This window comes from Anastrepha obliqua, chromosome 6 (assembly GCF_027943255.1).
Source record: "Anastrepha obliqua isolate idAnaObli1 chromosome 6, idAnaObli1_1.0, whole genome shotgun sequence".
NCBI classification, from domain to species: domain Eukaryota; kingdom Metazoa; phylum Arthropoda; class Insecta; order Diptera; family Tephritidae; genus Anastrepha; species Anastrepha obliqua.
The window spans coordinates 70,483,873-70,555,961 of NC_072897.1; the positions used below are offsets into that span (position 1 = coordinate 70,483,873).

Consider the following 72,089-nt stretch of genomic DNA (forward strand, 5'->3'; position numbering starts at 1 on the left):
TAGACAACGAATCATATCCATATGTTACAGCAAAAGGAACAATTTTTTTAAATTGTTCACGAACACCTTTCCATTTGAGTAATAATATTTGACTGAATATTCTAATGTGATATAAAGAATAATTAATTACAACCCTTTTTATATAAAAACATTAGTATTTAGTTTTACCAAAAACAAGTTCAGCCATGTTAAAATCAAATTATGCGCTTCCGATTGCTTGCGTTGCAAAGATTGCTCTAATATTTGGAATCCCAAAAGCATATCGTAAAACAATTTCTTTTTCTTTAAAAAATAAAATTTTGTTAATATGCATGAGTTACATAGTAGAATTAAAATTGTCGTTTAATTAATGCAAAACGTTACTGTGTTTATAGATAATACTGTGTTTGGCTGTGCTTTCCTTTTCTACCACGATATATTTGCTTATAATGTCTAAGTACGTGGACCGAATTTAAAAATTATAACACGCAAATGTAGTCACTATATCAGGGGTGGCTTTCTGTAATTCGATATCGAGCAAAAACGATAGTCGAAGTATCGTTTTTGCTTTCTCTAAAAAAAATGTCGTAGCGTCACATCGAACGTTCGATAGATACAGCTCGACATCACTTTTGCTCTCGTTTTCATTTTCTCAGCTGTTTATTTCTTCAAAATGTAAGTTAAAAATTAAAATTTTTTTTTAATTTTAAGTTTTATATAGTTGTTTGCATAGGTCTCAACAAACAAACGCTGCTCAACTAAAGATAATGGTGGACTATATGGAGAAGCACGATTGATTAGCTAAAAATAACTTACAGAGTGCAGCTAATGGCCGTTCGAAAAAGAAAGAGCTATGGGATAAGCTAACGGAATTGTTAAACAGTAACGGACCTCCCATGAAGCCAACAAAAGCATGGCAGAAAGTTTGTATTAACACTTACCATTACTTTTAAACATTTTCATTTGTGGTAATAAATTCCTGTAAACCCCCTAGGTATGGACTGACTACAAATATAATGCAAAACGCAAGCTTACCCAGCGCATGAAAAGTATGACGAAAACGGGTGGTGGTCCATATGATGCGGTTTCATTGAACCATATGGAGGAACGGATAGTTGCCGCAGCCAAAATAGGCGAGCACATATCGGGAGTACCAGGCGCAGCATCATATGGTTGCCATACAGACGGACCCAGCTGTTCTACTGCGGCTCCTCAAGCATACGATACTTTCGTTTGTGAATATTTGGCCCAAATCTCGAGCGCCGATAATTCTTCTAGTGACGACGAAGGCAAAACATCAAGGAAGTCTGAGCCTCCAAAAATTAATATACGCGAGGAAGGGGAAATCGACGAGGTACAACCTGCTAAAACGAAAAGATGTTCAGACCCCAAAATCAAAATCATTGAAAAAGAGATTTAAAAGCAAGAAAAATTTCAAAGTGAAGTGTTGAGGCTTTTCGAAGAGAGCAATGAAATCGCAAAGAGGAAACTGCAACTAAAGGAGACACAAATTGCAACTGAAGTGCAATATAAAAAAATGAAGATTCAAGTCTTAGAGCTAGACTTGGAAAAACTTAAATGTGAAATCGCATTGCTAAAACAAAAAATGAATAATTAATGAGTTACTTTATGTATGTGATAACTTTAAGCTTAGTTTTTTACCTTTTATAAAAAGAAAGACTGATACCTGAGAAATGAAGTACAATTTTTTGTTATACTTAAGAAATTTTATTTAATTTATCAAATGAAGAAATGAAGTACAATTTTTAGTTATACTTAAGAAATTTTATTTAATTTACCAGCAATAAAATGAAATCTTTACATTGCTGATTGAGAAAGATGGTATTTTATTCTATTTCTTATCCTCTCTGATAATGGATTGTTTATGTCCATTGGTGTACATTCTAACAGTCCTTCTTGTCTTTGAGTTAGAGTTTCGTTGCTGAATTGATATGGAATATTCCTATCGATGCATACATTTTGAAGAGCGGCGCACACGTTTGCAATTTTTGCAACCAATGTTGGGTTGTACCTTGGCTTTCTATCGTCCGATAATATTCTCCAGCGGCCTAAAGTGAACAATGCAATTAATTTTAGTGTATTTACATTTGATTCAATAAATACAGGAACCTTTGTATACGCCAATGCTTCTTTCGACAATGCTTCTAGCCTTACTGTGAATGTCGTTGAAAATACATTTGTCTACGTCGGTCTCATTTTCGCGTAATCGATACGGGGTCATAAGCCATGGCTCAAGAGGGTATCCAGAATCCCCTAAAAATATACATATTTATTCCCGTATCTTAATTTTTTCCTATTTAATTACTCACCTAATAGCCACGAACTTGTATCTTCATTATTATAGCGCCGCTCCATTACCTTCCTCTCATTTGAGGCTTTCCAAACAAAGGAATCGTGCGCAGCTCCTCCGTACTGTGGGCATATAGCTTTTATTCTTAATTTATGGTCACATATCTGCAATAAAAAATGTTGAGTACGATAACTCCAAGAGAAAAGGATTAAGTGCTAGTGTAAGTATATATTTACAATCATCGCGTTTATACTATGCTTTCCTTTCCTGTTGAAGTATATATGCTCGTTCTCAATAGGCCTCAACAGCATTAAATGAGTACCATCTACGGCACCAACAACTGCAATGAATTAAAATAGTAAAAAATTTAATATAAATTTCGTTATATTTTTCATGGAACCACTCTTTGCACGGCCGGAAGTTTTTTTCGAAAGATATCCATTGGTTACATTAAGTTTTTTCCATCGACGATAATGTGCCGCGAAATATCTTCGACAGAGTACTATGCCGCATTGCTGCTGTGTGTGCGCCGCTAGTTTGCCACTGATAACCGCCACCTGCTAATATCTCCAGCGTTGCAGCTAGCCTCAATATTGGAGGTATATATGTACTCCTAAGTCCTTCTCTAAAGTATATTTCACAAAGGACGTACATAAAAACCTCCTTGGTCAGTCGGTATTTTGTTTGGAAGCTGTGCAAAAGAAATACTTTGATATTTACTTAATGAAATTTGTATTAATCTTACTATAAATCGTGCAATTCCATTGGATTCGACGCATCGCGTATTCTCCTTCTATTTATTGAAGAGTTTTCTTCATTAAAATCTTCCAATATTAAAAAATAGCGCCAATTGTACATATTTACTTTTAATTTTTATTGCTTTGGTGCACTTTTTGACAACTATAAACCACTTTCCAAACACTTCCGAAAATATGAAAACGATAGTACAAATATCGAAATACGGGAACCAAAATGGGATCGTGGCGCATTCGATATCGAATTAAAGTGTCGAGCAAATGAGTGTCGACTATCGAATTACAGAAAGCCACCCCAGCCTTTTGATTTATATTACTTTTTATAAATTAAAATTAAGAATTAATAGCAATATTTAACGTTAAAAATGCATCTTTTTTGGATAAGCTTGAAAAAGTGCCCTATTACAGTCACTTATTTCATTTAAATACAAACACAGAAAAGTAACAAAATCACTTATAAACATTCTTTATTACATTAAGATTCGATTAAAAGCTATTTTTACTAAATAATAGTCCAAATTCTATTAAAATTCTATTATTACAAATGTTCTTCTAACCGTTTGCAGAGAACGTTAAATATAGAGAATTCTCACGAGCTACGAATAGTGTGAATTGTCAAAAATGATTTGAAACCGCGAACACTATTTCACCTCGCTTAACTCGACAGCGGGGAAGTTCTTAACAGAGCTGATTATAGTGAATTATGTACAAGTACATTGGCTCTGCTCAGTTTTTGGTTTCTGTATGAAATCAAATTGACGAATGCCGACGGCATTTTGCAAGGCATTTGCTTGTGCATTTTTATGTTCCCTTGGTAAACGAAAATTTATTCAATTTGTATTTTCAAACAAAGGTGATGGAAAAAAAATGATTGAATTTATTATATGCGCCAACAATTCAAATCAAAGTAACTTTAATATTTTAATTTAATTTACCTCTCACATTTTGGTATGTGCGTTTTAGTAAATTTAAAACTAAACAAATTTGATGAAAATTTTTACTAATATTTTGAGTCGAAATTAATTCATAGCATACAAGTGTTTTGGTATATCGACATATGTATTTACATTTGAATATGCATTTATTTATTCCTTTGGCAAACCAAATTTTTTTCAATTTACATTTTATTACAGGGAATAATAATATACATACATTTGTATGTATGCATTTTCTAGATAGTATAAAACTTTAAAATAAATAAAGGAAATCTTGAAAGAAACGTATTTGCATATATGGGACAACTAAGTTCAATTGCATCTTTATTTAATATAGTGTTGCACGCATATGTGTGCACTGAAGCAACATGACCTACCTCACGAGCATCGCCTTATCATATTTCATGCAATAATTAGGGAGTAAATATTCGAATGATCGAATTCCTGCAAATGCTAAAACAACTTCTTCTGCATATGCATCGACGTATGTGCATGTGCGTATATGCACACTTGATGCCCTAACTATATCTATCTATCTACGTTCAATTGATCAAATCAATAAATTCTGTATACAAAACGCTTCATTACCAGGCACACAGGAAGATGGCATATGCAAATATAAATATGTGAATTGAATTCAAGCAAAAAAATGCTTCTTAATATACACATATGCATGTACATACAACCGCACACACAGGGCACTCACTTTATTCCTCAAAATGCGTATGTCGTTCAAAGCTAAAATTCTATGCCTAGCGACTACAAGAACAAAATGCAGTCATAGACGCAGGCGTAGCGGCCATCATTCTAGTTGCCATAGCGCTGAACAGTCGCGGCGGCGCCGAACAGTTTCAACTATTGTACTGTGCAACAAAAACTCATCATCAAAAAATTCATTGATAAGTTCGAGCTCATAGTTCTAAGAGCAAGAACTTTCATTCATAAAACGAGCCGCCCATATGCCAATTTTCTCGACAATTCGAAAATAGTCAATATTGGAATATTTCGCGTAGAATTATTTGCCAATATTTGATAAATCTTCAATTTTTGTCAAGTCGAGTGCCCTCGGCTTCGTACATATGTATGCATCAATATATGTACGTAAATATGTGTATATGTAACGCAGCGCCTATGAGCGCGCGCTGGATTTCTTGAGAAGTCTACCGTTTTATTTTGAGCTGTCGCTAGTGAGCATACATACACACAGCATATACATATGCGCATATGTATATAAATTCACAAATTCACAAATTTACATTTGCATATGCCATCTTCCTGTGCGCCTGGTAATGAAGCGTTTTCTATAGAGGATTTGTATTCAGTTGAAAGTTTTACAGACACCAGACAGACAGACATAACATACATATGTATATAATTTTTGATGATTTGGAAAAATTCAAATATATAGGTCATATTAAAAAGCTACCTAACATTATTTGTTTCTAATCACCAAGAAATTCTTATCGACTGCTGCTAAATTTACATAATTCAGCCCCTTACTGTTAATTTTTGTTGAAAAATGTGTCTGTGGTGAAATTGTCTTCGCGAGACGAGTACCCCTCGAAATTCCATACGCTCCTGTCATTGAGACTTCTCTATACATTAACGTTCTCTGCCGTTTGTAATACCGTGCAGAATAAATTTGAGGAGCGAACTGTCAAACGAACGATGAGAGAGAGAAGAACAAAGCGAAATAAGAAAAACCAGTCAACCAAAAGGGAACAATTCTTTTATTATTATTTTTATTATTAATAGGGGCGCTTTTTTGATTTCAAATATACATATATATTACAAAAACAAATACTGAAAATTTTGAATAAAAATCGCGCGATTTTTAGTCCAAATTTTCGCCTGCGGCGCTTTTTTAGTTACAAATATACATAATATTACAAAAACAAATATATTTACAAATACTGAAAATTTGGAATACAAATCGAGCGACTTTTAGTCCAAATTTTCGCCTGCGGTGCTTTTTTGAATTCAAATATACATATATATTACAAAAACAAATATTTTTACAAAAAAAAAAAATTTTATAAATAGTGAAATAATGCAAAATTGGACAATTTTGACCAAAATTTTCGCCATCGGCACTCATAACTTTTACGATACAGCAACGTTTTCATAAGTGCTATGAAATATAAAACCTAAGTTAAATGCTTGCTGGGTTGACGACTACTGTATATTCTTCTCTTCAACTGTATTTCAGTACAAACTGCAAATGCGGTCGGAAAAAACCTAATTTTTAAACTTCTCCTGGGGGTTCTATACTGAGTCCTAGTATTGGGGTGCCTGCAGATTTCTTAACAATAAGTTTTTAGTTGCCAACAAAACGTGTTTTAATCCATATGTATTCTAAATTTTAACGTAGTTCAAATCCAGTTTAATCTTACGTTTTCGGTCAGCTTATTCTTCATGAAAGATTTGGGTACACCTCGAATCTTATCAAGTTCATTTTGAAGGCTTTTTGAATCTACACACTTTAGTAACATGACTAGTAAACGCAGCGCCATCATTTGGGTGTTGAAAACACTAACGAAGGGAATTGGAAACCAAATATAAGCTCTAAAAAATTTGTTTATGAGTACATATGTACATATGTATATATGTAAGGAATGGTAAATTAGAAAAGGTTTATTGTATACTTACATAATGCTAGTTTCGATTGTCGTTATTTTCTCAAGAACTCATGGTCGAACGTTGCTCAACAGTTTATGTATCATTTCCAATAACTGGTAATGATAAGAGTCTATTTCTTTTGCTTTGTCTTGTAGAAGTTATCATATCAGGCCTGCCCTAATATTTGACCCAGCTGTTAGCATTGCTTTGATCTTGTTTTTCACAAACAAATACGCCGTCTATAATCATCACGCCGTAATATGTCCAGTTATGGGATCCTAACGTGATCATCAGTAACAATGAAAAACAGTAAATCCCTTTGCGGTACCCAGACACCCAACTAAGAGCATTGCTTAACAATAGCTTAGCGGTGTGATCTTGTTTTTCACAAACAAGTGCGCCGTCTATAATCATCACGCCTTAATATGTCCAGTCATGGGATCCTAACGTGATCATCAGTAACAATGAAAAACAGCAAATCCCTTTACGGTACCCAGACTAAGAGCATTGCTTAACAACAACTTAACAGTGGCGTTCGCTAACAATGCATCCCAATAACAGTGTCACCGGGCATGCGGGATCAAGGCATATGACAACAACTACAACATAGACAGACAAAGGGTATTTAAGGTGGCAGCGTAGAATAAGAAGTTAGTTATTTGATTTATGGATTGACGACGATAAGTCGTGGTCGGGACTAAATAAAGATATGTAAAAAAATAAAAAAGTGTTTTAATATAAAAACTTAACTTAGACAACGAATCATATACATATGTTACAGCAAAAGGAACAATTTTTTTAAATTGTTCACGAACATCTTCATTTTGAGTAATAATATTTGACTGAATATTCTAATGTGATATAAATAATAATTAATTACAACCTTTTTTATATAAAAACATTAGTATTTAAGTTCAGCCATGTTAAAATCAAATTATACGCTTCCGATTGCTTGCGTTGCAAAGATTGCTCTAATATTTGGAATCCCAAAAGCATACCGTAAAACAATTTCTTTTTCTTTAAAAAATAAAATTATGTTAATATGCATCAGTTACATCAGTGGTCGCCAACCTTTTCAATGTGTTGAGCTATTTTCAAGATTTTGAAATAAACAGCGACCTACTTGCACAAGCCAACATAAATTAAATAATACACAGTTATATTCGACAGACAATACATGTATTTATTTTACTAATATACGTTCTATATATAATATAATATATATAATAAACTTATGACTTATAATGCTTATACAGGGTGGCGCACGAATCGTGCTACAAAAACAAAACGTAATAACTTTTTTTCTAATCAATGTATTTAACTTTTTGTTTTTTTATTGTATAGATAATTCAATTTTATTTTATGTAACTAATTAGTTTTGAAAATAATAGAACCTAAATGACCTCCATGCTCATTCACGCATATGCGACACCTGATGAGAAAATTGTTCATTGCGCACTGAAGGGTTGAAGTCGGGATCGCCTCAATTATTGTTGTGATGGACTGCTTCAATTCAGTCAAATTACTTGGTTTTGCTTTATACACCTCTTGTTTGAGATAACCCCATAAAAAAAAATCTGGTGCAGTGAGGTCAGGTGACCTTGGGGGCCAGCGGAAAGTGGAATTTCTGGATATCAATTTATTTCTAAATTTTCGTTGGAGCTCCTCCATAACCGGTCTGGCTATATGTGCAGTTGCTCCATCTTGCTGGAACCAAATGCTGTTAAAAGGGATACGTCTTCGCCGCAGTTCTGGATAAAAAACTCCTTCAACATGTTTAAATAACGGTCCCCATTTACAGTCGCTGTTACACCGTTTTCTTCGAAGAAGTATGACCCGACAATGCACCTTGATGAAACTGCGCACTACACTGTGACTCGTTCTGGGTGCAGTTCCATCTCATGGAGTATTTGCGGATTTCATTGACTCCATATACGGCAATTTTGCTTGTTTACATTGCCGTTTAGATCAAAATGGGCCTCATCAGACATAAACAAGCAATTTATGAAGTTGTTGTCTTCTTCGGCCATTTCAATAATTTTTTGGCAAAATTCCAGGCGAATAGGCAAATCCAGAGGGTTTAATTTGCTTGTGATTTGAACTTTGTACGGAAACAAGTTTAAGTCATCATGAACTATCCGCTGCAATGACCGTCTGCTAACTCCAATTTTCGCCGACAAGTTACGAGTCGAAACTCTTGGATTTGCCTGAATTGACGATGCTACAGCCGCGATTGTGGCTTCGACCCGAACATGGGGATCTCGATGGTACGGTCTGCGTACGATGCTTCCTGATTCAGCAAACACGTTCACCAGCCTCATAATGGTCCATCTGCTCGGGGGAGTGCCGCCAAACTCCCGCCTAAATTCCCTTTGGACGGAAATGATGGACTGCAAAGCATGGTACCGCTGCACTATCCAAATCCTCTTTTCGGTATCCCAAGCCTCCATTTTTTGTAAATCTAAATACTAATCTGCAAAATAAAAAAAAAGCCGATTACTCACACAGAAAAAAAGTTATTACGTTTTGTTTTTGTAGCACGATTCGTGCGCCACCCTGTACTTATGCATAACTACATCCATGTTCACACCTATCAATCGTAACAAAATTTTTTGCAGTCATAATGGCAAATCACAAGCGACTTAAAAAAACAACAAAACAGTAATAGTACATTATTATATAAATAAAATATGGGCAGATAAAAAGAGCATATTTAACCCTCTTAGCGTTTTTTTTAAATAACGATTTAAAATGCATACGAATTTCATTTTCCGGTGAATTTAGCAGTCTGAATAATGTCTAAAATTCCCGAAATGAATAATCAATAAAATTCCCGAAATGAAGAAATTAGAGAGGAAAAAAGTTTGACCGTCTGTAGACGGTCAAAACGGTTTGAGACAAAACAAATCAAATATGAAATCTGGTAAGCAATGTATTTTAATAATTCAATTAAAGTTAAAATATACTACATTGCATGGTTTAAAATACAAATCATATTAAAAGATTATTAATGAAATTTATTTCGAGTGGAATTCCTTGAAGCAATTTTTGTCAAAACAAGTCTATCAAACACAAGTTCACATTTCGAGCAATATATTTGAGTATCGGACTGTTTGCAATATTTGCATCTCCTTTTTCCTGATTTATAAAACATAGCGGGAATGTGTCCAGTGTTATCAAATCTGATGTCATCTATAGGTCTGACACACCTTTTTCCCTGGCTTGTAGTTGGCTGACAGGAGGTTGTTGATGGTCTCCCTACTTTCTTTGGAAGCGAAAAAGAACAAAGGCCACAAGCGATTTTCTCGCGAAAGTCTGGAAGATTAATTTTATCGCTTGGATTGACGCGATGGTAGAGTATATATGCATTTGTTACGGCCATATCGAGGAAATGGTAAAATATTCGGTTCATTGGGTTGCGTGTCTTAAGTCGGATGTGGTATCGTCCCATCAGTCCATCCATCAAATCCACCCCTCCCATGTGGGTATTGTACTCTTTTATTATTTATGGGCAGTCTACTTCGATATACGATTTTTTTTACGATCGTAACGTGGTAATTTCGTTGAGACTGCTGTGGGGTTGGTCTTCAAAACCGGCATCACCCCTACATATGTCGATGCAAGTCGAACTGCTCTGTTATCCTTCCATGTCACTGTTGAAATGTCCACACCATATGCCGCACCAACATACTCAACGGAATATCCCCTGCTCGAAACTGACTATTCTTCGTCTTTCTCACTTGGCAACTTTGAGTTTGGAATTCGATTAGAGCGAATAGTTCCCAAAGAAAAAATTCCTTTTGTACGCAGATAAACTAAAAGAGACAGTGAGGTATAAAAATTGTCAAAGTACAAAATGTGATTTTGAAATTTAGGGATCGATTGGCTTAGGCGAACTATTACGTTTACTGTGGGACCGAGGTCCGGTTCTCTCGGCAAAACAGTGTTATCGCCCGCTCCGATAAATACTTCAAACCTATACGAATATCCAGAAGTATCGCATAAAACAAACAATTTTATACCCCACTTGTGTGGCTTATTCGGCATATATTGACGTAGATGAGGCTTAGTTTTAGTTGCACACATTTGTTCGTCAACACAAAGGCGTGCTGTTTTTGGCACAGAGTCAAACCTTTCATTAAACAGTCTCATAGCAATACGTCTGACACGATACAACGGATCATAACCAGCAGTTCCTCTTTCAGCGCGTTGCTCTTTGTCAGCAAATGATAAGTAACGCTTTATATTTTCAAACTGCCTGCAAGGCATTGCTTTTCGTATTGGCTCAAATGCGTTTTTGCTCCAGTAGCTTTCCATGTTTGGATATCGGTACAGTGACATATACAACAAAATTCCTACAAATTTGTGAATATCTGCTTCTGTAGCTGAAAACGAAGTATTGACATTTTCCTGATGTGCAGAACGATTTGTTTCCATAACAATTAGGTCGACAATTTCTGAAGAAAACAAGTATTTGAAGAATTGGAATGGCGTTTCTAAATTATTAATGAATGCTGGCAAAGATGTATTGCCTCGAAATGCGATGTCGTTAACGTGAAGTTATAATGACTTTTTCTTCCAACAAATTGGCTTAAATGCGTTTTTACTCCAGTAGCTTTCCATGTTTGGATATCGGTACAGTGACATATACAACAAAATTCCTACAAATTTGTGAATATCTGCTTCTGTAGCTGAAAACGAAGTATTCACATTTTCCTGATGTGCAGAACGATTTGTTTGCATAACAATTAGGTCGACAATTTCTGAAGAAAACAAGTATTTGAAGAATTGGAATGGCGTTTCTAAATTATTAATGAATGCTGGCAAAGATGTATTGCCTCGAAATGCGATGTCGTTAACGTGAAGTTGTAGTGACCTTTTCTTCCAACAAATTTTTTGAAACTCTTTCGATCTGATATCGATTTCCCCCACATTTTTGCAGCTAAATCCTCCGTTAGATGGAATTGACAAAGGTCCTTTGATTTCAATCACATGAAGTGGAGATCGTGGTCGCTTTGATAGTTTAAAAGGTGTTGCTGCCGAGGTGGTAGGGGCTAGTTTCTCTTAAAAATTAAATCGAAATTCAATGTAAAGGAAAGTACAGAGTTTTTTAGATATACCTTGTTCAACAAAGCTTACATTCAAAGACAAATCCAAAGCATTCAAAAATGCAGACCTTGTGTTAGCTTCCTCCATTTCATCTAAGCACTCCAATATTGCCCTATCGGTACTCTCCTCGGTACTCTCCTGAATGAAATCATCAGGTTGAAAGTCAGGGTCAGAAATATCGTCGTCACTATCGAAGCCATCATCGTTGAGTTGCTCATCAACTGACATCATATATGCTTCTATCTCCTCATCCGACATCGTAGACAACTTACATTTTCTCATTTTGTCCATTACTTGAAAAAATACGTTACAAAATAGCCGATATACATATAAATGAAAGTCATATTTGGTATGAATATGTAAAATTTCTCATTAACCGTTATGACCGTCTACAGACGGTCATCAGAAAATGCTAGAATAATACATATACCCTTCGGCTTACTCAAAGGAACATGATAAATTATCAAATTATATATTATTTTAAGCTTACCATAAAATTTTAAAGCATCAGCATAAGTACAAATTGCAATTCCTTTCGAATCGTAACTTCACCAGTTTTCAAAATAATTTATTTCACTTATCACACTGACCTGCGGCACTCCACTAGCGTGTGCGCTCAAAATAGAGAGAAAACTGAGATTGTTAGCTTCACTTCATAAAAAGTATACTCACAACAGTGCGGAGTAACGGTTTTTTATTCTAAAATAATATTTAAGGCGTAGTTGTTGGCAAAAAATTATCGACCGTCTACAGACGGTCTAAACGGTTAGAGGGTTAATGAGAAGGTTGACATTCTGACTCATCGATAATTTTTGAAGTGAAAACTTCTTTAGAATCGTTGGGAGTGATTTGAGGAAAAGTGAAACGAAAAAAGCGACCAACTTGGCTACGAAGCGTTATATTATATGTTGATATAAAAGTAGCGACGAACTAAATAAAAATAACTTTTATTTTTTTTTGTGATTCGAACCAAGGATTTTGGATCGGAAGCTCACATTGCTAGTCGCTCGGCTACCGCGCCATGCTGTCGTCGCTGGCCTAAAAGTTATTTAGTTACGAAGCGTTATATTATATGTTGATATAAATAATTTTTGTGAGCGTGTAATTCTCAAAAGTTTTATTAGGTTTATTATTTAAAATGTATTGACTAGGTAGTGTGATATCTGTTCTTATCAGCTTAACATCTGATAGATCCTCCATCGGAGGACAACAAATGGTAAACTGATTTTTGGAAATGGGCGGAGTGTTTTAGGGGCTTGCTCCTTCTCTGCCACGGGTTGACCCGGTATTGCAGTACCGCCGGGATTTCGGCTTTGAATAAATACAAGAAAAAATATACTAATACATTTAGCTTTGGTGGGAAGAGCCATAAATTTTTATATGAATACATGTAGACGAAAATGGAATTTTTTTTTTTGAAATTTGCATTGTAGGACATTTCTGATTATTTATTGAAAACAGTTTTTTGGTTTAGATACTGAAAGTCAGTTTAAGTGAATCGGTATAAATATTTCGTACATTAATTTTAGTGAGCGTGTAAATTCTCAAAAGGTTTATTAGAAAATCTATTGAAGTAGGTAGTGTGGTATTTGTTCCTATCAGCTTAACATCTGATAGATCCTCCATCGGAGGACAACAAATGTTAAACTGATTTTTGGAAATGGGCGGAGAGTTTTAGGGGCTTGCTCCTTCTCTGCCACGGGTTGACCCGGTATTGCAGTACCGCCGGGATTTCGGCTTTGAATAAATACAAGAAAAAATATACTAATACATTTAGCTTTGGTGGGAAGAGCCATAAATTTTTATATGAATACATGTAGACGAAAATGGAATTTTTTTTTTTTGAAATTTGCATTGTAGGACATTTCTGATTATTTATTGAAAACAGTTTTTTGGTTTAGATCAGTGCAGTCCATCCCATACATCAATTGATGACACGTATTCTTACTCTCCATCGTTCAGTCGTTAGCAAACCAGCAACGAATAAACACCACGTTTGTCCGCGACGCTTAATGTATGCAATACAATGCCCTGTGAGAACTTTTTTATGCTAGAAAATGCCTTTGGCGACTTGCAATGCCTTTTATGTTACAAGTCGTTCAAAGGAAGCTATAGATATAATATCAAAAGGCATTTCGATTCCTCCCACAAAAATTTTCTACTCCAATCCAATATTTATTTATTTTGGTTTAAATTTCCCACTGGGCTGCTCCCATTCTCTCGTTCTCACTTATACACTCACATTTTTCATTTTGGACAGCACTGGTTTAGATACTGAAAGTCAGTTTAAGTGAATCGGTATAAACATTTCGTACATTAATTTTTGTGAGAGTGTAATTCTCAAAAGGTTTATTAGGTTTATTATTTAAATCTATTGACTAGGTAGTGTGGTTATCAGCTTAACATCTGATAGATCCTCCATCGGAGGACAACAAATGTTAAACTGATTTTTGGAAATGGGCGGAGTGTTTTAGGGGCTTGCTCTCCACCTCTGCCACGGGTTGACCCGCTATTGCAGTACCGCCGGGATTTCAGCCTTGAATAAATACAAGAAGAAATATACTAATACATTTAGCTTTGGTGGGAAGAGACATAAATTTTTATATGAATACAAGTAGACGAAAATGGAAGAAATTTGTAAGTCTGTTTCTTCGGTCCGTTTGGGTATTTTTTTTGACAACATCGAAACCAAAGCATTTGTATCATATTTTATCTATCATAAGCCACTCGTATCATTTGTTGAAATTGAAAACATTGAGGATGAATAATGATAAAATGAAGAAAATAAAATATGAACTTTATAGCAATATTATAATGAACCTATAATTATCCCGCTCCTAATGCTGCTTTCGTCTTATTCTCTCTCAGTTTGTTTTACGGAAGGTTTCACTTCTATCAAGTCTAACCGTTAGACTGGTATTTTTTTTTAATATTATATTTGCACTATAATTTGATACAGTCATTCGAATACAGTTATCCAAATGTATATCTGTAAGCCGATTGCGGTATTTATTTTTAATAAATTTCATATTGGAAAAAGAAGATTCACACAAATAAGTTGAACTGAATAACGCTTTCACTTTCAACGCAACACGACATAAATCTGAATACTTATCTTTACTTACTAAAGTCAATATACATTTTGTATTTGAACCTAAAGATTTAAAGTCAAGTCACTTTGAAAAGCAATCAGTTCCATTTCTGTCACAGCAATGTCTTCGCCAAAGTTGTTCATAACACAAGTTGCAAACTGTTGTATATCAATGTCCATGAAGGATGAAACAACAAATTGCGTCACTAAAGCAATTTTGCTGAAATCCTTGAAACGATTTTTGAAGTTTTCCTTCAAGTTAGAAACTATTTTCATATGATATTTACTGTCATAGGGCTCTAATAGATTTTTGGATATCTTTTCGGAAAGAATAGGAAAATGCTTAGTGGCGCGGTTTTTGAGGTTTTGTTCCCAAAATTCATGTTTTGTAATAAATGCATTTATATTAGAAATCATTTCCGCTAATTCTTTATCCCTGCCTTGAAGTTAAGCTCATTAAATTTCTCTGTAATGTCCACAGGAAAACCAAAATCTCTGAGCCAAGTCGAACTTTCCAGTTCAGGAATCGGTTCATCGCGTTCTTTGAAAAATTGGAGTATAGCAGGCAGGGCATCATTGAAACGTTTGAGCACTCGTCCTCTGCTTAACCATCGCACTTCAGAGTGAAGAAGTAGCTCTCCGTATTGACAGTCAATTTCATTAGCCAAGGTTTTAAATAATCTTCTTTGTAATGCTTGAGCTCTAATCTTGTTCACAATTTTCACCACCAGTTTCATAACGTTGTTCAAGTTTAGAAAATTTCCACATAATGCTTGCTGATGTATAATACAGTGGTAACTAAGAAATTGTGGAAAACTTTCATCCTTATGACATAGCGCCACGAGCCCCCTATCACAACCCACCATAGCTGGAGCACCGTCAGTTGTCAGGCCTACCATTTTTGATATTGGAATTTTCTCAGAAGAGATGAGATTTTTTAAATGAGAAAACAGCTCTAGCCCAGTAGTATGTCCTTTGAGTGGAATAAACTTCAAAAGATCTTCTTTAATTGTAAAATCACTAAAAGCCATCCTGACAAATATGGCCATCTGTGAGGTGTCAACTACATCTGTTGATTCATCCAGTTGCAGTGAAAAATTAATACAGTTATCTAAGTCACTTCTTAACTGTAAATAAATATCATTGCTCATTACTTCTACTCGCCTCATCACTGTATTAGCAGAAAGTTGCATAGATTTTATAGCAGACACTATTTCGTCTTCATTTCTAAAGTTGGCGAATAAAGAAACTGCAGCTTCCAAAAATGCTTGTTTTATGATTTCCCCGTCTTCATAAGGTTTTTTCTTTTGTGCAATTATCTGGGAAACACGATAAGATGCTTCAGTTGCAGCCTTATTTTTGTCGATTGTTTTCAAAAATATTGACTGTTGTCCAATTAACTGGATTTTTAAATGTTTCAGTTTTTCTTTTCTGGTGGCAGAATTTAACGGGAATGCCTTCTCAAAATTCGAATGTACAGTGTTATGATGATGATGAATTAATTTTAAGACAAATAATTATAAACATTTCTACACGTAATTTCTCCATTAAGCAAAAACGAACTGTTTTCGTCTGTTATTTTTGGCGCGTTTCTTCTGGCATTCTGCCATTTCGCTTATCAGCTGTTCAAAACCCCATAATGTGTGAGTGCTGCCAAGTTTTTAAGCGTCCTCATGGGCGCTCTCTCTCCCAAAATGAAGAAGTTTCACATCTTATTATCTATGTTTAATACTGAACGTCATTATCAACGTTTTGCGTGCAGCGGTTGGGTTAGAGTTCGAAACATTATGGCAAGCACTAGTAAGAAGGCGAAGACATACCATTTCCATTCGGAATGGGAAGAACAATACTTCTTCACAGAAGTTAAAGGCAAATGTGTTTGTTTGTTATGTAATACATCTGTGTCAGTTCCTAAAAAAGGCAATATTGAGAGGCATCATAAAACTGTACATGCGAATTTTGAGAAGGCATTCCCGTTAAATTCTGCCACCAGAAAAGAAAAACTGAAACATTTAAAAATCCATTTAATTGGACAACAGTCAATATTTTTGAAAACAATCGACAAAAATAAGGCTGCAACTGAAGCATCTTATCGTGTTTCCCAGATAATTGCACAAAAGAAAAAACCTTATGAAGACGGGGAAATCATAAAGCAATCATTTGTTTAAGCTGCAGATTCTTTATTCGCCAACTTTAGAAATAAAGACGAAATAGTGTCTGCTATAAAATCTATGCAACTTTCTGCTAATACAGTGATGAGGCGAGTAGAAGTAATGAGCAATGATATTTTTCTACAGTTAAGAAGTGACTTAGATAACTGTATTTATTTTTCACAGCAACTGGATGAATCAACAGATGTAGTTGACACCTCACAGATGGCCATATATGTCAGGATGGCTTATAGTGATTTTACAATTAAAGAAGATATTTTGAAGTTTATTCCACTCAAAGGACATACTACTGGGCTAGAGCTGTTTTCTCATTTAAAAAATCTCATCTCTTCTCGCGCGATTTTTAGTACAAATTTTCGCCTAAGCTGCTTTTTTGATTTCAAATATACATATATTATATATTACAAAAACAAATATATTTACAAATACTGAAAATTTGGAATAAAAATCGCGCGATTTTTAGTCCAAATTTTCGCCTGCGGTGCTTTTTTGATTTCAAATATACATATATATTACAAAAACAAATACATTTACAAATACTGAAAATTTGGAATACAAATCGCACAATTTTTAGTCCAAATTTTCGCCTGCGGCGCTTTTTTTGAATTAAACTATACATATATATTACAAAGAAAAATATATTTACAAATTCTGAAAATTTGGAATAAAAATCGCGCGATTTTTAGTCCAAATTTTCGCCTACGGCGCTTTTTTGATTTCAAATATACATAGTATTACAAAAACAAATATATTTACAAATACTGAAAATTTGGAATAAAAATCGCAGGATTTTTAGTCCAAATTTTCGCCTCCGGCGCTTTTTTGATTTCAAATATACATTTATATTACAAAAACAAATATTTTTACAAAAAAAAAAATTTTATAAATAGTGGGGTACACCTCGAATCTTATCAAGTTCATTTTGAAGGCTTTTTGAATCTACACACTTTAGTAACATGACTAGTAAACGCAGCGCCATCATTTGGGTGTTGAAAACACTAACGAAGGGAATTGGAAACCAAATATAAGCTCTAACAAATGTGTTTATGAGTACATATGTACATATATATGTAAGGAATGGTAAATTAGAAAAGGTTTATTGTATACTTACATAATGCTAGTTTCGATTGTCGTTATTTTCTCAAGAACTCCTGGTCGAACGTTGCTCAACAGTTTATGTATCATTTCCAATAACTGGTAATGATAAGAGTCTATTTCTTTTGCTTTGTGTTGTAGACAACGAATCATATATGTTACAGCAAAAGGAAGAATTTTTTCAAATTTTTCACACTTCATTTGAGTAATAATATTTGACTGAATATTCTAATGTGATATAAAGAATAATTAATTACAACCTTTTTTATATAAAAACATTAGTATTTAGTTTTACCAAAAACAAGTTCAGCCATGTTAAAATCAAATTATACGCTTCCGATTGCTTGCGTTGCGAAGATTGCTCTAATATTTGGAATCCCAAAAGCATTTCGTAAAACAATTTCTTTTTCTTTAAAAATAAAATTATGTTAATATGCATGAGTTACATAGTAGAATTAAAATTGTCGTTTAATTAATGCAAAACGTCACTGTGTTCATAGATAATACTGTGTTTGGCTGTGCTTTCCTTTTCTACCACGATATATTTGCTTATAATGTCTAAGTGCGTGGACCGAATTTAAAAATTATAACACGCAAATGTAGTCACTATATCAGCCTTTTGATTTATATTACTTTTTATAAATTAAAATTAAGAATTAAAAGCAATATTTTACGTTAAAACTGCACCTTTTTCGCTTACTTCACTTAAATACAAACACAAAAAAGTAACAAAATCACTTATAAACATTCTTTATTACATTAAGATTCGATTAAAAGCTATTTTTACTAAATAATAGTCCAAATTCTATTAAAATTCTCTTATTACAAATGTTCTTCTAACCGTTTGTAATACCGTGCAGAATAAATTTTAGGAGCGAACTGTCAAATGAACGATGAGAGAGAGAAGAACAAAGCGAAATAAGAAAAACCCAGTCAACCAAAAGGGAACAATTCTTTTATTATTATTTTTATTATTTATAGGGGCGCTTTTTTGATTTCAAATATACATACAGAGAAAATAAATTCATAGAGAAGGCGCAGTCCCGACCCGTTCCTCCTAACAAAATACGGGTAGGAAAATGAAATCAGCACAAGTTAACAGTAGGAAATTAATTAATATGGCTGCCCGAGAGAAATGAGAGGGAGAGAGTGATACGCAAGTGCGAAAAAATGTAGTTTACATTAGCTTACATTTGCTTGCGTACAGAATAGATTTGTTCATTTGATATGTCCATATGATTTGTATGCATGTTAACAGATTTGTTCTTTTTGGTCTTTTTATGAAAATTGCGCGTAATTGTATGTATGCATGTTTATATACATATATTAGCATAGGACATACAGCTATGGTCAAACGTTTAGCGCACTTAAAAAGAGTTCAATATAATGCTCGATTAAATGATATGAAACCAAAATAAATCCAGTTTTTTTAACTAAATATATTTAACACTTTATTATAAGACGAAATAACTTAAAGTAGACAGTTTTGGACAAAGACTTAGCGTAGTTTCAATTTCTGTAAAAAATATGAAATATTTGTAAGAAATGAGAAAAGATTGTTGACTATTATTATTTACCATATCAATATTTGGTAGAATAGCCGTTATTCTGTATAACTCCTTCACACCTGCGTGGTAAACTCTCTATTAACTTTTGGCACCTGTCCAAAGGAATAGAGTTCCATGCTTCCTGTACACCTTCCCAAAGTTCATCGATATTTTTTAATTTTTTTTGTCCAACCATCGTCTTCACATCATTCCACAAATTTTCGATTGGATTTAAATCCGGACTTTGTGCTGGCCAGTCCCGCAGTATGTTTGGGATCGTTGTCGTGCATAAATATCCAATTTTTGCATGTTTGACTATTGCCATCTCATAAAGTCCATCCGTAATGTATTTATGAAATATGATATTCCAACCGCCCATGGCACTGCAAGCTTTAAGGTCATTAGGAAGTTATTTGATATTGATCAGAAGAATTCCAATTTTAAAATTTGCCCAAAATTGACGGAGGCTCATATTTACCCAAGCATTTGTTATAATATAAGAACAATTTCGTAATTCGTGCTTTCACAAGTTTATATATTTTTTTCATTTCAGGAAATGTACAATAAATACCTATTATTTATAGTATTGTAATATATATATACATACTATATATGAGTAGTTAACTTACTTGTTGGTAAAAATAAAAAATAGAGATTAAAAAAACTAGGGTTTCAATTTTCTTAAGGATAATAATATTTATTTGGTAAGAAGAACTTAAATGAAATATACCAATAATTTAATTCGACAGGATTTCCTTACAAAATCAATATATTCGTTCAGCTAAATCAAATGAATATCTGCATATGAAAAATCGTTCATATGGACCTGCAAAAGCAAACACGCATACACACATAAATACATGCCTACAAACTTCCATAGACATACATACATATGAGACTGCGAGCACTTGCGACAGAAAAAATATTTCGATTTGCTATTGCTGTCGAGAATTGAGAACACATATTTACATACATATATTGATGCATACATATGTACGGAGCCGCGGCAACTCGACTTGACAAAAATTCAAGATTTATCAAATATTGGCAAATAATTCAACGCGAAATATGCCAATATTGACTATTTTCGAATGGTCGTGAAAATTGGCATATGGGCGGCTCGTTTTATGAATGAAAGTACTTTGCTCGTAGAAATATGAGCTCGAACTTATCAATGAATTTGTTTTTGTTGTGCTTTTTAATATTTGAAACTGTTCAGCGCCGAGGAATGCATTTTGTTCTTATAGTCGCTAGGCTTAGAATTTTAGTTTTGGAAGCATACACATGTAGAGGCATAAAGTAAGTATGTGCGGTTATATGTATATACGAATATTCATTGCTTTGCTTAGAATAGAAACTTTTACGTACATATGTACATTGTCCCAACATATGTATTCATATGTATACGCATACATACATATGTATATGTACGCGAATACCGTTTAGATGAGTTTTTTTGCATATGTTAGGAATATGTTTGCAAACGTTTGTCTATTTGCTGTGTTTTGAGGCAGGTCAAGATTTTTTTCTGCCCACATGAATATGGATGGTAGATGTTATATCTATTTAGTATATGAATATACATACATATGGATATAAAAATTTAAAAAGGACACATATTGTTGAATAATAACCGTTGATGCAAATAAATGGTTTACAAAGCCAATTTTTAATGTGGATATTTTGAAATTATTTTGATAATGCACTTAATATCAATACAATTTAGTTAATTAGATACTTAAAATTTCACATTCATACTTAGAATTAATTTATTCATCTCACAAATAATCCATTTGCGCATGCAAAATGCCTACGGGAAATAAGCATGAAAGAGAAATGTGAATTTTGCATACATACATACATATGTGTATTAGAAATATGTTTGCATACGTTTGTCTATTTGCTTTGAATTCTGTATATGGAGATGTGTATGAGAGGTGTATGAGCTGGGTTTTGAGGCAAGTCAAGATTTTTTTCTGCCCACATGAATATGGATGGTAGATGCTATATATATTCAACACTTTGTAGTATATGATTATACATACATATGTATATAATAATTTAAAAAGTACAACATATTGCTGAATAATAAACCTTGATGTAAATGAATGGTTTACAAAGTTATTTTTTGTGTTATGATATTTGAATAATTTTGATAATAGACCTAAATTCAATACAATTTAGTCAATTAGATACTTAAAATTTCATATTCATGCATGCATATACTTAGAATTATAATATTATTATTTATTAGAGCAATATGAAATATAACACTAATTGATAGAGCACACTAGCTACTTAGGCCTACGGTGCTATTCCGCTACTTAGAATTAAAATATTCATCTCACAAGAAATAATCCATTTGCGCATGCAAAATGCCGACGGCAAATAAGCATGAAAGAAAAATGTACAAGTCTTCTGTTATTTTCTTTTCCCTAACACCAAATCATGGCATTTTACATTTCAATGCAAACGCTATATTTATTTCTGTTGACTACGCTCCGCTATGTTAACTCTCTTCTGTTAACTTCCTACCCCCGTTTTGATGTGTTTTGACATTTAACCTGCCCATTCGTTCCTGAGCCTTCTCTATGAATTTACGTTCTCTGATACATACAGGGTTGGCCATATTAAACTGACCCATGTGATTATTAAAAAAATATGGAAAAAGAAACATTTTTTTGTGTTTCATTGTGAAAAACATTTAATTTAGTTCAAGGAGATTCGTTTACATCACTTTTTGAATATGATATCGCGCAAGTGGTCGCCCTTAGCACGTATTTGGATATGTACAGGGTTGGCCATCTTAAACTGACCCATGTGATTATTAAAAAAATATGGAAAAAGAAACATTTTTTTGTGTTTCATTGTGAAAAACATTTAATTTAGTTCAAGGAGATTCGTTTACATCACTTTTTGAATATGATATCGCGCAAGTGGTCGCCCTTAGCTCGTATAGCGTAATGTGCCCGTTTTTCGGCGTTTTCCATAGTTTTGGCCAGCGTCTCGGCCGATATGGCGGCTATTTCCCGTCGGATATTGGCCTTAAGTGCGCCTAGTGTCTTTGGCTTGTTGACGTAAACCTTAGATTTCAAATTACAGTAAAAAGTTATAGGGTTACTCAATGGGTCAGTTTAATATGGCCAACCCTGTATATGTAACAAAAACAAATACTGAAAATTTGGAATAAAAATCGCGCAATATTTTTTATTTTTCGCTTGTCATTGGTAAACTTCATTAGTATAGATTTCATCATGGAACGCTACACACTTGAGCAACTATTGCAAATCGTGCAAATTTTTTATGAAAATAATCGTTCTGTTGCTGCTACCAGATCCAGATTTTTTCCAAAAAATCATCTTCAGTGATGAAGCTCACTTTTGGCTCAATGGCTTTGTCAACAAGCTAAATATGCGTTACACTGTTTGGTGCGGTTTACATGCCAGCGGCGTAATTTTTTCGTTGACGAGAACGATCGCCACGGTACTGTGAATGGAAATCGATACCGCGACATGATAAACGATTATTTTTGGCCGCTATTGAATGGTATGGACTTAGACGACATGTGGTTTCAACAAGACGGGGCCACAAGCCACACAGCACACGCTACAATTGATTTGTTGAAGAGTAAGTTCGATGAGCGCATTATTTCCAGAAATGGACCGGTGATTTGACGCCTTTAGACTATTTTCTTTGGGGTTATGTGAAGTCATTGGTCTACAGTAACAAGCCGGCGATGATTCGTGAGCTCAGAGCCAATATTGAACGCGAAATTGGTGAAATTTCGGCCGATTTATGCAAAAGAATGGTCGGAAATTGGGTTCAACGATTGGACTTCGTAAAACGTGCACGCGGTGGTCATGCAAAAAAAATCGAATTTCATACTTAAATGTATATGATCAAACTATATAATAAACAAAAATTAATTAAAAAAGTCAAACCGTTTGTGTTTTATTCAAAAAAAAAGTTTAAGCGCTCTTACTGAAAAACGCTTTATTTACAAATACTGAAAATTTGGAATAAAAATCGTAGGATTTTTAGTCCAAATTTTCGCCTCCGGCGCTTTTTTGATTTCAAATATACATGTATATTACAAAAACAAATATTTTTACAAAAAAAAAAATTTATTTATAGTGAAATAATGCAAAATCGGACAATTTTTGACCTAAATTTTCGCCATCGGCACTCATAACTTTTACGATAAAACAACGTTTTCATAAGTGCTATGAAATATAAAACCTAAGTTAAATGCTTGCTGGGTTGACGACTACTGTATACTCTTCTCTTCAACTGTATTTCAGTACAAACTGCAAATGCGGTCGGAAAAAACCTAATTTTTAAACTTCTCCTGGGGGTTCTATAGGGACACTAGGGGGTTGGGACTTTCATAGTTATAATGGTGTGACCTTGCTCTTTCTAATGGGCGTTGTGGGTGGTGCCACGCCCCTTCCCCTCCGCCCCCATTCAAATATATCGTGGTAGTAAAGGAAAGTTTTGCCCTGTGTTTTATTTCTAAACTGTAAGCGAAGATAATGTCCAACGTGATGTTAATTTTTTAAAATTCTAAATTACTAAGTTCCTAAATTGATTGTAACTAATGTATGTACTTGGTGTAACAAACCCTAAAAATATTAAAAATTTGTAATCCATTGTGAAACCAAACAAATACAGGGTAGGCCATTTAAAGCGGGCCCATTTGTTTCTGAAAAAAAACATTGAAAAAAACATTTTTTTTTGTGTTGATATGAAAAATCATTTATTTTGATTCAAGGAGATTTGTTCCAGCTAGTTTTTGAAAATGATATCCTTCAAATGTTTGCCTCTGGCCTTGATGGCCAAATGTGTCCTTTTTTCGGCGTTTTCCATCGTTTTGGCCAATATTTCGGCCGGTATGGCGGCGATTTCGCGTCGGATATTGTTTTTAAGTTGAGTTAGAGTCCTTGGCTTGTTGATGTATACCTTGGATTTCAGATAACCCCACAAATAAAAGTCCGGTGGCGTCAAATCTGGTGATCTCGGTGGCCACGGAAAATCACCATTTTTCGAAATCAACCTTCCAGGGAACAATGGCTTCAAAAAATCGATTGTAGCGCGTGAAGTGTGGCATGTAGCCCCGTCCTGTTGGAACCAGTAGCCTTCCATGTCATTTTCTTCGATGATTGGCATAACAAAATCGCGTATCATGGCACGATAACGCTCTCCATTGATGGTGACAGAGGCTCCATTTTCATTTTCGAAAAAGAACGGTCCGATGACCATTCCCGCACAAACACCGCACCACACAGTCCCTTTTTGATCGAAGAGAGGCTGTTCTTCAACTAATTGAGGATTTTCGGCAGCGTAGAAGCGACAATTTTGCTTGTTTACGCCTCCATTCAACTGAAAATGAGCCTCGTCTGACATGATGATTTTTTGCCAAAAGTCGGGTTCATTTCGAACGGTTTCGACGGCCCATTTGGCATAATCAAGCCGTTTCGGGTAATCAGCCGGGTTTAATTTTTGTGCCATTTGAATTTTGTACGGAAACATTTTTAAATCGATGCGAATTATGCGCCTGAGTGTTGTCCTGGCGATGCCTAATTCCTGAGAACGACGATAACTCGATGTTCGCGGAGCCTCCTCAACACTGGCTCGTACAGCCTCGATATTTTCAGCAGAACGTCGTGTACGTTGTCTGGATGCGTGGCTGGTATTGCTGAGACTACCGTGGTTAATAAATTTTGCGTATAAACGCTGTAAAGTGCTTTTGGATGGCGCACTTTTAACTTTATTTTTTTTTTTAAACGCACGTTGAGTTTTCACAATTGAGAAGTTATTTTGGATGTAAAGCTGAATTATTTCAGCGCGTTCTTTTGGAGTGTACTGCTCCATGGTAAAAATTGTCTTGGACTGACGCTTCCAACGCGCTATGTCATTAGTCGATCTGACGTTCCTGTCAAAAGTTATAGGGTTGCCAGATGGGCCCGCTTTAAATGGCCTACCCTGTAATAGGTAAAACTTTCAATAAATTTTTTTCTCGACAAACATGTTATGTAGTATCACAAAGCCATCATTTTAAAATCAAGCAAGACATGATTCAATAATAATAATAATTGAATCATAAAGCAAGAATACATACCAGCGTTTTTGCTGCAATCGCTGCTTGTATTTTTTCAATCGCTCCCGTTATGTCCGCTAGAGAAGGCGTTAAAGCGGTAAAAATGCCTCCGTGCGGTGCCATTTTGAAATTAAGATGGGGATGATCGAGATCTGCTAGTTTTCAATTAGTAATTATTTTTTTTATATTGCTCATGGTTAATATTTTTTAATCATACCTTTTCAACTGCTCTGTTAAAAACTAAATATATTCGTGTCTTCAACCAAACGTGTCTTGCAACCGTTTACATCATAGATGACTAGATGTGAAACTCTTTTTCTCGTGAGAGCGCTGAAAAATGTGCATTTTTTATAACATTTTCCAATATTGCCACACCGGTAGAAACATGAATTAGGTATTTTTTTAAACAAAAATTGGGAATTTTTAGTTTCCACACCACCATTGAGGTTAGTATTTAGTGTGTGGTTGCCCATATTATTACTCGTAACCACCTACATATACTAAAAATAAGCACAATCAGTATGAAATATGTACATAAATAAGCAAAAAATTGAAAAATTTATATGTAAATGAAATTATTTAAAACTGAAATACAAAAGTAATTTAATAATAATAAAGTAATGAACGCGAAAAACATAAGTTATAATTAAAAACATGACATATTGTAGTCAAAGAAAACTTTTCATAAGGTCTGTGCAAGGCGAATTGAGTACTGAAGGTGGCATCTTCTCAAAATACTGATTTTATTTTCCACGATTTTGACAAGTCAGGTCCTTTACCAATATGTCTTTAAATTTTACTCCAAATATTGAATACTTACATTTGACCATAATACTTCGCGGACTTTTGCGTACTCGTACTATACTCATCATCCGTGGCACATGTCAAGACAGGTGTCTCATTCATATCTGTGCGTATGAGTGGGGGTTTTTGAAAATACTGATGCCATCATCCGAATCGGTGTCCTCCATAATATCTAAGCCTAATTCAAAGTCATTTTCCAATTTTGGACATTTCCTACGGTACTTCTTCACAATGCTTGCACTGGTTTTATATGAACGTTTCCCATTACTTTGCAGTGATGGTGCTTCCAAATCTTCATCACTATCTTTTTTATAGTCATAATGACCAAAGTATGCGTGACTCTTTATGAATTGCTGCAACTGCTTGTATTTATTTTGGATATCAGTGTTGATATCCGCATTGGTTTTTTGTAGTAATTCGCATGCCATTCCAAAGGCTTTCCGTAGTTTATCTGAATCACGCATGAACTCTGCATTTATGCCCGAAATGTGATTGATATTAATATCTTGTTTCGAGAAACGGACTTCTAAATCTTTTCCTTTTAGATATGTCTTCAAAATTTCGACGTATTTAGATTCTTCGATTTCCTTTTTTAACTTCTCCAAGTCCTTATTTGCGTCATGCAGCTTTCTACGCCAACCCGTAGATTCCTCCTCAAGTTTGCAGATTTGTTTGTTATAATTAGAAGTGGAAGCAGGAAGCATCTTAAAGAGCATATATTGGCCAATTTGAAATTATTATATCTATCTTCTACTCAAATATGAACGAGACGGTATCAATAAAACGGTCCGCGGATGACATATGGCAAAAATAAATTTTTTGTTTTTTGGTAGGACTGTTATAAGCTTACATGGCAAATTTCAGCGTGATATGTCACATAGTTTGTTTTCTGTGCTACTGTAAACAAGTCAAGCAGGAAAAAGTATTGGCACCTTTGAAATCATTAGCAAAAGCCCATGTTGTTATTATGGCAGACCATCATTGGCCTGATTATTTGGAAGATCGCCCTCTTTATTTCAGGACGAGAAATTGGGGGCCACAACTAATAAATCTCGTGAATTTTTTCTGGCTTTTATTTGTTACTTCTGCTTCTACGAGAGTGATATGTAAAAGTACAAAAATATGTACATACACAATTACTAATATGCACATGTTTACGAGAGAGAAAATAAATGAGGAAAATGTGTAAAAATAACGCCGACAGCTGATCGGCCAATGTGCTAAGCCAAATGTCAAAACTAAATTTTTATTGAATGCTCATTAACGCAGCAGACGCGCTAATTCTAAGTATTTTACAAAACCAATCCTATTGTGCTAACAATGTACACAAGAAAAATATTTCCGATTCTGCGCTATGTGTTGGGACGTGATCTACATTTAGGACATTTAAAACAGTTACCAAGTCCCACCAAAACATTTGGTATTACACAAACTTCTTCCGTAACCCAGACAATGCAGGCACAGCTACCCTTAATAACCATATCTCAGATGCGAGGTTATGCAAAAAGCAAAGATAAGAAAAAGGAGAAAGGTAAAAACACGGCCAAAATTGAAATTAATGAAACGCAACTCCGCGAGGTAATAAACTTCGATGCGGTAAATGGACAAATGCAGAAGGCGGTTCAGCAGATGAAAGAAGATTTCATTAAACATTTGTCATTACGTTCTACCTCAGGTGGTATAGAAACCCTGCGTGTGCACATCGATGGTGCTGAGCATGAATTGCAGGAGCTCGCGCAAATTTCACGAAAAAATCCTAAAACAATTGTTAATATGATTGCTTTTCCTCAAACCATACCTGATGTACTAAATGCAATTGATAATAGTGGCATGAATCTTAATCCACAACAAGATGGAACCACGCTTTTCATTCCTATACCGAAAGTGACAAAAGAACATCGCGAGAACCTATCAAAAAATGCGAAGGCTCTATTCATCAAGTACCGTGATACTATACGAGATATACAAAATAATGTAATAAGGAAATTAAAAAAACAGTCTGAAATGTCTAAGGATGATATCTTCGCTATCCAAACACAAGTAACAGCTATTGCGGATAGCTATATAGCAGAAGCAGACAAATTACTATCAACGAAGCAGAAAGAGCTACTTGGCGAATCTTAAATAGTAAAATACACAACTTCTTATGCCAAGACTGAATAATAAAAATATATGAATAAATTGTATTTAAATGTGTTGTAGTAAATTTTTCGCTACTCAGCTAATAAAAATTTTTGAATACGTATTATTTTCAAAGGTTCCTAGAATAACGAAATTATTATATTTTCGATATTTTTAAATTTAAATTAATGAAAAATTTAAACAAACTCACCTCCAGTGATTTTGCCGAGTTTCGCTCAACTAGTTTATTATAAGCTACATTTTCTTTCTTCAATTTTTCACGAAAATTTAGGCTCTTTATTTTGCTCTGATTACCTATAACGTACTCTTGTGTCTTAATGACGGACGAATATACCGCATCAATCTTGCTGTACCAGGCTTTTAACTGGCTTTCATTATATAATCGGGTCGCTTCTAAAGCCTTTTCAAGTTGAGCTACCTTATTTTTAAAACGTTCATTTTCTGTCGTAAGTTCCGTAACCTTTTTAATATAGAAATCTTTCGGCATATTTGATTTAAGAACATTCTGCTTCAAAGTCGTACGAATCTTCTTAGCTCGACTTGCATACTAGAAGTGTAAATATATAGTTAAATTTTTGGATAAAAACATGTTTAACCGAATTACATACTTTTAGTGTGTTATATGTGTCTTCATATGTCAACGAACTCATCGAGACATTAGCTACCATTAGGGTCTGACAATTACCTCCTAGAGAATCTTTCAGAATACGCGTCAAGTTTGAATAACGATAAGGAATGTGTTTCATTCCATCTGCCAATTTATTGATACAATTTTCCAATGCCAATAAGCTTTTATTTATACTTGCGCCTTCCTTGAAACGCACACCAACACCTTTTGTACTGGCAGCACGTTCACTTCCCGCTAAATCAATCATAGATAATTTAACTGTTCGCTTCTTTCCTGTTTTGCGATCTGTCATAAGAATGTGGACTTGAAATATGGCATGTGAACGTGAGCTCTCTGCCTTTGCATCCGTTGGACGTTGAGTGCGATTGGAGTTTCCTTGTGCCAGCAGCTGTAACAGATCATCAGCGCTATATATGGGCTTCAAAACTAATCCACTAACAACCACTCCAGTCGAGTCCTCTCGAAGTTTTAATGGCCCCGTTTTTGTCAAAAGGTTTATTACCAATTCATTGTACAGTTCTAAATAACTTACACCCACATCAAATTTATGGGTAGAACTTTGAGCTAGTATTTTTTCAAATAATTCACGCATAGTTAGAAACGTTAGTCCCGGGCAATTTTCATTGCCGAGCATAGTAAGGGTTTCCCTGCTCCAGTAGCACCATAAACAAACACGGAGCAATTGTAAATGGTTTATATAAATGAACCAAATGAATTCAAATTGTAACTATTGTTAACGTTTAATGAACCATACCCATTCAGAACTGAAGCAACTAAAGGTGAAGTGTATTCCTCAAAAATTTCTTGATTTTTTGCTTTTGGGTCGAATACTCGATCAAAGTCCATACTAATCTTCTTGTTCACTCGTTTTGTAATATCGCGATAGTTTTGTTTTGTTCCTTGGAAAAAGAATTCGTCGGCAGCGTGTTAATATCCAGTACCTTGATGATTTGTCGCTGATTCTGTTCCAGCTTCCTTCGGCTGTAAGGCCGAACGCGCACAACCACTTTTATATTCGTTTACTCTGCTGGCATTTGATATTATTAATAAAATCAGTATAAATGTGTTTAAAATCGCGTAAAATAAAATTTTCATCCAGCGCTTTGTTTGTTAATAGAATTTTTTTTGTATTTGCTACAAGCATAGATAACTAGATTTGAAACTTATTCATTTTGAGAGAGAGCGCGCCCATGAGGACGTTTCAAAACTTGGCAGCTCTCACACATTATGGGATTTTGAACAGCTGATAGGCGAAATGGCAGACTGCCAGAAGAAACGCGCCAAAACTAACAGACGAAAACAGTTCGTTTTTGCTTAACCCTCTCATGCCCGAATTAAAATGAGCGGGGCAAACATTTTTTTGAGTAGATATATAAGATAGGGTTAACATCAATATTAACTGTTCAAAATTTCAAGGTCCTAGGTGTCCTGGTTCAAGAGCTACAGGATGTTGCGTATATGCAACATTGGGCAATGGTGGTATATATTTAAAAACAAGTTTATTTCTTTTACAAATGCCGTTAATTTATATTTTATGTATGATAAGATACGAAACAGTTTTTTTGGAGATTGGAACACAAGTGCACATTACATTTGCTGCATTTACAGCTTGGAAACCCAGTGGTGCATACTCTACATCTGCCTCTTGTTCCCCATTCCAGCCAATGATTATCACCATCAAGTCGTAGTGATTTTGGTGGGTCTTCAATATAAGCTCTTTTATAGGGATTTGATTCAGATCCTGTAGAAGCAGCTGGTGATGATGGAGCTGGTGATGCTGGAGAAGATGGTGCAGTTCCTGAATTCATTGTCAAAAGGAATGATGATGGACGACCTCTCTTTTTGGCGACAGCTGTAGTTTGACTTGCGTTCAAAAGTTCGGCAGCAACATCCAATTGAAAATTTATAAGCCGCATATACTTTGATTCGCCGTCTGTATGTGCAATGTCTCTGCGGTACAACAACCAACTGTTTACTAAACTCGAATTTATGCACCAGAATACTATACGCATGTACCATTTATTTGAGCGGTGGTTGATTTTGTACAATTCAAGCAGCATGTCTGCAAGATCAACCCCTCCCATGTGTTTGTTGTAACATTCAACTATACCTGGACGAGGTATAGAAATAATTAAAAAATATATAAATTTCTTCTCTTTGCGGCACCATCTGTTGCATTCAGTCATGGGATTCTTACCTACATAATTTGAAACCAGTTGTACGCTCTTATTATCATACCAACGGCAAGCAATCAAGTTGTGCGTTGCTTCATATCTGAAATCGCTTGATCCACGTCCTCGCTTTTGAACGATTTTCTCACTGCTTATATCACAATTTTTCAATCGGTTGCTTCGACGTACTAACGGCCAGTATGCCAATTGTCAAAAAACAGTTTTCAATTTTGGTTTACTGGCATATTGGATGATAAAAAGAGCACAATATCTGATGATATTCCCAGGCCATAAGTCTTGCACGTTCCTTCTCCAATGTACAGACTAAAATCATAAACATTTTGAAATCTTTACTTTTCCAGGTGGTCTCACATTCCATAAACTCAGCACTACTCCACTTCAAACTATTGAAATCAATTTTTTCCATTACCTCCTGTGCAACAATTTCATTTTCATTCAAATCTTCAACATCTTTGCTTCCAATAATTTGGTCAATCAAACCAACTTCCACATTTTCAGCTCTGTTATCTAAATTGTTCAATGTTTCCTCTATAATTTCCTCCATATTTTGATCTTCTTCTTCTTCAATTTCATCGTCAGCCAAATCATCCCAATCAAAGTTGGCAAATCTTTCAATTTCAGCTTGAGTCAGACCTTTTGGGCGCATCTTAGAAAGTGTATACTAAAAAAAATTATATTTTTCGAAAGTTACCACAATAGACTAATGCTGCATATACGCAACACGAAAATAACAAAATTCCCAGCAGAATTTATTCAAGCGCTTCTCTAAACTTCACTTTTGAAGCGCTACCTTTTCACTTCCAAACACGATGAAAAATAGACACTTGGTTGTGTCGTTTATCGTCGGCTTTTTTGAACCAAACGATTACCGCAAAGTGCTTCGTATACACTACCTAATGCGCAGAAAATCAGCAAGCGCTTATTTGGAGCATACTGAAACAAACATATGTTTCTGCCATTTTGTTTTCATTTTTTGAGTTGAGAAGTTCAGTTTTCTGCACGTGCGTGTTTCTTGCGACTTACAGAATAAATAAATTAATAAAAATAGGTCAATAAATTGAAATATTGTAACCAAATACGTGTGGTTTATTAATAAATGTACAAAGTGTTAAATTCTCAAATTCAGATTGGTTTGGATTAGAAGTGGGAACTTTCCAGATTTTTTCCAATTCTTGTTGGCTTGGCGTTTTCAAGGTGAGTACAGTATATTTCTGTTGAAGTATAAATTAGATATAAATATATCCCATTTGCTATACCTATTTAACATCTGGTAGGTAAATATTCACTTGGCAAAAACTCCTGGCATTAGGAGCCAAACAGTGTGCTGCATTTTTGGCATATTCCTAGGTGAGCAGAGTGCATTCCGGTTTAGTACAGCATAGGTATACATCTCATTTCAAAACCAGACTTTACCACTTTTAATTAAAGTGTTATTTTGCAGGAAAGTAAGTGCATCAGACAGGTAAAATGAGTTATGCGCTTTTGGGCTATAGCAAAAGACATTTTAAGCGGCTTGTAGCCAAAGAATTGAATGGTTTGAAAACTGTAGACGAGGAAGCCCCGAAAGATTCATCAAATCGCTCTAATTTAAGCAACGATACGAAAAATGTCGAAGTCAATGGAATTTCTGTTCCGGAAAATCCAGAATACGAGAGGATTCTTATGCCTTTAATGCAACCGTCATTCGATATTATTTCGGGATTTAAAGAATGGATGGTGAAGCATAAAATAAGGCGAGCTGCTGTTAATGATATGCTTGTTTTGTGTAAAAAATCTGGTCTTAATGTCCCCATTTCGACAAGTGGTCTTTTCGAGAAACAAGCGATTTGTACGCGTCAAGTAAAACCTGGAGAATATTTTCATTATGGGTTAGAGCAGGGCATTAAAAAATGTTTACAGTTAGAAGTTCCTCTGGGTCAAAATATTTTAGAATTAGATATTGGTATAGATGGGCTTCCTCTATATAAAAGTTCTTCGAATTCCTTATGGCCAATTCTCGGATCAGTAGCGAACCACACCAATATGTCTCCATTTTTAATTGGGTGTTACATTGGGAAAAAAAAACCTGAAGATATTAACGATTTCCTATTTGATTTTGTTCAGGAATTTTTGGTATTACAGGAAAGAGGTATTGAGCTGGGATGCTCCACAGTGTTTATTAAGCTACGAGCAATTATATGCGATGCTCCCGCTCGCGCTTTCGTTAGCGGAACAGTAGGTCATACTTCTGCCAGTGGATGTTCCAAGTGCACTCAACAGGCTATGCAAAAAAGTGAATGTTCCAATTGCACACAACAAACTTTACAAAAAAAGAAGCGCTTGACATATAGCGTAACAGTTGAGAGCTTAAGAACGGACGACGACTTCAGGGCAAGAAGGGACCCACAATTCCATTTAAAAATGTTTATACACAATGAACATATTTTAGAAAAGTTAAATGTTAGAATGATCAGTCAGTTCCCTTTGGACGTGATGCATCTTATTGACTTGGGGGTTGTTAGAAAAATGCTACTTTTGATATGGAATGATAAACTATGTAGTGGAAAGATTCAGAAGATTTCAAGAGAAAGAAAACAAGATATGGATAATTTTTTCTTATCTTTAAGAAACTGCATTCCAAAGGAGTTCCAAAGGAAACCACGTTCCTTCAATGAGCTATGCCGCTGGAAGGCTACAGAGTTCAGGCTAGTAGTTCTATATGTAGGTCCTGTTCTTTTTAAAAACTTCCTATGTGATACCTTGTACACACATTTCCTTCTACTTCATTCTTCTTATAGACTTATTTCATCTACTAAATGTCGAGCTAATTTAGATTGTGTGCAAAGTATGTTGGAGGTATTTGTTCATAATTTTCAATATATTTATTGCGAAAACAAAGTAAGCTATAATGTGCATAATCTGCTTCATATTGCAAGTTGTGTTCAACTGTTTGGAAATGTTAATTCATTTTCAGCCTACAAGTATGAAAACTATCTACAAGTGCTGAAAAAAGATTGCCGAAAGCCCAACTTTATATTACAACAAATTTGTAACAGAATTAATGAACGAAACGAAGTATCAATTAAAAATAGAATCGGCATGGGGAAGAAAATAGTTTCTCATAGGTTTGCGTACTCAAATTCCCCTTTATATACAAGTTACAACTTCAACGAATTCTTTTTGAGTATCGATGCACCTGATTGTTATTGCTACTTAAACCATTTGTGCCTATAAAAATTTGTGGTTTTTTCAAAGATAAGGCAGGTCGGGAATATATTGTAGGAAGGGTTTTTCTTAATAAAAGTAGTTTTTTCACTGAACCTGTACATTCAATGTCGTCGTTAGGGATTGCATATGTAAGCAATCTCAGTGATAATGAAGAAATATTTGCAATCACAAACTTAATTAGCAAATGTATTTTTTTGCCAATAGGGGATAGGGCAGTCATTGTACCAATTTTACATTATTTCTAAAAAAGGGTGACCACTTGAAGAATGAAGGGAATGAAGAAGAGTTTTGTAACGAAGGCATCGCAAAAGGAAATGTTCTGCGATTCAGATAAGGTGAATAACCAGCTAAAAGCAAAATGTGCAAAACTTGGTAAATATCATTACGGTCCTTTTTATTTTAATACCTAATTTTTATTAAAATTGTATACTTCTTTTGGCAGAACTTGAGAACGAGGAGCTAACTAAGTTCCTGCAAGAGCTAAGAGCAGATATCTCACAATTAAAAACAGATGTATCAACAATAAAAAATAGTACGGCAACCCAAGGTGTGATTCTCGAAAAACTTGTTCAGAAGGTCTTACCAAAAACATCAAATTTAACCATTTTGCCGTTCAAAACGATTGAAGAGATTAAGTCTGCAGACAACATTTTATCGCAGTATCCTCGGGACGAATTGGTATTGCTTAATATTTACCTTGTCATATTAGAACTATTAACTAGTTAGGTATTTATTATAATTTCAGGTGGCATACGTACGCAATACCGTAGGTGTTACTCCGATAAGAAAAATTGTTCCTTTCTTATTTGCTGAATCTACTATGCCTTTCATTAATTGGGATGGTCGTCACCAAAGATTTGCAATCAAGTCTCTTCAATTTTTCAACGAAATAGTTTTTCGTACGATATTTGATAAATTATATACTCAATGTCGAAGTATTATTATACATTTACCTTATTTTCATATAACAGGTGCAGTTCAAGGTCCCGATATGGATTTTTCCAAATTTGACAGTGAAATGCGGAAGGGGATCCGATCCGCGAAAAACAAAATGTATAAAAACAAATCCAACCAGTCTTAATTATTTTCGAAGCATATCTTAATCTACCATAATTTATTTTGTATGTAAGACTCAACCTTCATCACATTTTTTTACCATTTTTAAGTTAACGATTTATGAACGTTAATGTAACGTAATGAAAACTTCCTTATTTTAAAATGAATTCCAGTGTCCTTATGTAAAAAAAATTTATTTTGAAACATATATGTATGTACATATATGAACATTAACGTAGCGTAATGAAAACATCCTTATTTTAATATAAATCTCATTCATTTAATTTGTGTAACAAAATACAGAAGTAAATTCTTCGTTAAAAGTATTTTGTATCTTTATAAAAAAAAAATAATAAAACAATAACAACCCAAATTTTTGTTTTAGTTCAATGTAAGTACATAGAAACGTAGGAAACGATGCCCATCTCACTCGCATTATTGGATAACAAAATGATGTGCCTCTACACCGCGGTATTAGCCGCGCATTTGGTGTGCTTCACTCCAGCATAGTTAGATGCATATTCGATGCACATATCCTTCGCATTCTTAGATGCGTCTCTATAGCGCAGTATTAGTCGCGTAGTTGATGCACATCACTCCTGCATTATTAGTTACATATTCGATGCACATCACTCCTGCATTATTAGTTGGCATTTACAAGCGCCTCTTTCACGAATCTCGGGAAGCGTATTATCTGCGCAACATTCAAATGAAAGTGATGCGCCAATTTCCAATGACATGCCAATGGGAAAAGATGCGGTATGTGAAACAAGAGCGATGCGCTTTAACGCATCTACGAAACGCTTCTGAAGCGCTTCCGAAGCGCTTTTCGCCCTATAGGGTTATTACAGACAAACTAAATAATATTTTGATGTAGGTTTTTTTTCTAAATACTCTCTTACCTTTCTATATTTATGTAGTAATGTTGGTTTCAGGACGAAATAATTATTTTAATAATTTTTTTCCACTTTTTTAAAACACCGTTTTTTCGCAAAATCACAAATATAGCTCCGCACTGAAAGCGTGTACAGCTGACTGCCAAACAACTTGGTGTTTGCTTTCTCAACACAGTAAGCTATAATTTAAAAGAAAATTCAAAACAATAACTAGAAAATAACGGGAGGTAGAGGCTCGGAAACACAATGTTGCGTATATGCAACATCGGGCATGAGAGGGTTAATGGAGAAATTACGTATTTAAATGTTTATAATTATTTGTCTTAAAATTAATTCAATTGAAATATAATAATTTGAATTGAAGTGAGTTTGTAGAATCCAAAGCTCGTTATATCCTTTTCGACTTCTACTTTTAATTAGTCTCATGTACATAATGTTATTTTATTGAAAACTGTGTGTTGGTTTACGTAAATTTGTATATATTATACGTAAATATTCTATGGTTGAAAAGCGTAGGTAAGGGAATTGAATGTGAGCTTGAGATATTTTACAAAAATTAAAGGTAATGTGCTTTAACTTATTCTGTTCGTTGTTTGAGATTTTTTTTTTTTGTTACCCACTTTCTGTGTTATATTAAAAAATCGCAATAAGTCATGTTTTTAATATAACTTATGTTTTTCGGGTTCATAACTTTATTATTATTAAATTACTTATGTATATCAGTTTTAAATAATTTCATTTACACATAAATTTTTCAATTTTTTGTTTATTTATGTACATATTTCATACTGATTGTGCTTATTTTTAGTATAAGTAGGTGTTTACGAGTAATAATATGGGCAACCGCACACTAAATACTAACCTCAATGGTGGTGTGGAAACTAAAAATTCCCAATTTTTGTTTAAAAAAATACCTAATTCATGTTTCTACCGGTGTGGCAATATTGGAAAATGTTATAAAAAATGCACATTTTTCAGCGCTCTCACGAGAAAAAGAGTTTCACATCTAGTCATCTATGATGTAAACGGTTGCAAGACACGTTTGGTTGAAGACACGAATATATTTAGTTTTTAACAGAGCAGTTGAAAAGGTATGATTAAAAAATATTAACCATGAGCAATATAAAAAAAATAATTACTAATTGAAAACTAGCAGATCTCGATCATCCCCATCTTAATTTCAAAATGGCACCGCACGGAGACATTTTTACCGCTTTAACGCCTTCTCTAGCGGACATAACGGGAGCGATTGAAAAAATACAAGCAGCGATTGCAGCAAAAACGCTGGTATGTATTCTTGCTTCATGATTCAATTATTATTATTATTGAATCATGTCTTGCTTAATTTTAAAATGATGGCTTTGTGATACTACATAACATGTTTGTCGAGAAAAAAATTTATTGAAAGTTTTACCTATTATTTGTTTGGTTTCACAATGGATGACAAATTTTTAATATTTTTAGGGTTTGTTACACCAAGTACATACATTAGTTACAATCAATTTAGGAACTTAGTAATTTAGAATTTTAAAAAATTAACATCACGTTGGACATTATCTTCGCTTACAGTTTAGAAATAAAACACAGGGCAAAACTTTCCTTTACTACCACGATATATTTGAATGGGGGGCGGAGGGGAAGGGGCGTGGCACCACCCACAACGCCCATTAGAAAGAGCAAGGTCACACCATTATAACTATGAAAGTCCCAACCCCCTAGTGTCCCTATAGAACCCCAAGGAGAAGTTTAAAAATTAGGTTTTTTCCGACCGCATTTGCAGTTTGTACTGAAATACAGTTGAAGAGAAGAGTATACAGTAGTCGTCAACCCAGCAAGCATTTAACTTAGGTTTTATATTTCATAGCACTTATGAAAACGTTGTTTTATCCTAAAAGTTATGAGTGCCGATGGCGAAAATTTAGGTCAAAAATTGTCCGATTTTGCATTATTTCACTATAAATAAAATTTTTTTTTTGTAAAAATATTTGTTTTTGTAATATACATGTATATTTGAAATCAAAAAAGCGCCGCAGGCGAAAATTTGGACTACAAATCGTGCGATTTTTATTCCAAATTTTCAGTATTTGTAAAAATATTTGTTTTTGTAATATATATATTATGTATATTTGAATTGAAAAAAGCGCCGCAGGCGAAAAGGACTAAAAATCGCGCAATTTTTATTCCAAATTTTCACTACTTGGGAAAATATTCTTTTTTGTAGTATATACATATGTATATTTGAAATCAAAAATGCGCGACAGGCGAAAATTTGAACTAAAAATCGTCCGATTTTTATTCCAAATTTTCAGTATTTGTAAATATATTTGTTTTTCTAATATTTCTAATATTATGTATATTTGAAATCAAAAAAGCGCCGTAGGCGAAAATTTGGACTAAAAATCGCGCGATTTTTATTCCAAATTTTCAGTATTTGTAAATATATTTGTTTTTGTAATATATAATATATATTAATATATGTATATTTGAAACTAAAAAAGCGCCGCAGTCGAAAATTTGGACTAAAAATCGTGCGATTTTTATTCCAAATTTTCAGTATTTCTTTTTGATATATGTATATTTGAAATCAAAAAGGCGCCCCTATAAATAATAAAAATAATAATAAAAGAATTGTTCCCTTTTGGTTGACTGGGTTTTTTTTATTTCGCTTTGTTCTTCTCTCTCTCATCGTTCGTGTGACAGTTCGCTCCTCAAATTTATTCTGCACGGTATTATTACCGGTTAGAAGAACATTTGTAATAATAGAATTTTAATAGAATTCGGACGGTTAGAAGAACATTTGTAATAATATAATAGAATTTTAATAGAATTTGGACTATTATTTAGTAGAAATAGCTTTTAATCGAATCTTAATGTAATAAAGAATGTTTACAAGTGATTTTGTTACTTTTCTGTGTTTGTATTTAAGTGAAATAAGCGACTGTAATAGGGCATTTTTTCAAGCTTATCCAAAAAAGATGCATTTTTAACGTTAAATATTCCTATTAATTCTTAATTTTAATTTATAAAAGGTAATATAAATCAAAAGGCTGATACAGTGACTGCATTTGCGTGTTATAATTTTTAAATTCGGTCCACGCACTTAGACATTATAAGCAAAAAAGAGGTTGTCTGTAAAGTCGGTTTACTGACGATAGTTTAACGTGATAACGTCATAAGAAAATACTGATTGAATGGTTGTATTTTCAAAAGAAAATTTTAATTTTATTTGTTTGATAGATTTTTTGTATGAATATAGAGAATGAGTTAACATTAACATAACATAATATACTTTAACATAACATAACATAACATAACATAACATAACATAACATAACATAACATAACATAACATAACATAACATAACATAACATAACATAACATAACATAACATAACATAACATAACATAACATAACATAACATAACATAACATAACATAACATAACATAACATAACATAACATAACATAACATAACATAACATAACATAACATAACATAACATAACAAATTACCCCGTACAAAGCACTTATCAACAGCTTTCATTTGATACCCATATTGTACATACACAACCAAAGGTTACCCGGGTCCACGTTTTGACCTATATCTCGAGACGCCAGTCACGGAGCGGCATGAAAAATACTCTGTACTAAAGCATTCACCAACAGCTTTCATTTGATACCCATATTGTACATACATGTCCGAAGGTTACCCGGATCAATACCTACTTAACAATGTGTGTAAGTTTGGTTTAATTCGGTGCAAAGACACGGCGGGTCCACGTTTTGGCATATATTTCGAGACCCTGGTCATCAATAGGTATAAAAATTAACCCGTATTAAAGCACTTATCAACAGCTTTCATTTGATATCCATATTGTACAAACACATTCTAGGGTCCACGTTTTGGTCTCTATCTCGAGACCCTAGCCACGGAGCGGATGGAAATACTCTGAACTAAAGCATTCACCAACAGCTTCCATTTGATACCCATATTGTACATACACATCCGAAGGTTACCCGGGTCCACGTTTTGACCTATATCTCGAGACCCTGTCTACCAATAGGTATCCAAACTATAGGGAAACCATCTTCAATACCTCCTTAACAATGTGTGTAAGTTTGATTTAATTCGGTGCAAAGACACGATGGGTACACGTTTTGGCATATATTTCCAGACCCTAGTCATCAATAGGTATGAAAATTACCCCGTATTAAAGCAGTTATCAACAGCTTTCATTTGATACCCATATTGTACATACACAACCAAAGGTTACCCGGGTCCACGTTTTGACCTATATCTCGAGACCCCAGTCACGGAGCGGCATGAAAAATACTTTGTACTAAAGGATTCACCAACAGCTTCAATTTGATATCCATACTGTACAAACACATTCTAGGGTCTACGTTTTGGTCTCTATCTCGAGACCCTAGTCACGGAGCGGCATGAAAAATACTCTGGACTAAAGCATTCACCAACAGCTTTCATTTGATACCCATATTGTACATACACATCCGAAGGTTATCAACAGCTTTCATTTGATACCCATATTGTACATACACAACCAAAGGTTACCCGGGTCCACGTTTTGACCTATATCTCGAGACCCCAGTCACGGAGCGGCATGAAAAATACTCTGTACTAAAGCATTCACCAACAGCTTCAATTTGATATCCATACTGTACAAACACATTCTAGGGTCTACGTTTTGGTCTCTATCTCGAGACCCTAGTCACGGAGCGGCATGAAAAATACTCTGGACTAAAGCATTCACCAACAGCTTTCATTTGATACCCATATTGTACATACACATCCGAAGGTTACCCGGGTCCACGTTTTGACCTATATCTCGAGCCCCATTTCCAAAATAAAATATAATCCATGTTACTCGTGGAGGATGTAGTTTTCGAATGGTGAAAGAATTTTTAAAATCGGTCCAGTAGTTTTTGAGCCTCTTCATTACAAACAAACAAAGTTTTCCTCTTTATAATATTAGTATAGACAACATATCTTATAAGGTATATGCTAAATATTAATAGGACTATGAATAAGTTCGTGCGGTTTTACAACAGATGGCGTAACTTGATTATTATTCCATCGATCCACATTTCCAAACATTCATTCGTAAGGCACAAACGTCAGTATAAGTGTTTATATAAGTTTTTTATTTGAAGCGTAAACAACAATATTTTTACCACACTTGAAAATGTCGAATTTCGTGCCAAATAATGTGTTTTTGCGGGGAATTCTTTAATATGAAGAAAAAAGCAGCCGAAAGTCATCGTATCTTGGTGGAAGTTTATGGTGGGCATGCTCTATCTGAGCGAACGTGCCAGAAGTGGTTTGCACGCTTTAAAAGTGGTGATTTTGGCTTGGAAGACGAAGAACGCGAGGGTGCGCCGCCAAAGTTCATGGATACCGAATTGGAGGAATTGCTCGATCAAGATCCGGCTCAAACGCAAGAAGAGGTTGCAAAAACTTTGGGAGTTGATCAATCAACCATTTCCAAACGTTTAAAAGCAATGGGAATGATCCGAAAGGTAGGCCATTGGGTGCCGTATGAATTGAAGCCATGAGACGTTGAACGCCGTTTTATGGCATGCGAACAACTGCTTCAACGGCACAAAAGAAAGGGTTTTTTGCATCGAATTGTGACTGGCGATGAAAAGTGGGTCCATTACGACAATCCAAAACGTCGGGCAACGTATGGATACCCTGGCCATGCTTCAACATCGACGTCGGCGCAGAATATTCATGGCCTGAAGGTTATGCTGTGTATCTGGTGGGACCAGCTGGGTGTTGTGTATTATGAGCTACTGAAACCGAATGAAACGATTACGGGGGATGTCTACCGACGACAATTGATGCGTTTGAGCCGAGCACTGCGAGAAAAACGGCCGCAATACGCCGATAGACACGACAAAGTTATTTTGCAACATGACAATGCTCGGCCACATGTTGCACAAGTGGTCAAAACATACTTAGAAACGCTCAAATGGGATGTCCTACCCCACCCGCCGTATAGTCCAGACCTTGCGCCATCCGATTACTATCTCTTCCGATCGATGCAACATGGCCTGGCTGACCAGCACTTCCGTAATTACGATGAAGTCAAAAAATGGATCGATTCGTGGATTGCGGCAAAACCGACCGAATTTTTCACAAAGGGAATCCGTGAATTGCCAGAAAGATGGGAAAAAGTAGTAGTAAGCGATGGACAATACTTTGAATATTAAATTTGTAACCATTTTACGTCAATAAAGTTTCAAATTTCGAAAAAAACCGCACGAACTTATTCATAGTCCTATTATCATACATTTTTTCCTTCATATATAATAAAAAAATTAATAATAATAACATTTAAACAACAGGTATTATTAACAAACTTGGTTTTATTTTAAATTCTTCAAGTGAATCAAATTAATAATAATCAATAAGAAGGCATATGCAAATACAAATACGTGAATTTATATATGTACATATGCGCATATACATACATATATATGTACGCTCACTTAAGTAGGAGAGAGCAAGATGTCGAACGTTGCCGTTCGTTTGCTTTGTTTGCTTTGTCGTTCGTTCCGTGCTTTCGCTTGCAGTTCATTCAATGCAATAAGCAAGGTAACGACAAATGAGAAAGGTAACGGCAATGAGCAAGGTAACTACATATGAGCAAGGTAACACTAATGAGCAAGGTAACACTAATGAGTAAGGTAACTACATATGAGCAAGGTAACACTAATGAGTAAGGTAACACTAATGAGCAAGGTAACACTAATAAGCAAGGTAACGACACATTTTTTCGTGCGTGCAGCCTGTTAAATCGAATTATAAGACGTTATCACGTCAATATATCGTGGTAGAAAAGGAAAGCACAGCCAAACACAGTATTATCTATGAACGCAGTGACGTTTTGCATTAATTAAACAACAATTTTAATTCTACTATGTAACTGATGCATATTAACATAATTTTATTTTTTAAAGAAAAAGGAATTGTTTTACGATATGCTTTTGGGATTCCAAATATTAGAGCAATCTTCGCAACGCAAGCAATCGGAAGCGTATAATTTGATTTTAACATGGCTGAACTTGTTTGTGGTAAAACTAAATACTAATGTTTTTATATAAAAAAGGTTGTAATTAATTATTCTTTATATCACATTAGAATAGTCAGTCAAATATTATTACTCAAATGAAGTGTGAAAAATTTGAAAAAATTCTTCCTTTTGCTGTAACATATATGATTCGTTGTCTACAACACAAAGCAAAAGAAATAGACTCTTATCATTACCAGTTATTGGAAATGATACATAAACTGTTGAGCAACGTTCGACCAGGAGTTCTTGAGAAAATAACGACAATCGAAACTAGCATTATGTAAGTATACAATAAACCTTTTCTAATTTACCATTCCTTACATATATATGTACATATGTACTCACAAACACATTTTTTAGAGCTGGTATTTGGTTTCCAATTCCCTTCGTTAGTGATTTCAACACCCAAATGATGGCGCTGCGTTTACTAGTCATGTTACTAAAGTGTGTAGATTCAAAAAGTCTTCAAAATGAACTTGATAAGATTCGAGGTGTACCCAAATCTTTCATGAAGAATAAGCTGACCGAAAACGTAAGATTAAACTGGATTTGAACTACGTTAAAATTTAGAATACATATGGATTAAAACACGTTTTGTTGGCAACTAAAAACTTATTGTTAAGAAATCTGCAGGCACCCCAATACTAGGACTCAGGTGTTTAGAAAGTCGCTAAGCCTCTTGTTTCAAATATTGTAGAGAACTTTTATATTGATGTATGTATTCATTATAGAATTTTCCGATTAACTGTTAGGAAGCATTTTTGAAAAATGTTTACGGAATATCTAGAGTTTCCGATTATAGTAAACCAGGAAAAAGTCAAGCAAAATGGCGGTCTATTTCACATTAAAGTTGTAGTATCTAGGTTAAGTTAGGTTAGGTTGAAGCGGTTGTGCTGTGGGACACCCTCAGGCTCATAGCCCATTGCGATGCCGCGTGGGGAGCTTGTCCGTATCTCTCCTAAAACCAGTGTGTGCTTTTCAAAAATTTTAAAATGTCTCTGATTTCTGTAGAACTGAGATCTTCCAACTCATTAAAAAATTGTTTACCCAGAATAGTAAACCTGCGTCTGGATAGAGCAGTGCAGTGGCACAGTAGGTGCGAGATTGCCTCTTCCTCGTCCTCATCTAGACAACTTCTACAGAAGTCTTATGTTTGCACACCCACCCTTTGGGCGTGTCTACCTATTAGACAGTGCCCGTTATGACTGAGATCAATGTGCTAAGACTGTGTTTATTTTGGTTTAGCAGAGATCCTTTGCGTTTAGCATTTAGAGTCGGCCACAGTTGACGAGCGATTTTGCAGGTGGTTTCATTACGCCATCTTTCGTTTGCTTTTTTTACAATTTCTTCAATTTTACAATTTCATTCTTTCCCTATGTCATTATCTATGTACTCATCAGACAATTTATTGCCGAGTCTCGCTGGTTCATCGACTCTACAGTTACCCTCAATGTCGCGATGGCTAGAAACCCATGTTACTTTTAGGTGAAATGACTCAGCCATCTCGTTAAGAGATTTGCGGCATTTCATGGCTACTTTGGAGGTTGTCGACTGTTTTGAGAGATCTCCTATGATCTGAGAAGGAGTTGTCTGTAGACACTCTCCAGTCCTTTAAAATTTGGGCCCCTCGTTCATTGACACAAGTGATGTCTAGAACTTCACTTCTCGTAGTTGTTACAAAAGTAGGGGTATCACCTATGTTACTAATATAAAGATTGTTGCACATAATGAATTCAAAGATATACTCACCACGTGCGTTTGTGTCTGAACTGCCCCAGACATGATGATGTGCATTAGCATGAATTGGGTGCCACACCTCGATGCTTCATGAACTGCGTCTCTTATGAGTGGTGATGGAGGAGGTTGCTCCGCGTCGTGAGCCATATAAGAGGAAGCAAGCCATATCGTCTTTCCGCAGGACTCCACCGCTGTGATGACGTTATCCGCATCGCTAAATTGTATTAATAACATTAATACATTTCTTTGTTAGTATGCATGACCTGGGTTTACCTTTATCAGAGACATAAACCAATTTGTATTCACTACTGCTCGAACCGCAAACCCGATCTTTTACGACCCATGGTTCTTGGATGAGCACGATATCCTCTTTCTGCGAGACGGAGGATGAGTGCGACTAAGGCCGCCTTACATGGGTGAAAATTGATTTGTACAATCCTCACCATCGCTTTTGTTCGTTATTGAAGGGCAACCAACCACGGTTTGGTCTGCGTTCTCTTCATCGGATGTAGGGGGGAGAGACTCCTCATCCTCCATAGCAGAGAGGTCGGAGTATTCCCCCTCCATGTCCTCTAAGGTAACCCTTTCGAAGAGTTCGCCTACCATGGCGGAGATGAAGACCACCTCATCGTTGTCTATGACAACCTCGTTCGCTTCCGCAGATGAAGTTATATTTTCTGCGGAGGTGCTCTTGCTAGCTACATCCTGTCTGTAGACATGGAGAGTCAGCGCTTGGAAGCCGTAGTTGATCTTCCATTTCCTGTTGGCAAGTGGGTCCAACGATTCCTCACTGAGGATTATCACGAGCAGGCTCCTCTTGCCGTCCACTTCGCAAATCTTTGCTACCTTCCAGTCACTGGTAGGTAGTTCGGGGTTGCCTAGCTTTACACGGTCCAGGACTTCCTCTGGATCAGAATGGAAGTCTGGTATCCAGGCTCTAGATCTTGGCCGGTTAGGAATGTCTTCTCGGCGGACCACATCAAGGCGGGCCCCCGGCCAAGGTTCCCCTATGCGATTAATCGCTAGGGTGTATAGGTCCACGGAACGTTGGTCAGTGCACCTTATTAGTTTGACGCGGGATTAAAACAATCCCGCATCCAAGCAACTGGGTGGACGTCCTGGATTTCCTTTCAGGATGTCCCAGTACACCTTCCAAAAACTCCTATTTATTAAGTCCCAGTTTGCTTGAGAGATCGCACCATCATGGGAACTGCGATCAATCACCGCCCGTACATGGATTCCTTTCGCTACTTCCGCGAAAGACCTCTTCGTCGTGACATTAGTCATTTGAGTGGCGGACACCTTAGTTCAAATGAGAGTCATTAAGGGCAGTCCATGAGTTGATTGGAAAGAAGATAAATGAAGCCACAATATATTAAATATTATATTATAATATGCAAACTAAAGTACATGTCGTCCATAGGTTCGATAGGATTCACGCCTTTGAAAGGAAATGCTTTTAAAAGCTAATACGGTTTTTGTATAACATATTGTGGACCGATGAGTCATCATTTTAGTATGAGGGTACCTACTTTTGGAAGAAAATGCTTAGCCTACAATGTTACATAATGCAGCCTACCAACAGCTTTGAGGTTGGTTCAATATAATGGCCAATAATTATCGGAACGCCCGGGTTTGTAACCGACCAAGGACTATCACTTCAGTAGCATTCCCTGTATATGTATGGGGAATTGAATATAATTGATCGCACTATATGTAGCTGTAGTCACGCATACTTTGGTCATGATGACTATAAAAAAGATAGTGATGAAGATTTGGAAGCACCATCACTGCAAAGTAATGGGAAACGTTCATATAAAACCAGTGCAAGCATTGTGAAGAAGTACCGTAGGAAATGTCCAAAATTGGAAAATGACTTTGAATTAGGCTTAGATATTATGGAGGACACCGATTCGGATGATGGCATTAGTATTTTCAAAAACCCCCACTCATACGCACAGATATGAATGAGATACATGTCTTGACATGTGACACGGATGATGAGTATAGTACGAGTACGGATGTTAGTGCCAAAAAACCTTCCTCGGAAAGTAAGGAAAACTTATTGCGAAAAAGGAATTTGATTGGCAATATATTGTCAGAGCAAATTGCAAGAGTCCCAGTAAATAAGGAACGAGTGAAGAATGGTTATTATTTGTGCACAATACATAATATTCAATAGCACAGCATTGACTGATTTATTTTATTGTTACAGCTTTAATGAAATCAAAGACATTTAATCACCACGGGCTGTTGAACACTGTAGTTGTTTCAAAAGGAAAACAAGAAATTTAGTCTAGTGCGAGTACGCAAAGGTCCGCGAAGTATTATGGTCAAATGTAAGTATTCAATATTTGGAGTAAAATTTAAAAACATGTTTAGATTGTAACTATATTTTTGTAGCACTCGCAACAACGGCTAACAAACGCCAAGCAGTGCGCACAGTAAATACCAATGGCAATGATCAACAACATCAACATTCCCATGGCAGCCAGTTCTACGTTACCGGAATGACTCGGGTTTTCTTTCCCGAACAAGGGCTGCCGCCCCAGTATACTAGCCCTGTCTAGTGTACCGTATTTTACCCCAAATCTTTCGTCACAGGAGCAACTCATTGCAGCCAGTTTGCTCCAAATACTTCTCTTCCGGGCTGGCGTCGAACCCAACCCCGGACCTGAAGTATTCTAGTGCTGCATCTGCCACAAACGGATCCACCCGAACTCCACCTCGGTTAGGTGTAACCAGTGCAACAGGTGGTGGCTTCTTAAGACCTGCTCAGGCCTTAAGACACACAGGGAGTGGTCCACAAGGTATGTGGCCACGTGTTGCTCCCGCTCAGAGGCGGCCCCCGCCTCTACGGCTACACTGCCCTCAGTGCCGGCATTTCACAGTGCCGCCACTAATAACACCTCTACGGTAAGGAGCCCCCAAGAGCAACAATACTCCCTCACAAACCCACAACCCTCCTGATCCTACCCTAGTGCGGGGACAAACCAGCACCTCTTGGTCCCCCGCACAGTCTGCTCCGTGTGTCAGACCGTAGTTCCTCGGAACTTGACAACTGTCCAATGCAATTCTTGTAGTGGCTGGTGCCATTTTCGGACCACCACCCGTGAGTGGACACGCGACTACCTTGCCCCCTGCTGCAGAGCTCTGCACCCGCAACCGCCCCCAGTGGCGCGGCCATCAGACAACATCAGGCCACCACCCATTTTGCGGAACGCACAGCAGGACCAACGCAGACAACATCACGCATCCCTCACCCCCCGAATTACGAGGACACTCCCGCGAATCTTCAAGCTTTTGCAACTGAACTGCAACGGACTCACGAGCAAGATTGACGAGATAGTCGATTTCATGAGTCGGTTCGGAATTAAGATAGCTGCGGTCCAGGAGACAAAACTGCACGCTAGCTCCCCCCTGATCACCAGGGACGGCTACAATGTGCACCGTAAGGACCGCGAGCGAGACAACGGTGGTGGCCTAGCGTTCATAGTACACCATTCAATACAGTATCGTCTTATTGATGAAGGCATCGACCGCAGGGACAGCACCTTAGAACGTCAAGGTATAGCTGTCCGGTCAGGCGATGCCGAGCTCGAAATATTCAATATTAACATACCCCCTGTCACCTGCTGCCCGGCAGGATATCTCCCCGATATTGGTGCGCTCATCAGGGGAGAAAACCGATTGGTAGTTGGTGACTTTAACGCGTATCACGATCTTTGGCATTCAAGCCTGCTAAATGATCGTAGGGGACAGCTATTGGCAGAGCAGATAGACGATTCGACGTTCAGCACTGTAAACGACGACGCCCCCACCAGGGTAGTGGGCAACTGTAGCAGCTCGCCTGACATAACAATTGCTAGCGCAGGTCTGATAAATAGCATAACCTGGCGACCTATGCTATCGCTTGCATCAGACCACTTGCCCATTATCATCTCGATCGAGAGACCTGCCGACTTTGTTTCCGCGGATCACCGGTCATACGTCAACTTTAACAAAGCTGATTGGACCAGATTCGCAGAATTTACTGAGGACATCTTCGCAGCCCTACCCACTCCCACTGATGTGCGCGCAGGCGGACGCACAATCCGCAAGGCGATCACAGCCGCCGCGACTCGCTTCATACCCGCTGGACAGATCCGGGAATTACGTCCCAATTTCCCAGCCGAAGCAGCCGTTATGGCAAACGAGCGTGACCGTCTACGCCAGGCCGATCCCGGGGATCCTCGAATAAAGGATCTCAATTCGAAGATCCGGCAACTGGTCACCCAACATAAGCGGACCAAATGGGTAGAGCATCTGAAGTCCTGTAACTTCACCTCTGGTGTGAGCAAGCTCTGGTCCACCGTAAGGTCCCTGTCGAACCCGACGAAGCACAACGACAAGGTGGATATCACATTGAACGGTCGTACTTCGTCGGACCCGAAGAGATGCGTGAGCTATTTTAGCCGGCAATTTATACTGCATCCTCCGGTCGACAGATCCAAACGTTGTGCCACCAGACGGTTGCACAAACTGCCATACAACAGTGCACCGCTTACTTTCACCAGCGGCGAGGTTCAGGGGGCTATCAAACTAATGAAACCATCAAAAGCCATTGGCCCCGACGGACTTAACATGCTGATGTTGAAAAAACTGGGCCCATTGGGAGTAGAATATCTCACTAAGGTCTTCAATCTGTCCATGGCCACTCTCATCATTCCTGACAAGTGGAAAGTAGGGAGAGTGGTCCCACTACTGAAGCCTGGGAAACCCGCCAACCAAGGGGAGTCTTATCGTCCGATAACTCTCATTTCCCCAGTAGTGAAGACACTTGAAGCCCTTCTACTCCCATTCCTCACACAACACCTGACTCCAGCCCCACACCAGCATGGTTTCCGTAGAGTGCACAGCACCACCACGGCACTCACCGTCATAAACACCCAGGTAAACCGTGGACTAAACCAAAACCGCCCCTGCGAGAGGACTGTCCTAGTAGCGTTGGACTTACAAAAGGCTTTCGATACAGTCAGCCACGCCACGCTACTAGATGACATTTTACAGTCGACACTCCCGCCAGGGCTGAAGAGGTGGTCCGCGAACTACCTGAGTGGTCGTCACTCGTCGGTGATATTTCGAGACCAAACCTCCAAACAAAGAAAAATAAAGCAAGGAGTACCGCAGGGTGGTGTCGTTTAACCCTTGCTTTTCAATTTCTATATTTCGAAACTCCCCCAGCCACCAGAGGAGTCTCATTGGTCTCATACGCCGACGACTGCACGATAATGGCGTCGGGCAATGACATTGATGGCCTATGCTCTAAGGTAAACGACTACCTGGCCCGCCTTTCTCGCTTCTTCACTGCGAGAAATTTAAAACTTTCTCCACCTAAATCCACGGTGACCCTTTTCACCACCTGGATAAAGGAGGTCAAGCTGCAACTTCAGGTGCACCTCGATGATACCCCAATACCGACGGTTAATAACCCCAGAATTTTGGGAGTCACCTTTGACAGCTTGCTCTCCTTCTCAGCGCACACAACCGCTATTGCAACGAGAGTACAGAATCGCAACAAGGTCCTCAAGTCGCTCCCCGGCAGCACTTGGGGCAAAGACAAAGAAATGTTGCTGTCGACTTTCAAAGCAATAGGCCGACCGGTCACTGTGTGCGTGTCGGGTGCTTGACGCTAATATCTAAAATTTTTGATTTTCATCATGCAAAAGCCGACAACAAATATGTGTGACACGAAGCAAGTACGAGCTGGACATGCATGCTTGAGCACCGCCAGGGGCTAAAAGAAAGGCGAATTGAAGGTGGTGTCGTGCCAAGGATGGTGAAATACAAGGCTGCGCCTTCCGAATTGCCAGCACTGATTACTGTCACGCTCTGCCCACCATACGAAATCCAGAGGCTAGACGAATAACACTAAAAATTAAGTTGTCTGACTTGAAATTTGATGCGCATGCAAAAGACAAATTTTTACGTCTGGTTGGTGATCGGTATAATCCGTGCACGGATATGTTAACTATTGTTGCAGATCGCTGTCCTCTGAGGAAACAAAATTATGACTATGCCATGTACTTATTAACTGCATGCTATCATGAATCATTTGTTACTGAACCATGGGAAGCCAACAAATCAGAAGCAGAAATGGAACATTACATATAGTCCAGTCAAAAGAGACGAAAAAAATAGCCAACTTCATAATTTTAGGAGGATGCGAGTTTATGGTTTTATTATGTAAAGCCCATCACTGTGAACTAAAACTTGAGTTTTCGGGGTCGGGGGTTGTGTCCCGCGGCCGCCATCTTGGAAATAAGGGTGCAACTAGTTTTTGCGATTATCTCGTGAATTTCGAAAGTTACGAAAATTTTGTAAAATACTTTTTTGTAGATAATAATATTATCTACAACTTTCATTCAAAACTTTTTTTTGTAAAATTAATAATAAAAAAGTTATAAACAAAATTACGCGAAAAATTAAGGGATCAATTGTTTTAAAGCGTAATAACTTCTTTTTTATAGATTTTATGGAAAATATACTTTAGAGCTTTTTTATAGAGCATTCTTTTGTGAACATTTTTGTCTATAAGTTTTTTCCGCTATCTTTATTTAGTCGTATGATTTTGAGCTGCTAAGCGGAGCAACCAACACATTAGCGAAGCGCGTACATGATTACACAGGCCGACAAAATTTAACCAACATTCAGACCCAGAAACCAGACTATATATTTCCGAAGGTTTATGATGCGCTGAATCGAAATCTGGCCTCAGAATTGCTCTATCTGCTCTGGTTTTCGAGATATCCTAACCTAAAAGTGCAAAAAACTCCATTTTTGCCCATATTTGAGGTTATGTACCCTTGCAGATGTTTTCTTTTACCAAAATTAAAGGATGGCATCTTTAAACACAAGCCTTCTTTTTTCAAATGGCGTTTTGTTTGCTCAAATATCATTTTTTTTCGCAGAGATATCGCATTTTGAAATTTTCATGTTTCGAAATTTTCCTACACCTGAAAATCGATTGAGATAACATAGACATGATATAGTCGATTACTAATTTTCTTGAATTGAGGGCCTGATATATATGGATTAATAGTATGTAAATTTGGAGTTTGTGGGTAAGCCTGCTTGCGGTTAAGTGGGTTAGCCTGCTCGCGGTATGATAGGGGTGGTTTCTAGGGGTTAGGGCTGTGTGTGACACACTTATGGTGTGAGACAAAATTTTAAGAAAAATAAGACTCAATTCAAGAAAATTAGTAATCGACTATATCATGTCTATGTTATCTCAATCGATTTTCAGGTGTAGGAAAATTTCGAAACATGAAAATTTCAAAATGCGATATCTCTGCGAAAAAAATGATATTTGAGCAAACAAAACGCCATTTGAAAAAAGAAGGCTTGTATTTAAAGATGCCATCCTTTAATTTTGGTAAAAGAAAACATCTGCAAGGGTACATAACCTCAAATATGGGCAAAAATGGAGTTTTTTGCACTTTTAGGTTAGGATATCTCGAAAACCAGAGCAGATAGAGCAATTCTGAGGCCAGATTTCGATTCAGCGCATCATAAACCTTCGGAAATATATAGTCTGGTTTCTGGGTCTGAATGTTGGTTAAATTTTGTCGGCCTGTGTAATCATGTACGCGCTTCGCTAATGTGTTGGTTGCTCCGCTTAGCAGCTCAAAATCATACGACTAAATAAAGATAGCGGAAAAAACTTATAGACAAAAATGTTCACAAAAGAATGCTCTATAAAAAAGCTCTAAAGTATATTTTCCATAAAATCTATAAAAAAGAAGTTATTACGCTTTAAAACAATTGATCCCTTAATTTTTCGCGTAATTTTGTTTATAACTTTTTTATTATTAATTTTACAAAAAAAAGTTTTGAATGAAAGTTGTAGATAATATTATTATCTACAAAAAAGTATTTTACAAAATTTTCGTAACTTTCGAAATTCACGAGATAATCGCAAAAACTAGTTGCACCCTTATTTCCAAGATGGCGGCCGCGGGACACAACCCCCGACCCCGCAAACTCAAATTTAAGTTCACAGTGATGGGCTTTACATAATAAAACCATAAACTCGCATCCTCCTAAAATTATGAAGTTAAATCCTCTTTTGACTGGATTAATATTTGAACGAAATAAATCAAAGCAATCGGCTGAGGCTATAATAAATTGGGAGAACTCATGGATACTACGCAAAAACTGCAGGTCAATCGAAGCTTTGCACAAAGCGTAGAAAATCTAATAAACGAAGGCGAAAACGAATATAATTTAGGACGATATAAAGAAGAGGTTTTAAAGCTGCTAAATATAAGTACAACACAGTCTGCTTGATGTGCGAGATATTTTTCCGGCACTTTGCGTAAAACCCTAGTGTTTTATAAATAAAGATATAAAATGTAAATGCAATTTTAATTTTTCACCTGATTATGAATCTTATATATAAAAATGGAGACGTTTTTTTGTGTTCGTTAGTCGCCGATTCACGCCTAAACGCATTCACCGATTTCAATCAAATTTTCACAGATCATTGGTATTGGTCCATAGATGGTTTATGTGAAGTTTTAAAGAAATCGGTAAAAGTATGCGTGCGTTGTGTAAGTGTGAAAAATACAATATTTGCGTGTTTCCCTTATGCGGACATTACGTATACGGAATGAGAATACACGCAAATGAATAGAATATACACAGTCATGAATAACATTGTTTCGATGTCGGGTGCCGTATGCGACTGTATTATTCGTAACGCAATAGTTGTCCTCTCTTTTCTTTCCTTTTTATGCATGCATGACACGGCATCAAAGCACATTGCTTTTTTTTTAACTGGAAAAATATTTTGAGCCTCATTTGAACGTTTTATGATTTAGATAAAATAAAAATTCGTTAAATATATTTGATTCCATTAATAACCATAAGCCTGTATTTTTCGAAGCTCAAAGTTTTTGGACAAATATTGAAACGTTTACTTAAATTAAATGTTAAATACATATATGTATATAAATGCTCAAATGTAAAAGTTTAGATGGATTTAAAATACAGTAGGTTCTGTTTTTATGCGGTAGATACGTTCCGCAAGAAACAGCATAAAAAAAAACAGCATAAAAAAAGCTACTAGTTCTATAGTAAAACTATAGATACGTTTCAAATGCTAAAACCGCATAAATCTGAAATAATGTAATAAAATCGCATAAAAAAGGGCACTAGTCCCATATTATAACTATAGATACGTTCCATAGACCGCATGAATCTGAAATAATTAAATAAAATCGCATAAACAAAATATTGTATTTTTGAAAATTATATCTTTATTTAAGAAACGTCAGAATCGAAAAATAAATTTAAGTCAGAAATAGAATCAGACAATACGCGCATGCTGCGCGTTCGCTTAGGATTTGGCGTAAAATCACTTTCGTCACTTTAGGAAATGTACACGTCTGATCTAGATAGTTATGCAGGCGGTTCCATACTTGTAGGGTGAGCATTTCTGATGTAATCTGTGATGAGTTTTTGCTTAGCTGGTTTAGAATCTTGTTTATATGTACAATTCCCGATAGGTCGACATGCATTTTGTAATTAAAAAAAAAACCGCACTATTTCAAAACCGCATAAAAAAAAGCCGCATAAAAACAGAACCTACTGTATACGAAATTATTCAGCGGTTGAATCCATACATTTTTTGAAATCCATCATATGGATCGACAGTCGCCATAAATGTTTTGTTTCAAAAATAAAATGTGTTAATTTGATGGTAGCTCGAGTATTAAGATCAGGTTTCTATTAGTATAACTTTGTTCATGGGTTTGCGTAATTTTTCTGTGATGAAAGTCTAAAACCAAGAAAAGAAAACGCGAAAGCCGACGAGCAAAATGTAAAAAATAAATCCTCCTGCATGTATACACATATACTCGAAAAAGTTATGCTAACACTTTTTTCATGCATTTACGTAGACAATTTTATATGGGCAAACGTACGTTTACGAGATAAATGCCTAAAAGCAGGTATAACTAAAATAGCGCTCTCAGGCATTTCTGTTACAATTCTTCTGTAAATTTCATGCTCCAAGTGTTCGAGCATTGGTATAGCGTTGAAGACAAATGCTCAGGATATAATACAAAAATGCATATTTACTTGATTTCACATAGTAATATTATCATTGTTAAAAGAGAACAAGTTTGTATTAGGTAATAATTAAATAATGCAACCTTATGTGCTGCTTTGACGAGTGGGAAACCCAAAATAAATAATTATATTTGTATGTGTGTTTAAAAGAGTTGGATTATTTTGTGAGTGTAAGCAGTTTCAAAGTCAAAGAGTAGTTGCAACATTAAAAAGTACCTGAAACACATTTTCATTTAACAACTAAAATCGCAAATATGAGTGTGTTTTTCATTGTTGTTTTTTTTTTTTGGGAAAAAATTTATAAAAATAAAATATATTGTGCGTAAAATTTTAATAATCAGTGAAAATAAAAAAACGGTGGTTTCGTTGTTGTTGTTAGCGATTGTAATGCACATTGTAAGTTTTTCATGTTTTTTTGATTAAATTCATTACTTTTCAATTATTTTGTTTTAACTTATTGGAAATCAACTTATGCGGCCAAAAGAATTAGAAATTTAATTTGAACAATAGAAAAAAGAAAATTATATTACTTACTGGAATGGGAAGAGTTTTGCAACAATGCAAATTAAATGTGTGGGATGAATGTGCAATGGCACATAAAAAATCAGTGGAGGCATTGGATAGAACTTTGAAAGATTTACGTAATAATCAAGAAATATTTGGTGGTGCTTTAATATTATTGTCTGGTGATTTTCGTCAAACTTTGCCAGTAATTCCCCGTTCAACACCAGCAGGTGAATTAAAAGCATGTTTAAAGACATCCCATTTATGGAGGCACGTAAAAACTTTGACTTTGAAAACAAATCTGCGAGTTTATTTGCAAAATTATGCATCGGCTGAAGAATTTTCAAGACAACTTCTGAAGATAGGAAATGGACAAATTCCTATTGATGCTGCTATTGGCTTAATCACTTTGCCAGATAATTTTTGTAATTTTGCACACACGAAACAAGAATTAGTTTCAAGTGTTTTTCCAAATATTGCGCAAAATTATCAAAATCACAATTGGTTAGCTGAAAGAGCAATACTGGCTGCGAAAAATAAGGATGTTCGTCAATTGAATGCGAATATTTTAAATGATATGCCTGGTGAGATTCTAACATTTAAATCAATTGATACAGTTATAAATCAAGATGACGCTGTAAATTATTCAACAGAATTTGTAAATTCCTTGGATTTACCTGGACTGCCGACTCATCGCTTACATATTTAAAGTTGGTGCACCAATTATTTTACTTAGCAGATTAGCAGAAGCAAAAAGGTCATTAATAATCTTATTGAAGCAACAATTTTAAAAGGAAAATTCAAAGGTGAAGACGTATTGATTCCGCGTATTCCGCCGATTCCACCAGATTTAGCTTTTGACTTCAAAAGATTGCAATTTCCAATACGTCTTGCATTTGCAATGACAATATACAAAGCACAAGGACAATCGCTGGAATTATACGGAATTGGCTTAGAATATCCATGCTTCTCCCACGGACAATTATATGTATCATGTTCACGTGTAGGAAAGCCATCAGTTCTGTTTATTTATACCACAACTCAGGGCAAAACAAAAAATGTAGTTTACGAAAAGGGTTTGCGTTAGTTTAAGTTTAAAATTAACATTAATTTTATGTAAAAAAAGAATAAATACACATAGAGTGAATCTAAATCGAGTGTTCATTATTCATTTATAATTTTGATATGCCTAGCGAAGCAGGCAGAGGGTCCGCTAGTAGACTAATAGAACACAACATGGCGAAAATAATTGAGAAGTTGTGACCAGCATCTGACTGTTAACTGGCTCTCAGCGATTTTGGTTTTTTTATTTCTCTATTTAATCGACGAACATCGAAGATCCTTACAGACGAGTTAACGAAATTCAGTTCAATTAAGAAAAGATTCTAATTAGAAAGGATAATATTTATAAAATTGAGTTAAAAAGATTTTTGAAAACGTATATCAGGCAAGTAAAATCAATTATTATATTTTTTGATATCATATTGAATTCATTAATAGGACGTGCATCGTTTGAATAGATGACGTCACAGCGGCTTCTGAAGGCGCAATCTCGTATTGCATCATTCAAAAAAATTTTCCGCCGGAACAACTATCATAATTCCTAAATGTGATAACCCGTACCTTCTAGCAACTTCTGTCTTGCCATTTGGCATTCATCTTTTAGTATGACATTCGTTCTGTTTCGCGAACGTTTAGGATTTGCCACATTGCCATCTAATCGTCCCGACACCAAATTCTTTGATCTAAACGGAGCCAATCTGCCCAGATGAACCTCTTTGACTTTCCTCTTTTCAGTTTTGCACAAAAACTTGCTGTTGTTGTTGTTGTTGTTAACAGCATAGGTAGCCCTGTCAGTGCAGGCATATCATCGTTCGTCTTCGTCTAGCTCATCTAGGGGTAGGCCCAGGAAACATGCTGTTTCGACAGGTTGGGGCCAGAGGGAGAGGGGTGTTAGATGAGTCGGTTTAAGGGGGCATGTGAAGAGGTGGTTAGTGTCGTGCGGGGTACCTTCACATGCCGGACATGTGTTTGGTATGTCGGGGTCGATTCTGGATATGTAGGAGTTTAACCTGCTACAGTATTCAGAACGTAGTTGTGCCAGTGTTACACGGGTCTCACGGGGAAGCTGGAGCTCTTTGTCTGCAATAGGTGGTGGTTGGACTCCGATTACGGCATGCACGGGACGGGAGTTCAAGAAGGTGGTAACGGTCTCCCGGTGAATGTCGTTTATTGACTGTCTAAATACTGTCCGGTCCAGTAGGTTACGGTCAGTTTTGTCCTGGATTTCGTCAGCGTAGTCAAGGAGGTGTCTCCTGACGTGCCTGGGAGGCGGCTCAGGCTCAAGCAGGTGTCTGCAGGGATGAGACCTGCGGTAACATCCAAGCAGGAACTGCTTGCTGAGTAATTTGTTGTGCTTCAAAACTGGGAGCATTTGTGCCTCGTTATGAAGGTGTTGGATGGGTGACATCAGAAGGCACCCGGCCGTTGTCCGAATGGCGGTTGTATGCGCAGAGAAGGAGAGCAAGCTGTCAAAGGTTATTCCCAAATATTGGGGTTATTTACCGTCGGAATTGGTGTATCATCGACTTTTACCTTAAGGGACAGCTTGACCTCCTTTGTCCAGGTGGTAAAGAGGGTCGCCGTGGACTTGGTGGGGGAAAGCTGGAGATTCCTCGCAGTGAAAAAGCGAGAAAGGTCGGTGAGGTAATTGTTCACTTTGGAACACAGGCCATCGATGTCATTGCCCGACGCCATTATCGTGCAGTCGTCAGCGTATGAGATCAGGGAAACTCCCGCTGGTGGTTGGGGGAGCTTCGAGATGTAGAAATTGAACAGCAAGGGAGAAAGGACACCACCCTGCGGTACGCCTTGCTTAATCTTTCTCTGCTTTGAAGTTTGATGTCGAAATATCACTGATGAATGCCGACCGCTCAGATAGTTCGCGGACCACCTCTGGCGTGGAATGGCTGACTGTATCGAAAGCCTTTTTCAAGTCCAACGCTACTAGGACAGTCCTCTCGCAGGGGTGGTTTTGGTTAAGCCCGCGATTTATCTGGGCGTTTATGGCGGTGAGTGCAGTGGTGGTGCTGGGCATTCGTCGGAAACCGTGCTGATGTGGGGCTGGGGCCAGGTGTTTCGTGTAGAGTGGGAGTAGGAGGGCTTCAAGTGTCTTCACTACTGGGGAAATGAGAGTTATCGGCCGATAAGACTCCCCTTGGTTGGCGGGTTTCCCAGGTTTCAGTATCGGGACCACTCTCCCTGCTTTCCACTTGTCAGGGATGATGAGAGTGGCCAGGGACAGATTGAAAACCGTTGTGAGGAATCCTACTCCCAGGGGTCCCAGATGCTTCGGCATCAGCGCGTTTAAGCCGCCAGGGCCAATGGCTTTCGATGATTTCGACTTGTTGATTTCCCCCTGAACCTCATCAACGGAGGAAGTAAGTGGCGCACTGTCATTCGTCAGTTTGTGCAGCCTTCTGGTGGCACGACGTTTAGTTCTGTCGCCCGGAGGATGCAATATGAAAAGCCGGCTAAAATAGCTCACGCATCTCTTCGGGTCCGACGAAGTGCAACCGTTGAAGGTGATAGCCACCTTGTCTTTGTGCTTCGTCGGGTTTGACAGGGACCTAACGGTGGACCAGAGCTTACTCACCCCAGCTGTGAGGTTGCAGGTATTCAGGTGCTCAACCCATTTAGTCCGCTAGTCCCGTGCTAGCTATTGTTAGGTCAAGCGAGCTGCTGCAATTGCCCACTACCCTGGTGGGGGCGTCGTCGTTCACTGTGCTGAATGTCGAGTCGTCTATCTGCTCTGCCAGTAGCTGTCCCCTACGATCATTTGGCAGGCTTGAATGCCAAAGATCGTGATGCGCATTGAAGTCACCTACAACCAATCGGTTTTCACCTCTGATGAGCGCACCTATATCAGGGTGATATCCTGCCGGGCAGCAGGTGGCAGGGGGTATATATATGTTAAATATTTCGAGCTCGGAATCGCCTGACCGGACAGCTATGCCTTGACATTCTATGGTGCTGTCTATGCGGTCGATTCGTTCGTCGATAAGACGATACTGCACAGTGTGGTGGACTATAAACGCTAGGCCAACACCATTGTCTCGCTCGCAATCGTGTCTGTGCACGTTATAGCCATCCCTGGTGATCAGAGATGACCTAGCGTGCAGCTTTGTTTCTTGGACCGCAGCTATTTTGATACTGTGCCGGCTCATAAAGTCAACTATCTCGTCGACCTTACTCGTAAGTCCGTTGCAGTTGAATTGGAGAAGCTTGAAGCTTCTCGGTGAGGTCAGTGTAATTCGGGGGGTGAGGGACGCGTGGGGTTGTCTTCGTTGGACCTGCTGCGCAATCCACTGTTGTTGTTGCGGCCTGATGGTGGTGGGCGGCCGCGCCTCCGGGGGCGGTAGTGGGTGCAGAGCTCTGCAGCAGGGGGCAACGTAGGCAGTTGTCCACTCGCACAAAAACTTCTTCCTCTTGGTTTGGTAAAGCGTACACTTCTGCCACTTACTGAAGTAGTCCATAACAACGAGAACATATTTGTTGCCGGAGTCACTTGTTGAAGACGGACCCTCCACATCCATGGCCATTCGCTCAAATGGAGAACCTGCGTTGTGTTGCTTTAATTTTTACAACTTCTCTCCTTTAGACCTTTCGCTGCCATATACTCCGCGCAATTTTAAATTCATTCGACTACTGATTCTCTTGAATTTACTTAGTAGAACCGTTGCTTAATCTTCTGAGGCGTTTTAGTGATACTTAGATGACCTCCGCCGGCGGCCGCCGTAGCCGAATGGGTTGGTGCGTGATTACCATTCGGAATTCACAGAGAGAACGTTGGTTCGAATCTCGCGCCAAAATTAAGAAAAACATTTTTCTAATAGCGGTCGCCCCTCGGCAGGCAAAGGCAAACCTCCGAGTGTATTTCTGCCATGAAAAAGCTCCTCATAAAAATATTTGCCGTTCGGAGTCGGCTTGAAACTGTAAGTCCCTCCATTTGTGGAACAACATTAAGGCGCACACCACAAATAGGAGGAGGAGCTCGGCCAAACACCCAAAATGGGTGTACGCGCCAATTATATATATATATAGATGACCTCCGCTTGGCCCATTGTGGAATGATTTCCATCTGCGCTTTCCCATCAATAGGTTTAAGGCTTTTCCACTGTAACTATAATATCCTTGAGCCGCAGGACTTTCTATCGCCTTTTTAGTTTTAGATGGTCTCTCTCCAGAGTCTTCGCTTCCAAGACTTTTTCCAGGCCAGCATCATTCAATTGACTTCTTATCGAATTTGGTTTCCGTCCATCATTGAATCTCTCGATTTTGGAATATGGCATCAGCATTTCAATTTCAAACTCTGCTTCGGGAAACATTTGCAAATTCAGGAACAAAACGACGACAATACGTGCATAGTCCTAGGCAACTTCGCACTACGTGTACATTTCTTGGGCGTGGCCAATCTTTAACTGCCTTTTTTTCTCCTTATCTGTCTTGAAACCTTCGGCTGTCACCGTGTTCTTGTTTGTTTGTTAACAGTAATAGAAGCCCCGCCAGTGTAGGGCATATCACCGGTCGTCTTCGTCTAGCTCATCTAAAGGTAGGCCCAGGAAACATACTGTTTCGACGGGTTGGGTCAAGAGGGAGAGGGGTGTTAGATGAGTCGGTTTTAGAGGGCATGTGAAAAGGTGGTTAGTGTCGTGCGGGGTGCCTTCACATGCCGGACATATGTTTGGTACAGGGTGGGCCATATAGCGTTTGCTTTTTGAACCAACTATTTTTTTGAGAATGCTAACACAAATGACGTGTCAAATGTGTTCATAATTTACTTAAAGGTTTGACATTTACGAAATGGGACGCTATACGCTTGAACAAAATCGGGAAATATTGAAAACATATTTCCAAAGTGGTTAGTCTTCTTCTTCTTTTCTGATTTTCACATCGGTAGCTACGTCAATAAGCAAAATTGTCGGATTTGGGGCTCAGAAAACCCACACGTTACTGTAGAGAAGCAAATGCATCCACAAAGAGTCTCTGTTTGGTGCGGTTTTTGGTCTGGCGGCATCATCGGGCCATTTTTTTCCGAAAATTAGCGAGGAGCCGCGGTTACAGTAAATGGCGAGCGTTACCGTGACATGCTCAACGAGTTGTTTCCAAAAATTGAAGAGGATGACATGGACGACATTTGGTTTCAACAGGACGGTGCAACTTGTCACACTGCCAAAGCTACACTCGAACTTTTGGCTGCCGTTTTTGAAAACCGAATAATCAGCCGAAATTCCGATATCAATTGGCCACTTCGGAGCCGTTAAGGACAAATGCTATGCGAACCATCCAAAAACGATTGATGATTTAGAACACGAAATCGAAGTTGCCATTCATGAAATTGGAGCCCAAAGAATCGAAAATGTGCTTAAAAATTTGATTGATCGAATGGCCCAATGTTCAATCTTCAAAATAAAAAAAAAATTTGAAAAAATATTTATTAGTTTTTTTTTTATAGCCGATTCAAAAAGCAAATTTTACACTGCCCACTCTATATGCCGGGGTCGATTCTGAATAAGTAGGAGTTTAACCTGCTACAGTATCCAGAACGTAATTGTGCCAGTGTTACACGTGTCTCACGGGGAAGCTGGAGCTCTTCATCTGCTATAGGTGGTGGTTGGGCTCCGATTACGGCATTCACAGGACGGGAGCTTAGGAAGGTGGCGGCGGTCTCCCGGTGAATGTCGTTTATTGACTGTCTAAACACTGTCTGGTCCAGTAAATTTCGGTTAGTTTTGTCCTGGATTTCGTCGGCGTAGCTTAAGAGGTGTCTCCTGACGTGCCTGGGAGGCGGCTCAGGCTCAAGCAGGTGTCAAACCTGCGGTAACATACATCCCCATGGCAGCCGGTTCTACGTTACCGGAATGACTCGGGTTTTTCCCGACCAAGGGCTGCCGCCCCAGTAAACTAGCCCTGTCTAGTGAACAGCATATCTCTGTGTTCTCATTGTGCTTTCTGTAATCCACGCGGAACCGGAAGCTTTCATATTTGTTTTTAACCAGCACAACTGGTGACCCCACGTGAGTTGTGTTTATAGTTTTCCCCTAGCGTTGGTATATTATTATAATTTTTATTTTCCGGTTTTCCTTTGGTTGGTCGGAACTTATAGTTCACATTTTATTTTCACTTTCGGCAAAGGTGCCGTATACTTTTTTAAGTTGGTCGCTTATAAAAAACCGATTTAGTTCTGCGGCTTCCACGATCTTTTCCAACAACAGGTTAAGGAAGTCATACGACAGCGAGTTACCCTGTCTGAAACTTGGTTTGGTATTAAACTTTGGAATGGTCCTCACCAATTCTGATGGCACTGCAAAGTCATTTTGCATAGCCGTATTAGTTTTGCGGGGATACCAAATTTAGACATCGCGGCATATAGGTAACTCCTTTTTATGCTGTCGAATGCAGCTTTGAAGTCGACGAAAAGATGATGTGTCGATTCTCCTTTCATGGGTTTTTTCCAAGACTTGGTGTATTGTGAATATCTGTTCAATGGTGGGCTTTCCAGGGCTCGAATCATAACATTCGTGCACCGATCAACAACCATACGAAAGAAAATTACGCGACACGTCAATCGTATAAGCTGAATCGCATTGAAATAAACGAATGCAGACGGGTCGTAGTTTATTTTCAATTCATTGGATCGTATTTTTAGGTCACAGTAGAAGTGGAAATGTCAAAACTGCTGAAGAACTATAAAATTGCAAATGAAATACAAATATAACAAATAAAATATACAATAACCATGGATCCGACTTTTTTCTTATATGTCAGTTCCAGTGAAAGTGATGGAGAAGAAAAAATAGTGCAGAGGCAGCTAAGAGAAAAGAGCAATCCTTTGGTACTCCCAAACACAGCGTAAGTATGTAAATACTTAATTATCCTAGCTCAATTACGAACTTTTCGTTGCAGGTTCCTTAAACAATTCCGTCTGACCAAAGAGGCCTTCGAATTTGTTCAACAAGAAATAAATTTAACAAAATCAGACACCAAAGCGGTGCCTCCAGTGCTACAATTGGCAGCTACACTTTCACTTTTGGCTAGCGGTGGGTACCAACACAATGTTGGCAGCGACTATTTGATCGGTATGGGCCAGAGCACTGTTCCTGAAAGAAATGGAAAGGCTGTTATGCCCGCAGTTAATACGATTTGCGCCAGAAGATTCACTTAGCTGCAAGGAGTGGTTTGTGGAGCAGTACAAAATACCTGGAGGTAAATACAGACAACTTAAATTATATTTTTTATTAATTATAGTAAATTTTTAGTTATAGGGTGTGTTGATGGCACTCACATCGGCTTGCAAAAGCCTACAGCAAACGAGCACATGTTCTTCAATAGGAAAGGCATCAACGCAATGGTAGTAAGTAGCTATTACAATATATTGCTGGAATAAATGTGATATTTGTTACAATCTTTTTACTAGGTATGTGACCACACCTACAAAATTTTGGCAATCAATTGCCAATACGGTGGTGCAGCTCACGACTCCTTCATTTGGAAACATTCAGACCAGAGAAGAGTTTTGGAAGAACGATTTCAGGACAATAGGCAGGATAACTCATGGCTTTTAGGTATGTTCCCAATCCTTCAAATCTTCGCAACGTGTATTTAACTGATTTTTTTACTTTGTAACAGGGGATTCTGGCTACCCCTTTGAACCATGGTACATAACCCCTTATAGAAACGCTTTCGATGGTTCAAGTGAAGCAATGTTCAATGATATTCATTCCAAGGCAAGATGCATTATTGAAAGAAGCATTGGAATTCTAAAAGGGCGCTGGAGAATTTTAGGATAGAGCACGATACCATCCTACAAAAGTGGCAAGATTTGCTAACGTATGTGCTGCATTACACAACGTCTGCATTAAATTTAAAATTAACTACAATTCTCAGAATTATGACTCTGACCATTCACTTGAAATCGACGCCGGTGAAGCAAATCATCTCACTACAATAGGCCAAACAATAAGAGACCAAATAAGATATTCCTTACTAAATTTTTCTCGAAATTAAAAATATATGTACACATACATATGCCTTTGTACTATACTTAAAGTGAAATAAAAAGATATGCAAACTAATTTTTTATTTATTTTTATCACATAAAAATGTTCGTCAGTCGTGAATACTTTAATACTAAAGAATACAAAAGTAAATCACATAAAATCCAAAACCTTATAAAATAAAAAAAAACTCCAATGAATACTTAAAACTAAAATATAAAATAATAGGTACTTATTTCCCTAAGCTGTCGCGTAGGGTTTCTAGTTGCAGTATTTTAATTTCAAGGTCAATATCGCGCGTTGTTTGCTGGATGTGATGTTTCTCCTCTTATATTGCCAGCATTCTCTCTTGCGCTAGCACCAGTCTGTCCAATTTTGAGTCCAAACTCCTTTGGAATTCATGCATAGATTTAAAATTTTCTTGGAGCAACGCCAGCTTCTCGTCACTTCCACTCTTTTTCCCCGGTGTTCTGCTTCGCGGAGTTTTGGTGCAGATAGGAGTGTATATTGGTAGGCCTGGTAAGGAGCTGTGACAAGAGTTTGCCTCCTCCTCATTGCATTCACTGCCACTGATGTTGTGTGGTGTTCGCGCACTTGGGAAACTTCCAAATGCTGGAACATTTTGGATTCTCTCTACACAAGCCTCAAGTCCAGCAGCTTCGATTAGTATCTCCGCACTGGCAGTAATCACCTTTTCGGTAAAAGGTCCTCCACCAGTCCGCTGTTTAGAAGCCTTGTTGAAAGAAAGCTTTTTTTTTTGCCTGATACTTCTGATCAGCAAAAACCTATATAACCCAAGAATAATAATAAGTTTTCAAAATATTGTATATCATTTATATACACACCTTCCTCCACATCTTGGCATCTTTAACTGGGGGCCCAATAGCATTCAATTTCGTTGCCAGCTCCTCCCACAGTCTACCTGTCGTATATCTGCCTTGCGCGGTATTCGGCAGTTGGTTTTTTGCCAAGCCGGGGTTGTTGGCCATAAACTCCGCCATCAGATCTTTTTGGGTGGGGTTCAGTTTATTAAAATTCGTCCTATAATAAATTTATTATAAAAACCATATTTAATTATATATTTTTACAATTTACTTACATCTTGGCTTTAATTTGGTCGTTTACGAGCGGCTGTCGGTGTTCGAATGACAGTACGATCAATCGAGTACGTTCAGCACTCGTTCACAATTGTCATGATACGAAAGAAGGTACGTTCACGTACGCCATACTCCGAAATATGCATTTCTCAGTGACGAGTGGTACGTTTCCGAATCTGATGATTCGAGCCCAGGGTTATATGTCGAGAAGTATCGTTATTATCTAGGATTATTTTATAATCTCATATTTTGGGAGAAATCGCGCTTTTTAATAACGGATTTTGAGTTAAGCTCGAAAAAGTACATCATATACTTATATATGAACGTATTATTACATGCTCTCTACAACAAGCAGTGAACATGAATTGTCGAAAGCAAAGTGAAAGTTGAAAGTTGTGTACACAGTTTTCTTCTGAAACTTGACACTTTCACATACAGGGTTGCTTTCCCAAAGCAGAAAATAAAATGGAATAATCCAAATCCTTTTAGCAAAGATTTTTATCATTGACAGCCAACGCTGTTAATCCAGATTGCCCCGTTAATCTAAAAAAATTGTGTTGCGAAAGTACGTTCACATATGCAGTAATTAGCAGTAAATCCACAAAATTAATCTACCCATTCACATATGGCAGATTACCTGCAAAACTGACAATCTGATGTGAATACGGTTTTTGGAGGTGTTTTTTCATTGAAATTGCTTTGGTGGAATATAGTGGAGATTTTTGGTTTGGTTTGTTTTCGAAAAATTATGGTAGCAATACGCATGAGAAATTCTCTGTCCGTGTAATGTAAGTGAGGCACCGCAAGTTCTAGGAGCTAGAAATCCCTTTCGGCATAGACCAGGTTTTTAAGGAGGGATTAGGACAAGCCTCTACCTTTTTATGTAATGAAGTCACGTCCACTTTGGACAAACGTATAGCGATTGCTTGCAGTGATGCTGTATACTATTACAACTTTAAGGTTTGGTATATATAAGTACGTCCGATGAAAACCTGACTGGCCTTAATTTCTCATAGGTGTAGGTTTATGTCTATAAAGGTTGGGGCACCGGCCGTTTCAATGATTCACCAATTTTCGAGCAGTCGTTCTTAAAGCGAGAACATGAATCAATTTTTGGCACAAATGTCCCAGTCGCTGTGCTCAGCATTTCACTTTACAGTTTCTAATGAAGCCCTACCCTTACAACTCAACGGCCGGATGCAGCAAAATGTTTTTAATTATAAACTTACTAAGTCCAGGAGAGTAGTAGAGAGCACTTTCGGTCATTTGAAAGCAGGGTTCAGAAAAATGTGTAAAGCCAAATAAATTTCGCAAATCAATGAGAACAACCAGAACCGGCATACTATACTGAAGAGCCAAACTTCAGCGCAGAACACATAAGAGAATAAACCACTTCTTTTTATGTTCCTTTTAAATTTCGTATATGTTTTATTCTTTTTTTATTATTCTTTTATTATTAAATTAATTGATCCTAATTAAAATACTAACAACAAATACGTGGGAACTTTTTGTTCGACTAGTTTTAAATTAAAATTTAGTTCAATGTATTTACCTGCAAACTTAAAATATTTTATCACGTGTAACATTTATCACATGTACATATAATATATTTTAAATTTTATAAATTGAAAGATTTATACCCGCCAATGATATGGTGTAGTACTCCCACGCATATGGGGTACCGCCTGAAGACCCAACAACCTTCTTCTCATCTCTACCATTCAAGGCGTATCTATACAAGGTGATAGCAGTTGCACAAAAACAAAAAGTTACTTTTATTTTGTTCTTGCTTTTTTGCCTCTAGTGTCAAAATAATTATTTCCAAGGCGAATTGGATTGTGAATACATAGTAAATAAATGGAAACAAAGTTTTTCGAGTTTCGCGTTAAATTGTTAGAAGTACATTTGTGCTATTAATAGCAAAAATAGTTAACAACTAGGATTATTAATTAAACGAAATTTGCGGAGACATATGTAGCAAGAAAGCAAGGGAATACCTTTCTCTGCTTCCGTTTAGATAGTATTTCCATTTAGATAGGATTTCATAACTCCAAATTGAGAAGCTGCCGAAAAGCTAGTGAATAAAAGGATGCTATAAAAATTTCCGACAAATTTTATTTATATAAATTAAAGATTAAAAATTAAATAGATTTAGTTTTCTATACCAGCTGTGAAATTCTTGATTACGGATTAAATAATCGTTAAACCCATAATTTATTACATACTATGTACTATATGAAAAAGAAAACACGAAATAAAATGGTATTTTTAAAATACAAAAGAAGCAAATAATATCTTTCTGAACAGTTTAGAAAGAGGATATAATTGAAATGTCGAAGTTCTATTAAGCTTAAAGGTTCACAAACTACTTTTGTCTTTTGACGTGATAACGTCTTATAATTCGATTTAGCCGGCTGCACGTACGAAAAAATGCGTCGTTATCTTGCTCAATCGTCGTTATCTTGCTTATGCGTCGTTACCATCATAGATAACTAGATGTGAAACTTATTCATTTTGAGAGAGAGCGCGCCCATGAGGACGTTTCAAAACTTGGCAGCACTCACACATTATGGGATTTTGAACAGCTGATAGGCGAAATGGCAGACTGCCAGAAGAAACGCGCCAAAAATAACAGACGAAAACAGTTCGTTTTTGCTTAATGGAGAAATGACGTGTGCAAATTTTTATAATTATTTGTCTTAAAATTAATTCAATTGAAATGTAATAATTTGAAGTTAAGTGAGTTTGTAGAATCCAAAGCTCGTTATATCCTTTTCGACTTCTACTTTTAATTAGTCTCATGTACATAATGTTATTTTATTGAAAACTGTGTGTTTGTTTATGTAAATTTGTATATACGTAAATATTCTATGGTTGAAAAGCGTAGGTAAGGGAACTGAATTTGTGTTTGAGATATTTTACACAAATTAAAGGTAATCTGCTTTAACTTATTCTGTTCGTTGTTTGAGAATTTTTTTTTGTTACCCACTTTCTGTGTTATATTAAAAAATTGCAATAAGTCATGTTTTTAATTATAACTTATGTTTTTCGGGTTCATGACTTTATTATTATTAAATTACTTATGTATATCAGTTTTAAATAATTTCATTTGCATATAAATTTTTAAATTTTTGGCTTATATATGTACATATTTCATACGGATTGTGCTTATTTTTAGTATATGTAGGTGTTTACGAGTAATAATATGGGCAACCGCACACTAAATACTAACCTCAATGGTGGTGTGGAAACTAAAAATTCCAGACCTTTGGTTCAAAAATACCCAATTCATGTTTCTACCGCTGTGGCAATATTGGAAAATGTTATAAAAAATGCACATTTTTCAGCGCTTTCACGAGAAAAAGAGTTTCACATCTAGTCATCTATGGTTACCATGCTTGAACTGCAAGCGAGAGCGCGGAACGAACGGCTCTCTCCTACTTGAGTGAGCATATATATGTGCATATGTATATGCGCATATGTATATAAATTCACATATTTGTATTTGCATATGCCTTTTTCCTGTGTGCATGGTAATGAACCATTTCTCTATTGAAAATAGGACGATGATAGGAAATGAAAGGGAGTGTTTCGAGGGTAAGGTGTATTGAAAAAGTCAAATCGATGATGTTGCCTCTTAGTGTTGTTGACTTATAAACGCCCAAGCCACAATCCAAATTGAACATATCTTTAATGAATTTGATAAATGTTTCGTCATTTTTCATGTTTGTGTAAATGTAACTTGACCTATTCCATTGCGATTCCATTTACCTCTTTCTCTATATCCATACCAAATATCCATCAAACAAATAATATTAAAATTTTGTTTTGAAAATTGCAACCATTACTTCAGTATTTTCTTATGACGTTGTAACATTAAACTATAGTCAGTAAAGCGACTTTACAGACAACCTCTTTTTTTATTTCAATTTCTTAACTTAGTTTATAATTTGAAGTTATCGGATAACGATGTATATGAATTACATTCGTTCTGTACTACACAAAACTAGCGTTATAATGATATAACAAATAGATACTCGGCTATGAGGGGAACACATATGTATATAAATTGCTTTACATGTAGGGGAATATTGTCTGCTAATTTATAAATTAAAAGTGGATTTATTCGCAAATACGTACATTGAATTAGTTTATTTCATTAAAAATGTTCATCTTCCTTCAAAGTGCCTCTTGGCAAAGTGTTCCATTTGTAACGTAACCCCCAATTGAAGCTACCACACACCAAAGTACTTGCGTTCTATTCAAACGTATCAGGACTAATGAAATCCATAACCCGTACTGGTATAGTGGAGTTTTCTTGCTTCACTGCATGAACAAGAAGTTCAGACCACTGCTGGTTGACTTCAATATTTCAGTATAGAAAATCAAGCACAAAGCCTTCCGCAGGGTATGCATCTACCATACCAACATCTGAAACATAAATTGAAACACACAAGACAAGAATATTGCATACTCGTAAAAAACTTTTTAAAATACTTACGCAAGGTGGACTTAACCATACATAACAATGTAGAAACAAAGCGAATTCGCCTTAGCACAAATTTTTGACAGAAGTGCCTATTCGCCCAACGTGAATTAATCAGCTCTTCTAATGATACCACTTTGTATAGATATGCCTTGACACTATTTTTAGAAGTGAATACACACTTTTTCCTATGACCTAATTTATCTAAATTTATTAGATAAATAGTGAACTTAGACTATTATTTCCACAATAACTTCTTGTGGCCATTTCTACTGCCATGTCTGCATATATGTACATGTGTGCCTCCTTTGGATAAGTTCGTGCGGTTTTACAACAGATGGCGTAACTTGATTATTATTCCATCGATCCACATTTCCAAACATTCATTGGAGAGCTACTGTCGTAAGGCACAAACGTCAGTATAAGTTTTTTATTTGAAGCGTAAACAACAATATTTTTACCACACTTGAAAATGTCGAATTTCGTGCCAAATAATGTGTTTTTGCGGGGAATTCTTTAATATGAAGAAAAAAGCAGCCGAAAGTCATCGTATCTTGGTGGAAGTTTATGGTGAGCATGCTCTAGCTGAGCGAACGTGCCAGAAGTGGTTTGCACGCTTTAAAAGTGGTGATTTTGGCCGCGCCGCCAAAGTTCATGGATACCGAATTGGAGGAATTGCTCGATCAAGATCCGGCTCAAACGCAAGAAGAGGTTGCAAAAACTTTGGGAGTTGATCAATCAACCATTTCCAAACGTTTAAAAGCCATGGGAATGATCCGAAATTCAAATTTCGAAAAAAAACCGCACGAACTTATTCATAGACCTATTAGTAGCAGCAGCTTCTCCTGCTATAACTCCAAAAGAAGCTCGACTGCTTCTCTGTTCCAGTGAAATACATTTTTTCTGTAAAATGAATGCACAATTAATAATATTTAACAAAAGTTTTATTAGAATTATGTCTATAAACTCTAGGGGAACCTGTTATCCCTATAGGGCGCGTCCCCAGGTGGTGGATAGGTGAACGCCTTCCAGATATGGAAGGTAGGAGAGTAGGTCTCCCACAAACCACACAGGTCGAAGACGTAAACTTCGTTAAAAAAACCTCCCTCAACTCAAGGTGTAACGCGACCCGTGCGTATTGGGTGGGCTTCGAAGCCGAGGAATAAAATTAGGCTGCCTCTTAACGGAGCCCTCCTGACATCAGGCCGCCGCAGGTTGTAACGGTGGCCTTACCATGGTATGGGGCACTGCCATGGCGGACCGTTTATTTCCGCTATATCCTCATTGGCCACAGCACACGGCGACATGGGCAGCCCTTTGGAAGGGCAGGTGACCGTAAGAAACAGAAGAATGAACAAACAACAAA

The 72,089-nt window shown here is 36.9% G+C and overlaps 4 protein-coding genes, 1 non-coding gene and 3 pseudogenes across 5 annotated transcripts; 7 read left to right on the forward strand and 1 right to left on the reverse strand.

Annotated features, from left to right (window-relative positions):
- Positions 1 to 12,836: 12,836 nt before the first annotated feature.
- Positions 12,837 to 13,029, forward strand: LOC129250880 (U2 spliceosomal RNA). Its single transcript, XR_008582829.1, has one exon. It is a non-coding gene; the product is annotated as a U2 spliceosomal RNA (small nuclear RNA).
- A 240-nt stretch (positions 13,030 to 13,269) lies between these two features.
- Positions 13,270 to 13,455, forward strand: LOC129250892 (U2 spliceosomal RNA; annotated as a pseudogene).
- A 613-nt stretch (positions 13,456 to 14,068) lies between these two features.
- Positions 14,069 to 14,253, forward strand: LOC129250979 (U2 spliceosomal RNA; annotated as a pseudogene).
- Positions 14,254 to 26,525: 12,272 nt separating this feature from the next.
- LOC129250687 (kinesin-like protein KIF18A) lies at positions 26,526 to 30,317 on the reverse strand (annotated as a pseudogene).
- On the forward strand, positions 27,796 to 28,661 carry LOC129249926 (ribosome-recycling factor, mitochondrial-like). Its single transcript, XM_054889592.1, has one exon. The coding sequence runs from the start codon at positions 27,834 to 27,836 to the stop codon at positions 28,635 to 28,637; it is 804 nt and encodes a 267-aa protein (XP_054745567.1). The 5' UTR covers positions 27,796 to 27,833; the 3' UTR covers positions 28,638 to 28,661.
- Positions 30,318 to 32,227: 1,910 nt separating the features above from the next.
- On the forward strand, positions 32,228 to 33,912 carry LOC129250688 (uncharacterized). Its single transcript, XM_054890293.1, has 3 exons — positions 32,228 to 32,669; positions 32,750 to 33,845; positions 33,904 to 33,912. Exons 2-3 carry the CDS (start codon positions 32,943 to 32,945, stop codon positions 33,910 to 33,912), a joined length of 912 nt encoding a protein of 303 aa, XP_054746268.1. The 5' UTR covers positions 32,228 to 32,669; positions 32,750 to 32,942.
- Positions 33,913 to 34,747: 835 nt separating this feature from the next.
- Positions 34,748 to 47,434, forward strand: LOC129250689 (uncharacterized). Its single transcript, XM_054890294.1, has 4 exons — positions 34,748 to 35,054; positions 35,125 to 35,360; positions 35,428 to 35,549; positions 47,188 to 47,434. Exons 1-4 carry the CDS (start codon positions 34,949 to 34,951, stop codon positions 47,432 to 47,434), a joined length of 711 nt encoding a protein of 236 aa, XP_054746269.1. The 5' UTR covers positions 34,748 to 34,948.
- Positions 47,435 to 47,977: 543 nt separating this feature from the next.
- On the forward strand, positions 47,978 to 53,829 carry LOC129250691 (28S ribosomal protein S35, mitochondrial-like). Its single transcript, XM_054890295.1, has 4 exons — positions 47,978 to 48,018; positions 51,320 to 51,596; positions 52,549 to 52,570; positions 53,623 to 53,829. Exons 1-4 carry the CDS (start codon positions 47,978 to 47,980, stop codon positions 53,793 to 53,795), a joined length of 513 nt encoding a protein of 170 aa, XP_054746270.1. The 3' UTR covers positions 53,796 to 53,829.
- The last annotated feature ends 18,260 nt before the right edge of the window (positions 53,830 to 72,089 follow it).

What these genes read in the sequence shown, in the direction of transcription:
- LOC129249926 (XM_054889592.1), top strand. Translation starts at nt 27,834, where the DNA reads ATGTACACAAGAAAAATATTTCCGATTCTGCGCTATGTGTTGGGACGT.
- LOC129250689 (XM_054890294.1), top strand. Translation starts at nt 34,949, where the DNA reads ATGAAGGGAATGAAGAAGAGTTTTGTAACGAAGGCATCGCAAAAGGAA. An exon ending in AGTATCCTCGGGACGAATTG is followed by an intron (nt 35,361 to 35,427) that starts GTATTGCTTAAT and finishes TTATAATTTCAG; the next exon opens with GTGGCATACGTACGCAATAC. An exon ending in CACCAAAGATTTGCAATCAA is followed by an intron (nt 35,550 to 47,187) that starts GTCTCTTCAATT and finishes CACTATATGTAG; the next exon opens with CTGTAGTCACGCATACTTTG.
- LOC129250691 (XM_054890295.1), top strand. Translation starts at nt 47,978, where the DNA reads ATGACTCGGGTTTTCTTTCCCGAACAAGGGCTGCCGCCCCA. An exon ending in GAACAAGGGCTGCCGCCCCA is followed by an intron (nt 48,019 to 51,319) that starts GTATACTAGCCC and finishes CCGAATTGCCAG; the next exon opens with CACTGATTACTGTCACGCTC. An exon ending in TGTAAATTTGGAGTTTGTGG is followed by an intron (nt 52,571 to 53,622) that starts GTAAGCCTGCTT and finishes CAATCGGCTGAG; the next exon opens with GCTATAATAAATTGGGAGAA.
- LOC129250688 (XM_054890293.1), top strand. Translation starts at nt 32,943, where the DNA reads ATGAGTTATGCGCTTTTGGGCTATAGCAAAAGACATTTTAAGCGGCTT.